Source organism: Cololabis saira, chromosome 9, assembly GCF_033807715.1.
Source record: "Cololabis saira isolate AMF1-May2022 chromosome 9, fColSai1.1, whole genome shotgun sequence".
In the NCBI taxonomy this organism is placed as follows: Eukaryota; Metazoa; Chordata; class Actinopteri; order Beloniformes; family Belonidae; genus Cololabis; species Cololabis saira.
In genome coordinates, this window is record NC_084595.1 from 40838365 (window position 1) to 40909869 (window position 71505).

General features: G+C 41.7%; 3 protein-coding genes across 7 annotated transcripts; 1 reads left to right on the forward strand and 2 right to left on the reverse strand.

Annotated features, from left to right (window-relative positions):
- Window positions 1-411: 411 nt before the first annotated feature.
- Window positions 412-7313, reverse strand: LOC133451154 (uncharacterized). 4 transcript variants are annotated; one of them, XM_061730107.1, is made up of 5 exons: window positions 7058-7242; window positions 5285-5458; window positions 4204-4405; window positions 3341-3505; window positions 412-2156 (listed from the first exon to the last, which is right to left on the reverse strand). In XM_061730107.1, the coding sequence occupies exons 2-5, from the start codon at window positions 5417-5419 to the stop codon at window positions 1999-2001; spliced, it is 660 nt and encodes a 219-aa protein (XP_061586091.1). In that variant the 5' UTR covers window positions 5420-5458; window positions 7058-7242; the 3' UTR covers window positions 412-1998. The 4 variants fall into 4 exon arrangements, with proteins under 4 accessions (XP_061586091.1, XP_061586092.1, XP_061586090.1 ...); XM_061730108.1 differs by lacking the exon at window positions 7058-7242 and adding an exon at window positions 7254-7313 and having other exon boundaries at window positions 413-2156; window positions 5285-5472; XM_061730106.1 differs by having other exon boundaries at window positions 413-2156; window positions 5285-5472.
- A 2130-nt stretch (window positions 7314-9443) lies between these two features.
- Window positions 9444-35701, forward strand: ppef2a (protein phosphatase with EF-hand domain 2a). Its single transcript, XM_061729585.1, has 16 exons — window positions 9444-9507; window positions 11141-11268; window positions 12107-12161; window positions 12238-12413; window positions 19790-19904; window positions 21002-21048; window positions 21865-22031; window positions 22122-22158; window positions 24147-24296; window positions 24372-24686; window positions 24977-25162; window positions 25298-25440; window positions 29918-30024; window positions 31122-31288; window positions 32180-32267; window positions 34854-35701. Exons 1-16 carry the CDS (start codon window positions 9447-9449, stop codon window positions 35105-35107), a joined length of 2196 nt encoding a protein of 731 aa, XP_061585569.1. The 5' UTR covers window positions 9444-9446; the 3' UTR covers window positions 35108-35701.
- A 13404-nt stretch (window positions 35702-49105) lies between these two features.
- scarb2a (scavenger receptor class B, member 2a) lies at window positions 49106-69056 on the reverse strand. 2 transcript variants are annotated; one of them, XM_061729587.1, is made up of 13 exons: window positions 68527-69056; window positions 64189-64346; window positions 63876-64023; window positions 62461-62655; window positions 61460-61551; window positions 60400-60519; window positions 59086-59264; window positions 56877-56995; window positions 55892-55965; window positions 55721-55772; window positions 54751-54903; window positions 53701-53748; window positions 49106-53350 (listed from the first exon to the last, which is right to left on the reverse strand). In XM_061729587.1, the coding sequence occupies exons 1-13, from the start codon at window positions 68647-68649 to the stop codon at window positions 53207-53209; spliced, it is 1605 nt and encodes a 534-aa protein (XP_061585571.1). In that variant the 5' UTR covers window positions 68650-69056; the 3' UTR covers window positions 49106-53206. The 2 variants fall into 2 exon arrangements, with proteins under 2 accessions (XP_061585571.1, XP_061585572.1); XM_061729588.1 differs by lacking the exon at window positions 53701-53748.
- Window positions 69057-71505: the final 2449 nt, after the last annotated feature.

A 71505-nucleotide genomic window follows, 5' to 3' on the forward strand; every position in this document is an offset into this window, starting at 1 on the left:
ATTTTTTTTTTTTTACTAAAAATGAGACATTTTAACTAGAAATAAGTCAAATATTCTTGTTAAGATTTTGAGTTTTTGCAGTGTACTCAGCAGGGTTAGAGGGTTAAAAGCGGCCACGAAACTTAAAAAGAGCTGTGCACAAAGATAAAAAAGCGTTTAAAATTCCTCCACAACCACGAGGAGATTGATATCCCACAGAAAACTTGGCGCCTTAGGTTGTTCACTGGATCATGGGATGTTACTCAGCTTTCCAAACCTGGACAAGATAAGATTGTTTTACTGTGTCCTGACACCTCAAACTTGAGAACTGACGGATGTGAACTTTGAGTTTCAACAACTGTACGTCAAAAAGCACTCAAGACTCATTGAATTGGTTTTTTTTTAATATTTTTCTTTAGCACCAAGGTTCTAGTATTTTCCTCATTCGTTGTTTCGGGTATTTGGTAGCATAAGACATCCTGGATAGGGAAGAAAATCCTATTTTTCATTTAGTTAGGTATCAGAATTTATTTGTTAAGCACTTTTAAAAACAACAACAGCTGACATAAACATAAAATAGACATGAACTGGTAAATAAAATAGGCAAAGATAACTGATTTCATCATCCTACAGTACATTTTTACACCTGTCATATTGACTGGATAGACACATTGGAGGCTTTTGACCTGTCAAACCTTGGTCACAACGATTATAAATTGTTTTTCTTCTTATCAATGCATACTGTAATGAACATACTTGCAACTCCAGACACTGACTCATCTCCCATCACACTGATCAACCTACCGGGACAAAATAAAGATCACGGGACTGTCACAGATAACTTCTGTCATTTCAGTTTCACAATGTTAGTCCTGTGATCATGTAAAAAAACATGTCATTTAATGAACTTGAATTAAATCTTTTGTTTAATTGCACAATTTGTTACAGAATTAACTTGAACGTTTGATGAAATCATGACAAAGGTCTCCAGAAATGGTTGGAAATGTATTGTTTTTTGTTTTTTTTGAGCCAACCATCAATCAGTTAATGATTTGAATTAAAGGCTGAAATATTGAGTATCAGTTATGGAGAACATTTTTTGTTAAATGTCTAAATAATGCACTAATCCACTTGCAGACCCAACCGGGGGATGGTAAGTTTAGACTTTTAGACTATTTTTGCTGCAATGCTGATGGCATCTTTGACAGATGATATCAAACGGTTTCTTTGACATCACAGCTCATTTCTGCGTTCTGAGTTCAGAGGCCTTGACAAACCAAACCATCAACCCTTCTCACACGTACGAGCCTCTAAAGGTTTTTCAACTTTTCCTCGTCTGACGCAGATTTTTTGACAACAGGTATTTCCTGTATGCAGTAAATATACACATTTCTTATAAAGCTTATAAAATGACTATTACTAACTGTAAAAAAAGAACCCCAGGAGTTTAGGTGGTAAATAAAATGACATTTTAATAGTTAGATATGGCACAATGCTGCCATCATGTGGAGGCGATGTGTACTGCACCCACACTAATGACAGAAACATGATAAAGATAAAGATCGATGGGAGTTTTTATATAAAAGCAAGCCCATGTTAAACACTCGTAGATAAATACATTCATTAGATAATATAAGACACAAATATTATTTTATCCATAAGGATCCATTAGTAGACTTTCAGCTTCACTTGAGGTTACAAAATATATTTTTTTCTTCCAGTTCTGGCAGTATCTCGCCATGAAGATGCTGCTGGCTTCATTTCATCAAGACTGAGCATTCATGTTAATGTATATTCCACGTACAGTGGTCACAGCATTGAAATATTCCCATTATTCATTCAGTCATGTATTTGGAAAAAATAACAGTGATCTCATTAAAACAAAACTTTCTATGATTGATATTTTTTTCATCTCTTAACAACATCTCCATGGCTAGATACAACCATAAAAAGGTGAGTCCGTATTTGTTTTGGATGTTTTTTGGTGCTCCAGGTGAAGGGATGCGGGCATCTTCCTTCTCACTTGGTGGTGATGGCGACGCCCTTCTTGACCCAGGCGTTGCTGTTGAGCAGCGAGAGCATGAAGCGAGCCACGTCTCCTCTCCCCACGGCGCCGCCTGCCGGCTGACCGCTTCCGTCGGGGACAAAGTAGCCCTCGTGGGTCAGAAACTCCTGAGCTGCAGAGGACAGACAATTAGGCCCAATCCCAATACTCCCCCTACTTTCTTTCACTAGCCCTACTTTCTATCACTACCCCTAAAGAAGAAGGGACAGATTTTAGGGCACTTGAAATCTTCCCAGGGGCCTGTCCCAATACTCCCCCTACCATTACTTTCAGCACCACCCCTAAAATCAGGAAGCAGAGAGACAAAAGCTGTTTTAATTTCCGCTGTAGCGCTGTTAATATGCCACTTTATTAAGTTTTAATATTTTTTCAGGCGTAAAAGTAACCGTTAAGATTCCCAACCTGGGCTCAGTTTATCCAAATAACGCCTGTTAAGAAATTTGATCTGATGTTTTCGGCCATGAGAAGAGCCGCCGGATCGGAGCAGCAGCAGCCGGAGTACAGACGTGATCGCCAGGTCAACCTGCGCCGTCGTCCCGGGGGAGAAACCTGCAGCTCTGTGGAGAATTACCACTGGCTGAAATAAATCATTTAGGAAGATAAATGTTGGTTTAATAGATGAAATCTAACAGTTGTAGCTACGCCTGTTAAGAAATTTGCTCCGAAAATTTCAAGATTTCTGGTGATTTATGGTTCCGCGTTAAATCGACGCAGAGCCTACGGCGTAGGGTACGGTGCGCGCCGCCGCGTAACCTAGGCCGTAGGCTCTGCGTTGGTGTAATGCCGAACAATAAATCAGCCTTTATTCTGGCGTGATCTTCGCAACAACAGGCAATCGAGTGATTATGTACATTCACTGAGTGAATATTATGAAAGTAAAATATATATTTCTCGCTAGAAATGTAAACAAAACGCATTTTTATGCAGAAACTAACTCAAAATATTGATTTTATTCACTAAAAAATAAGAAATGTCCGCCATGTTTGTTTTTTTTTAATCAGTCCGCAAATGACGACGAAAAGCATTCTGGGAATTTTTTCTGTCCCTAGATCAAACTAGTGAGAATCGGAAATCCCTCGATCCCTACGGACAGATTCATAGCCATTATACTAGTTTTCTTCACTCCCCCTAGGTGGAAAGAGGAATTGGGACACCACTACCCTCACGGGAACGCCCAAAATTTAGGGGGAGGGATGAAAACTAGGGGTAGTGGTAGTATTGGGACAGGGCCTTACACAACCACTGGAAGAGTTTTCCCCACTTTTCTTGTTCTCGCCTTCTCGTTTAAACTCTCACCTGTGGCCGGCAGGTTCCTGAGGCCCGGGGGCCGCACCACGGTCCAGTTGATGTCCTCGGCCTTCTGCAGGAAGTGCTCCATCTCATACATGTTGTTGAGGACGCTCCTGATCATCGGCAGCAGGAGGAACCGGATCAGGTACGACGACTGAGCTCCCGAGTTGGCTGCAGAACAAAAGAGACAACGCCGTCTAATTAGGACAAGTTCACCTGGATTCCACTTGCAAAAACAACCAGGAAATGCATCTAAAAAGCTGTTACAAATGTCTCAAACAAGGTCAAGTTGGGTTACAAGTTATGAGAAGAGTCTTTGAAATGTGACTTACAGAACTGTCTCAGAAAATTAGAATATTGTGATGAAGTTCTTTATTTTCTGTAATGCAATTAAAAAAACAAAAATGTCATACATTCTGGATTCATTACAAATCAACTGAAATATTGCAAGCCTTTTATTATTTTAATATTGCTGATTATGGTTTACAGTTTAAGATTAAAATTCCCAGAATAATCAAATTTTTTGAGATAGGATATTTGAGTTTTCTTAAGCTATACGGTACGGACTGGCTCCTCTTCCTCCGGGTTAAAGTCAGAGTTTCTCTTAAATCACTTCATCACTTTAAAAAATGTTTGTGAATAGAGTCTATAATGAGGGCGATGACCAAGACTGTTTTGATGCCAGATCCTGTAAACTACCTCCTTCCTGACCAGCAACGAGCCGCTGCTAACAAATCTTTTTAAAAAAGTGACTTCAAAAGTTTGATTATGAGCCTAAATCTAATGAAAGATAGACTTTGAGAAGTGACAACATTGAACGTGGTAGTTCAGAGAAGAGCAGGCAGCCGTTGGTCGTGAGCTCCACTTACGCTCCGTGTACCAGGACGTCATGGTGATGAGCCGGCTGACACGGGCCTCCCGCATGGCCCCGACCACAGCGGCCATGGACACGGTGTAACCCGTCACCCCCCACCAGAAGGAGGCCGGGAAGCCCAGGCACGACATGACCACGTCCTGTCCTTGGAGATGAGCCTTCAGACTGCCTGCTCCAAAAATATCAGCCTTCACCACCTGGAAACATCATTGAATCACCACACTCGCCGCTTCAGAACATGACATTTCTAGAGATGGATTGTGTGTAGAGGTGTCAAAAGTATTCACATTCATTATTCAGGTAGAAGTATAGATACTAGAGTTTAAAAATACTCCTGTAGAAGTTGAAGTATCAACTCAAGTTTTTTACTCAAGTAAAAGTATAAAAGTACTGGTTTCAAAACCATTAAGGACAAAAGCCATTGAAAATGAATGCATCTTAGTATAATGCAAATATATTAAAGAACCATATATGTGTACTATTGAGCATTAACATGTGTTTCAGAGAGCAGGAGATATGATGAATAGTTGCCTATAAGTATTGTAATGGTGCAAAAAGTCAAACTTCAGAGGCATGTTATCATTTATCCTAACCTTTATTGGAATGTACATCCAAGTTTAGTTGCAGGAATCTGAGGGAACGGATGTAAGAACAAAACTGGACAAGAACATCTGAAACAACCACAACCAAATTCACTCTATCCGGATGGAGCAATTTAACTGGATAGTTTTTATTAAAGGCCGAAATGAAATAGAGTAACGAGGCTGTTTTTACAATGTAAGGAGTAAAAAGTACAGATAATTGTGTGAAAATGTAAGGAGTAAAAAGTACAGATAATTGCGTGAAAATGTAAGGAGTAAAAGTAAAAAGTCGTCTGAAAAATAATTACTCCAGTGAAGTATAGATAACCAAAATTTCTACTTAAGTAAGGTAACGAAGTATTTGTACTTCGTTACTTGACACCTCTGATTGTGTGATAGATTATGTGTCCTGAATCTTCAACATGTCAAAACAAGGCAAAAACAAACCGACCATGGTTTCAGTTGGAGCGCGTGAACTCTGAGCCGGGTAATTACCTTGAGGTTGTCGTGGTGCACTGTGAGTTTGGCCGGGTTCCTGACGATGGCGGTGACGGCGTGGCCCTGCTCCAGCGCCTGCTGCACCAGGTACTGGCCCGTCTGCCCGGTGGCTCCCAGCAGAGCGATCTTCATCCTCACTCTGGGCTGAACCAGTCTGACTGCTGGACGCAGCTGCAGTTTCCCCGCTGTTTCATAACCATCACAAGGGTGGAGAAATGATTATTGCAGCCCAATAGAGACCCCTTGTCTGCTAAATGTGTGTTCTGCTCATATGACACTTTTCTGTTTGAATTGTAGAAAAAGACTAACTGGCTGGAGTCTTGTTGCTGAAACCTTTCAGGATGGGGACATTATGATCTTTGAGGGGCTATTTTATTGATTTAGTCAATCAAACATCACACAACAACATAATAAGATTCCTTTGGTCTCAGCTAACATTCTCATGTCTCATGGAGACGGTAACAAGTATTTAGTATTTTGCATTTTTGCAGTTTTCAACTTCTCTGCTATTAGGTTTATTATTCATATACATTTTATATTTCAAACTGATGTATGTCTCCAGACTTTCCTGCCACTTTTGGGTAATTTCTTTAAATTTTTTATATAAATGTTTCATGCAAGTCTTTATTAAATGTTTTTAAAATCCAATTTGGGACATGTACAGTATTTTATATTCTTAACATGTATACAGTTATGCTGCCAAATAGTGTTGTAGTTTTACGTTCTGTTGTTTTCAAATTGTTTATGACCAAACTATTTGACTTCATCGTATACTGCCAACACGTGTTGTGTTTTGCTTCCAACAGCATCCAAGGAAAACGCCTAAAAGACAGCTTTTCTCTGCAGAAATTGTACATTGTACATTGTCTGGAAATGCAAATGTGTCCTTTTTCTCTCTTGTTCTTTCTTCTTCTTCAGGTTCATGTCCACATAGCATTTTTTTCTTCAGGAGCAAAAAAGTTGTAGAAGTGATCAGTTCTTGAAGTCATAGATTAGAAATTTAGAGTTCCCAGTTTGTCATCTGACGAAACTGAAAGATTTGACCAATTCACCTTTTCAGGAGCAGTTTATAAGAGTTTCAAGGATCAAGTGGAGAAATTCCAGATTGCAACCAACTAAACTCCTTCAGCTGCACCTTCAGCATCCTGAACTACACAGGCCACGACCTTTGATTTAACTGGTACTGCCTTTCCTGCACAATGCTCTCTAATAATCCAGAGGTGGTTTGTTTGGTTTGTTTACATAAATCAAGCATCAAGTGAGGCACAGTATGATTAAAAACAAAAACTTTAGACTTAAATCTCCCAATTATGCTGTAAAATATTGTTCAGAAATTGAAAAAAAAAGATTTATATATAAAACATAAAGAGTACTATTTTCTTTTGTGAATGCTTTGCATTTACATTAATATTTTACTGTTTACTGTACAAAAATGTCATACACTCTGGATTGATTACAAATCAACTGAAATATTGCAAGCCTTTTATTATTTTAATATTGCTGATTATGGCTTACAGTTTAAGATTCCCAGAATATTCTAATTTTTTGAGATAGGATATTTGAGTTTGATATTTGATAATGACTGAAAATGTTTCTTATTTTCTCGCAATAAAATAATAACGCTTTCAGCTGAAAAATTACTGCATGCCTTTTATTATTAAACTTTGCGTGCAATTTACTGGCTGTTAAATAATATGTATTTGGTTATAGGAACGCTTACCTTCTGGACCAGTGATTATATATTAGTATATGTAAGTGAACTTAAATGACCTTTACGTCTCTGAAGTCCGGAAGTGAATCTGCAACCCGCTCTGGTTAATTTCTACTATTTGCGTGATTGTCTTTGAATCGCCCCGGTTAAAGAGATTATCTCCACATATTTGGTGCAGGATATTCGAGGCGTTGAGCGCTGTGTTGATCAGAGAAACAAGAAGCGGCTTGAATCAGGTGGAAAAAGAAAACTCACCGAATGTTTACACGTCCAGAGTCGCGTTCAAGAGCAGCAACGTTCCGCAGCGTTTACACAGCAAACGTTTGTACACAGATTGATCTTTAATGGCGAGGAATTTAGTCACTTTGGATACAAGTGTCCGCTAAATGACAGTAGTAGTAGTCATTCAGGTCTAGATTATAAAACAGAATTTAAATGACTAGTGAGAAAGTCAAAGTTGCCTAAAAACAACAATAACTATAACTATATGCATATATACATATAAATCCTCGGACTACTGTAAATACTTCCACACATGTAAATACTGTAAATCAAAATCTGTGTAAATCATATGGTCACATCTCATCTGTTCATAATATTGTAATTCATTTGACCTGAACCTTATTATAATAGTTATTTATTGATCTGCCCTATGTACATACATATTTATATATGTATATATGTGTATATACTGTGCATTGTGTTTATTTCACTGCATAAGCACTTCCGGTTGGATGCTAACTGCATTCCGTTGCCCTGTACTTTTGACATGTGCAATGACAATAAAGTTGAATCTAATCTAATCTAATCTATATGTCAAAAAACGTTCAAAATTAGCGCATAAATATTTATTACTGTAACCAGTAATTAAGCTTCAGTTTCCATGTTACATATCAGGTTAATATCAAATTTCTGAGACAGTTATGTTATTTTGAAAATGATATTTCACTATAATAACAATACTAAAAACAATTAGAACTTGGAGCTAATAATATGGATTTTAGTTCCTGGGTGTATGAATTAATGGATTTATTGGCATTTAGGGCTTAGGGGTTATCACACCTAACTATATTGTGGCACTGTGTAACTTTTGGCAAACAAATGTGGCCCATAAAGCTTTCAAAGAGTGGATTTGTCTTTTTCTGGGGTGCAACCTAGATCCAGACCTGGTTCAGTTCCATCACCCAGATTTAGGCCATGTGTGGATGGATCCCCTTCAAGACCTCATGAAAACTTGGAACAAAAATACCTGCAGAATTTTGATTATGTTTTATATTCAACCAGCCTTGGCTCCTGCAATTAAACACACTCCCAAACCAGACGCTGGCCTCCTTCTCGCTGCCATAACGACCCTTCTGGTCACATCAAGTCATTAGCTCAAGTAATCCACTTGCGGCTCTGGGCTTTGATTATGCGATCGCAAAGAAGGACTAAAGAGTAAAGCTGCTTCAGCCCGGTGGAGAGGCGCTGCGTGGTCATACCTGGTGCTCCTGGGATGAAACACAACTCATCTATCCATCTACCATGACTGGACTAACTAACTTCATGCACTTCTTGACCTGATCCCGGAGGACTGGTGGAGGATGCAACACTGCACACGGTTGATTAGATACTCACTGGAACGGCTGGCACAGATCACAACAACTCGGGAAGTGGTTACTAGTTAACGAAGGTGACCACGTAAGTACTCTGCAGATTTAAAAAAACACTTTGTGGAGTTGCTGTTTCAGGTTATGCAGTTGTTTGATCTTCAGAAGTTGGGGATATAAGTTTTTGGCCTCTGATAGAAGTTTAAATTTGGAAATATAAGGTTTCTTTTCCTACATCATCATTCCCAGAAAAAGCACTTTCATTAGAAACTCACAGATGAAAGTCAGAATTTTGACATGTTACAAAACACATTCTTTTTATAAACTGGCTATCGTAATTTTAAAAGTTTTTTTCATAAACTGTGCAATTTCAAGCTTTTTTAAAAAGGCTGACATGTCTCTGAGTCTTCAGCTTCAGGCTGAGGAGATGATTTCCTCCTGCTGTTCCTCTCCGGCCGGCCGGGGAATGTTATTTACAATCTTACTTAAGGCTTCGTAGAATTCAGACAAAAACAGTCCTGTGTGGCAGGATTGAGGCCAATCACAGACGTTATGAGTAAATCAGCAGATAACAAGATTACAATCTGGATGACCTCTTAACGCAGCCCTGCAGTGCTGCTTCTCAGCTCGGCTCAACCTTTAACTGCCTGAATGAAGAGTTGGAGGCCGAGACTGTGGCACAGATATCTCCACGTGTGTGTAATGTGAGATCTGGGGCCCCGAAATGCAATATCCCAATTGATACTGATATTATGTTGCTTTAGCTGCTGTTTGCATACAGATGTGTGCTCTTATTGCTCAGATTCTTTAGGATAATGCTGGTATTTAAGCTTTTTCTGTGCTTGGAACAGGAATAGTCATGGGATGTGGCGTCTCCAAGTCCAACAATTTCCACAAAAACTCCAAGAAAGGTAACAGCAGTGACGCGTATAAACCATCACCACTCAGATTAAGCCACGTTTGTTTCTGTAAACACGTCACTTTTACTGCTTTCTGCCATGTTTGTGTTACTCTAATTGTATTTATATTTTTCGTCTCGCATGTGTTGTGTTCACGAAACCTGTTTCTTTTTCCTCTCTGTTGCACGCAGCCGTCACAAGTAAGACACATCCCTGTATGTTGCTCAAAACCCCGGCCTCAACTGACCCCTGAGCATCTCAGCAAACAAAATGACAAACAGAAAAGCCAACATTTAATAAAACACAACTAGGATTGCGACAACCCAAACACTTTCCAAAGCTTAAATACAAAACATTTCACAACGAAAACAGAGAAGTCAAAACCATTTAGCTATTTATCTGAGTCTAAATGACTTGGATCCCGTTAGAGATATCACTTTAAATATTTAGTTTAGTTTTAGTTTATTGTTTTGCACAGTTTTAAAAATATACAGGAAAAATCAAATATAAATACTATAGGTGCAGGAAGAGGCAAAAAACCCAATGGGCTTATTTGAAGCCTCCACCGAAGTTATTAAAATTCCATGTGTTATAAAGAACACAAGATTAACGTACAAAAACAGAAAGTATAACTACACAAAATTGATGGCAAACTAATAATGCAATATATAAATAATAAAGAATAAAGACAAAAAAATAAGTGTGTGTGAGTGTGCATGGGATATTGTTTTTACAACTTATATTACTTATATTGACTCCTGAGCAAATAAGACTGTACATGTCACTATGAGTGAAACACAAAAAAACAAACAAAAAGAACATGGATACATGTACAACATTACATTGGGAAAACAGTTACAAAACAGCAGTCAAGTGGTCCTTTAAACGTCTTTTGTAACATTTCAAAGAGGAAGAGCTCTTTGCCAAGTGGGAAAAATCATTCCACAATTTAGTCCCTAAATCTCACCGAAAATTGACGTTTGCAAGTGAGAAATTTAGGAGGATGAAGATCTGAGGATTGTCCAGTTGAATAAGAATGAACATGTGAATTTAATTTAAAGTAAGGCTTGAACTGTCCAGGAATATTCCCTTCCCTTGAATTTAGCTTATAAATAAAAACGCATATCTGAAAAATATTGATATCATAACTAGTAAGAATCTGGAGTTTGTGAAATAAAGGAGTAGATGAAGCGTGTGACTGATCGAGTTGCAATCCTAACAAAACGTAGAACCAGGATTTTGTGAAAAGTTGTAGGAAAAGTATTTGCCCAAACTATATTACAATATGAGAGATAAGGATAAATTAAACTATAATAAAGTGTAAGGAGACAACTCGTCGTGACAAGATGATTAACACGCCTTATAATGCCAATGGATTTATTGATTCTTTTGGTAACTCAGTATTGGTTGTTCCATTCTGTAAAGTGAAACTCTGTGTTTTCTGTTTGTGTTTTTAGATGTGTTTTTGTTTAGTTGTTGACATTTGGTCGTGTTCTCTGGTAATATCTTGCAGCATGACTCTTTTACTCAGCAGAAGTGATCAAATAAACACAACAGGGTTCAGACAACACTCTCTGAGTGAGAGGTGACGTCTCCACTTCTGCATCCTCCTGCTGAAAGTGTGATGCTAAGCTTTGGTGTCTCCGTGTTTCAGCCATACGAGCTGCTGCCCTGATCCAGCGATGGTACCGGCAGTACGTGGCCCGCACGGAGATGAGGCGCAGATACACCTGGCACATCTTCCAGTCCATCGAATACTCGGATCAGCAGGCCCAGATCAAGGTGAAACACCGCTATGTCCAGTACTCGAGTTGTAAAAAGGGGGGGGATGGTGGATTTTATCATATAAGGACAGATCATTTGTGCTGATTACAAATAATATAATATATTACAAATAATTGCACTGACCAAAACACCTGCAGAAATACTGCAGGAATGACATAGCAGCAGTTAAATGCAGCCTTCTGTAAGCTTTAAATATCCACTGGGCTTACATCAAATACATCAAAACACAACAATAAAAAACACTTTTCTGAACTTATCAATATGACTCTGTCCTTCACAGGATAAGTAAAATGGATCACTGCAAAAACTCAAAATCTTAAGAATATTTGTCTTATTTCTAGTTAAAATGTCTCATTTTAGTAAAAAAAATCTCATTACACTTAAAGAAAGACTCATCACTGGAAAAAACAACAATTTTCACCTGTTTCAAGTAGATTTTCACTTAAAGTAAGTAGAAAAATCTGCCAGTGGAACAAGATTTTTTTGCTTGTAGGATAAATCCCACTGGCAGATTTTCCTACTTATTTCAAGTGAAAATGTACTTGAAACAGGTGAAAATTGTCAAATAACAACTTATTTTTCTGGTGTTATTTTTCTGGTGATGACTCTAAATGTTGAAATAGCAGTAAAACCACATTCATTGATGAAATGACATAAGGGATGGAAAGGGGGGATGGCAGTTTTACAGGGGGGATGATTTGGACCGTTTTTATTTCAGGGGGTGATGCCATCCCCCCTCATCCCCCCTCAACTCCAGTACTGGCTACGTCTAGTTCTGACAGTTCAATGACGGGCCTGAGCTCAGGTCAACCCTCATGTCTCCTCCCTGTTGCAGCTTTATAACTTCCTCGGTTACCTCATGGACAACTTCACACCGACCAGCAGCGAACGTAAGAGCTCTGCACTCATTCACCGCCTTCTGTTCTTCTGTGAAATCTCTGAGTTGACACGTGCCCACCTTTCCAGGAAATTTGATCGTGCGCATCTTCAGAGAGAACGACGTTTGTCAGGACGCGGAGTGGGAGAGGCACTTCTGCTACAAGAACATTGAGGTGCCGGAGATTTACTCGGGGCCTCACCTCACCTTCCCTCTGACGGCGGACCAGGCCGTCGACCTCCTGGAGGCTTTCAGGAACAAGAAAGTAGGTGGTACCAGGCCTCGCTGCCTTTACACGGATGTGGAGAAACTCGATAAGGAGCCAAACACACGTCTGAAAACTAGGGATGGGAATCGAGAACCGGTTCTTGTTCAGAACCGGTTCCCAGTGTTTCAATTCCTTGAAATTGTTGGCAAATTTAGCAAACGATTCACTTCTCCATTCAATACACTGAAAAAACTCAAAATCTTACCAGGAATATTTGTCTTATTTCTAGTTAAAATGTCTCACTTTTAGTCAAAAAATCTCATTACACTTAAAACAAGAGTCATTACCAGAAAAATAACTTGTTATTTGACAATTTTCACCTGTTTCAAGTAAATTTCCACTTGAAATAAGTAGAAAAATCTTCCAGTGGGACAAGATTTATCTTCTCATTACAAGCAAAAAAATCTTGTTCCACTGACAGATTTTTCTACTTATTTTAAGTGAAAATCTACTTGAAACAGGTGAAAATTGTTGTTTTTTCCAGTGATGAGTCTTGTTTTAAGTGTAATGAGATTTTTCTTGACTAATAATGAGACATTTTAACTAGAAATAAGACAAATATTCTTGTTAAGATTTTGAGTTTTTGCAGTGTAGTCAATAGTAAACATGGCTCCCCATGTGATACAAACGGTCGAAAGTCTGGTTACGTTTCAGTAAAAAAGACGACAACAGGACAACTTTCAATGCCTGCCAAGTGAATATTTCATCAAGGGGAGGAAATACTACCAACATGCTAAAACATTCAATGAATGTCACGTTTCTGATCCACTACAGACCAACGTCAGTAATTCTCAGCCCAGCAGCAGCAGCAGCAGCAACGTTAGCATGTCCTTGCCTAATAATACAGCAGGTAACTAATTAACTCAGGAACACTGCCCGTCATATTAGCGCCATTTGTCTCATTGTTGTCCTTTCTTTCCCAATGAGAATCGATAAGGGAATCGAATCCGTTGCCACTCTGACGGCCCGCCCGAATCGAACCGAATAGTTCAGCAGAACCGAAAATGGAATTGCAATCGTAAAAATCCTATCGATTCCCATCCCTACTGAAAACAGCCAAGACTGGACTATTCTGAAGTAACCTAGTATGAGTCCTGATCTAAATCCTACTCGACATCTGAGGAAAGAGCAGAAACATGCAGTCAGGAGAAGAACCCTGAGACAGCCGGGCCAGTTTCTCCACGAGGAGTGGACCACAATACCTGTGTACAGGAGTCACTTGATTACATTGATTAAGTCAAAAAATCCCACAATTTTTGTCCAGCCCAGTTTCATCATCATCATTATTAGGGCCCGAGCACCTTCAGTGCGAAGGCCCTATTGTATTTGCAGGAATTTTTATTATTATTTTTCTTCTGACAAAAGGAAGGCCTTTTTGCCCCCCTAAACGTACCCAAAAAGTCACCAAATTTTGCACCCAAGCCAGGCCTGGCGAAAAATTTGATATTTAATGGTTCGCATTAATGGGCGTGGCAAAATGGCTCAACAGCGCTCCCTTGAAAACTTTGTGCCTCAAGCCCCACGATACGATTTGACGTACATGCACGAAAATCGGTACACACCTGTATCATGGCGCGACTTAAACAAAAGTCTCTTGGGGTCATACCCGAAACCGAACAGGATGTCCGCCATTTTGAATTAATCGTGTCATTTTGGCGAAATTTATGCCATTCCATCGGCAGTTAATTCAGCCCGAACCGTAACGTGCACCCAGGTGTGTTATACATCAAAATGTGCGTCTCCATCCTGCGACAACACGCATTACTTTTCTCTTTCAAAAGCGTTACCGTGGCGACGCTAGACGCCAAAAAGCGTGCCCACCCTTCATCTGATTGGTTCAGACCGAAAAAACTTTGCGCCTCAAGCCCCATAATACGCTTTGACGTACAAGAACGAGAATCGGTACACACCTGTATCATGTCGCAACAAAAAGAAAAGTCTCTTGGCGCCATGGCCGAAACCGAACAGGAAGTCGGCCATTTTGAACATTCTGAATTAATCACGTAATTTTGGAGCAATATATGCCATTCCTTCGAGAGTTAATTCAGCCCGAACCGTATCGTGAACCCAGATGTGTTATACATAAAAATGTGCGTCTCCATCCTGCGACTACACGCATTACTTTTCTCTTTCAAAAGTGTTACCGTGGCGACGCTAGACGCCAACAAGCGCACCCCCCCTTCATCTGATTGGTCCATATTTGATAGTTCCCCAAAAGGCACCAAATTTGGCATGCAAGCCAGGCCTGGCGATAAATTTGATATTTCATGGTTTGCATTAATGGGCGTGGCAAAATGGCTCAACAGCGCCCCCTAGAATACTTTTCTCTGCCATAACTTTTGAATGGTTTGACATAGAGAGTTGTGGGTGGTGTCATGGGACTCTGTAATGAGTTCTTAAGCTTCGTTGGCCTTAATTAGCCCCGCCCCTTCTTCTGATTGGTTGTCCCGATTTTCTGCTATAACTTTGGAATGGTTTGACGTAGAGAGTCCTGGGTGGTGTCATAAGATTCTGCATGGAGTCCTTGACCTTCATTGGCCTGAATTAGCCCCGCCCCTTCTTCTGATTGGTTGTCCCTTTTTTCTGCTATAACTTTTGAATGGTTTGACATAGGAAGTCGTGGGTGGTGTCATGGGACTCTGTAATGAGTCCTTAAGCTTCGTTGGCCTTAATTAGCCCCGCCCCTTCTTCTGATTGGTTGTCCCGATTTTCTGCTATAACTTTGGAATGGTTTGACATAGAGAGTCGTGGGTGGTGTCATCAGATTCTGTATGGAGTCCTTGACCTTCATTGGCTTGAATTAGCCCCGCCCCTTCTTCTGATTGGTTGTCCCTTTTTTCTGCTATAACTTTTCAATGGTTTGACATAGGAAGTCGTGGGTGGTGTCATTTCTGATACTTATGGGGGGCGGTGGCCGTGAGTGCGAGGGCCCGTTCATTGCTGCTTGCAGCTTTAATTATTATTATTATTATTATTATTATTATTATTATTATTATTATTATTAGTATCATCATAATTATCATTATTATTTTTATTAACATTATTATTATTATTATTATTATTATTATTATTATTAGTATCATCATAATTATCATTATTATTTTTATTAACATTATTATTATTATTATTATTATTATTATTATTATTATTATTATTATTTTAGATCATTCTGTGAAACCACAATTCAAAATGAATCTCTCATTTAAAGGAGCATGAGGCTTCTTTTAATAAATGAGACTCTAGCCACCCTTCACCACGACGGCCGTCGGGGGTACTGCAGCCAACAGTGAAGCCGGCACGGGAGAACGGGGAGAACGTGCATGCAGCGTGCCCGGGAAATTCGGACTCCGAATTGCAGCACATTTTGCAGCACACAGCCTGTTCAAGGCAACGGAGAGATATGCTAGAGGGCTCATTCTTTTTGGTTTGGAACGCTTCATCTGACATTATTACTAGAAAACTTAAAACGTATACGAATTTTTTTCATAAATCCTGCCACAATCCTGCCTCAAGCTCCTTTAAATAAGTCTGTTTTCAGGAAATAATTATTTATTATTACCGTTTGTCAGTTTCAGGTTATTTGAGCGACCCTTTTTCTTTCTTTAACTGAAGAGTACCAACAGACACAGCAAAAAAACCAGGGTTTACGGCTGTGTATACCCCCGGTATTTCAGGTGCTAGCACGGGAATTTATGTAAGGTAAACCAGCCGAAAACTAAAAATTTCCCCGGTCCGGAAACACCCGTATTGTACTGGGACCTCCTGCTGTGTTTGGAGTAGCCAGCTCAGCAGGGTGCCATGCTGGCTATTGTCACACAAAGGTGTGACATTCCAGACTTGAGGGGGGGGGGGGTGAGGCTTGGGGGGGGTGAAGTTCCCCCCCCCCCCCCTCACACACACACACACCTCCAAGCCCCACCCCCCCAACCTCCCCCAACCCTCACCCCCCCAACCCTCACCCCCCAACCTCCCCCAACCCTCACCCCCCCAACCCTCACCCCCCAACCTCCCCCAACCCCCACCCCCCCAACCCCCTACCCTCACTCCCCAACCCCCCCCAAGCCCCATCCCCCCAAGCACAGCAACCTCTACTGGTGCAAAAGAAAATTGCACCCGAGAGGATTACTGCAAGCTACCTGCAGTTTACCAGGCTACAAATACATGCACATTTCAGAAATCAAATAAGCAACCACCTCAGTACAAGTAAATGTATTTATTGCAGAAAATTAAAACACAGTATTCCAAAAAGTTCAGTGTGTGTCCACATGAAAAAAAACAAAAAAGGCACTTTTAAAAGCAAATCTCCGACAAAGAGATCAAAACTTCGTCCAGTCAGTGAGCACTTCTCTCTCTTGCAGTTTTTTTTTTTACAGTTTGATCTGAATGGCCCCTGCTCCTCTACCAAACAGGTCAACTTAAGAGTTTAACAGAGCTAAAAACGAGCCATTGTCTCCCAGTGGCGCCACCCGTTGCGTGGCACCGCTCTGCCCCAGTGACTGTCGCTGCACATGTAGGTATAGGGCTGAACTCTGTGTCTTTGGGGTGGAGGTGAAACTATCCACACCGCCCGTCCATCTACGACGCCATCTTCTTCTTCTGACATCAGGTCATCAGGTCACATTTCAGCGGGAGTCTGTACACATCTAGCCCTGGAGGCCAGCAACTGCAAAATATAGAGTAGCAATTAAAATGTGTATAATTTTTTACCAATATTCAATTAACACTAAATTAAAAACATCTCAGTTCCATATACTGTAACTCACTAACCCAAATATTGCTGTAACTTACCCTTGTTTTCCGTTGTCTAGTCTTCATTGCATTGTTTAATTTCTTTTTCTGGGGAGCATTTTCTGGCTGATCGAGACGATGGCTCCTTTTCAAAGACTCAAAATAAGTCTTGCAAGCAGCTAAAGCACAAGCAAAAATACAATTAGAATTTAATTAGTTTCAATATCTATTCAAAGCAATTCTAAAAGAACAAGGATGGATGTGCCTTTCTTTTTACCTGTTATCACGTCGCTGTCTGTGTCAGGAAAAGCAATGCCGACCTGCTCCAACATGTATGTCGTAACTGCAAGGTTATGTGGAGAATTGATACTGTTGGGAAAGAGAGGAGCCATGTTAGTTGATTAAAAACAAACTCAAACCCCAAAGCAACCTTTTATTTATTTTTGTGTGGAGAAAATAGATCTAGATCACACGTGACTACACTGAGCACACGTGACACGTTACTAAGAATACTATAGAAATATTGATTTAATATAAATACCATGTCATAGCTATCTGTTTCTGGTTATTTTCATATAAAAGTACGTTTTTCAATGTTTATAATTATTCACAAGTATGCAGTGTCATAACTACATCTCTGACGTTGATAAAAAACCAAACTGTTTGAAAATCTGTTGAGAATTGAGCAAGTTAAGGTTGTTTAAGCAGTACATGCACCATTAAACACAATGTTATTCTGAGCGAGCTCTCCTGTGGCAAGATGGCCGCCGTGTGACGACGTCGCTCTGCAATGGCAGCAGCGCGGACGAGTCATCTAGCCTTTAATAAAGTCCATAGACATATATAAAGTTTATATATGTCTATGGTCCGACCCATCACTACTAAATCAGTTTGGTTTTTCAACAATTTCTTTCCTAATGCCGTTTATTCATTTATTTTTTATTTTGCTGTGGTAAATTACAGTGATTACAAACAAAAAACATATATTTACCTTTGTTTTGGATCCAGCTTCATAGCGTTGTTTTCAGAATTGTGTAAACGTCTTACAGCCTCCTGTATAGATTAATAATACAAAGTTAGTGTGATTCTAAAAGTATTTAAGCATTATTACCTCATGTGGACATGCAGTTAAATGTAAAAGAAATTGTGCACAGTCCTTAGTCATAAGCAAACTTACTTACAGCAACACGTGTGTTTTTTGCTCTTTTAATCCGTTTTGCGGGTGTGGAATCGGAGCTGAAAGTTTCAACACGATCAGAGCTTAAGTTCTTCACTTCCTCGTCCAGTTCAAATCTGCCGTCGATGTCCTGTAGTCTGCGCTCTATCTTTTCAAATCTGCTGTCTACTTTTTCTTCGAATTTTGATATTTGTCGCGACAAAGAATTTAAAGCATTAACAACAACAGATACACCTGAACCGGGACTTTCTCATGGGGAAGAAGATGGAGTTGACCGTCCTTGTCGCTCTACTGCAGGTCTGGTCGGAGTAACATCTGCTTCAGGTTGATTTGGATAAAAGCACAAGGACCGTTTATGCGACATGTTTTACAACAATGCAGCAGTATCTCCTCAAAAGCAAAAAAAGTTCTACCGGGCGGGAGCAAAACAAACAGTAACTGACTAGGACAAACTTTAAAGACCCCCGCAACTCTCAACGCTGTGAGACAGGAACCAATCACATTGCTGAATCAATTCTTAGCCACGCCCCCGCAATTGGGCATAAACAGGTTGGGGGAGTTTGAATGGTAACTCACAGAAGTGTTGATGGCCGTTTGATGGCTCTCGATGGCTGCATTTTTTGAACAAAGGCCTAAAGGTCCCCTGCTGTTCCTCTACCCGTGGCAAAAAAGTGGGGTCAGTAAACTCCCGATTACAGCCCAGAAATGGCCGTATTTCACAGTAAACTTCTTTCACCAGTAAATTCCCAATAACATCTACATACACCCAGCAAACACGAACATTACCGGTTAAATGCTATGTCAGCATATTCCCATAAACTCATCTTTTCGTGCTGTGAGATTTATCCATATGAATCCATATTTTTGCACAAACAAAACGGATGAATTAAAATGTGACGCAGGATATGCAAAGATGAACAATGAGGGGATATAAAAACTACAGAGATGCAAAATGACCATGAGCCAAAGAACGGTTACAAGCCTATGAAAGACAACCGAAATGAGGCAAAGCAGACAAGATTTGGTCTCAGCACAACCACAAAGAAATAACTTTACCAAACTTAAAACCAAAAGAAAATGACCACAAAATAGTGCGACGTGGGGATAGAGACTTCAACTATCGTGTGGTTTGTGGCTGTTAAGTGTGTCTTTCAGGTCCAGTGTTTGGCTCCTTTGAATACTGATCCAATTCAATTCAATTCGTATTTATGTAGTGTCTATTACAACAGAAGTTGTCTCTAGGATCTTTCCAGAGACCCAGAAAATGAACATGACCCCAAAGCAATTACCATGTTGGAGTTCCTGTCACATAACATCATTACCATGTGTTTTATACTGTGCCGATAGTCTTTAGTCACTGTAAATGTGTGTATTTTCCTGCATATATCAGAACATTCTGGTTTCTCTCGGTTTAAACATGGACACGAGTGTCCGAGACCCTCCCGCTAACCAGTCTCTCTCTCAGCAGCAGTTGCACTCGCGCTACGTCTTACAACTGCTCCTGGAGACGTGGAAGCTGCTCCGCATGTTGCCAAACATCAACCGCATATCCACCTGCCAAAGCAAAGAAATCACCATCTGTGGTGAGAGTAAAAACAAGCGCTGGGGGGACGACTGGAGGGTGCTCAGTGTTTTTAAAGAGTTAAAAACGCACTAACAGCTTAGTTTCAGACACTACATTATAGATATTTTGAGCTTTCCTATCACAATAAACTCTTGCAAACGACTGAACACATGGAGAAAATGTGGAAAGATGTAAAACACTTAAGAATAATAAAATAGTTTGTTAATAGTTGTTAATTGTCACCGGTACTCGAGTTGTAAAAAAAAATCAGGGGGGATGGTGGATTTGATCATATGGGGACAGATAATTTGTGCTGATTACAAATAATATAATATATTACAAATAATAGCAGTGACCAAAACACCTGCAGAAATACTGCAGGAATGACATAGCAGCAGTTAAATGCAGCCTTCTGTAAGCTTGAAATATCCACTGGGCTTACATCTAATACATTAAAACACAACAATAAAAAACACTTTTCTGAACTTATCAATATGACTCTGTCCTTCACAGGATAAGTAAAATGGATCACTGCAAAAACTCTAAATCTTAACCAGAATATTTGTCTTATTTCTAGTTAAAATGTCTCATTTTAGTAAAAAAAATCTCATTACACTTAAAACAAGACTCATCACTGGAAAATAACACCAGGAAAATAACTTATTTGACAATTTTCACCTGTTTCAAGGAGATTTTCACTTGAAATAAGTAGAAAAATCTGCCAGTGGAACAAGATTTTTTTGCTTGTAATAAGAAGATAAATCTTGTCCCACTGGCAGATTTTCCTACTTATTTCAAGTGAAAATTTACTTGAAATAGGGGAAAATTGTCAAATAAGTTATTTTTCTGGTGATGACTCTAAATGTTGAAATAGCAGTAAAACCACATTCATTGATGAAATGACATAAGGGATGGAAAGGGGGGATGGCAGTTTTACAGGGGGGATGATTTTGACTGTTTTTATTTCAGGGGGGGAGGCCATCCCCCCTCATCCCCCCTCAACTCCAGTACTGATTCTCACTGACACACGGTACACCCTCGGAAAAGTCTGTGATTGTCTCGTGATGACATTACGTAGCCGGATTCATGCAGAAATCTACCTCATCTGATTTCCAGGTGACTTGCACGGACAGCTGGAGGACCTGCTGCTGATTTTCTACAAGGTTGGATCTTCAAAAAATATCTAAACACTTGTTGCAATTAAGGTCTAGACTGAATTACAGGCTGATGTCAGCATTGTAAAATGTTAATCCAAACTTACATTTGCAGGACTGACAGAGCTTACGTTTCAGGAGCTACCGTATTGGCCCGAATATAAGACGACCCTGACTATAAGACGACCCCCTCTTTTTCAAAACTCAAGTTTGAAAAAAAACTTTTTGAACACCAAATTAAATTTTTATACACAAAATAATTACAGTAAATCTGAAACAAATGATTATAACAATATATTAGAGAGAAAAAGCATGTTATTTTGCCTCATTCAAATCATCATCTTGAAGTTTGCATCATAACTTCTCCTCAGCTGCCGGTTTACCTGCCGATCTTCCACCCACTTTTCTCCATATTGTCGCTACGTTTCTCCATTTTCTGTTATCTCTTCTCTTCGCTATTTTTATTTTTCTTCTTCGTGACAGGGGTTCGCTTTGACCTGGGGAGTTAAGTTCAACATTTGCTGTAAAGATATCTGGTGCCATTTGGCATTGTGAATGGGTATAACGTCTAGACTGCGAATGTAAGACGACCCCCACTTTTTCAATCTTATTTCAATGCAAAAAACCCCGTCTTATATTCGGGCCAATACGGTATTCTTGATATGATCGCTTGTGTCACTAAGTGACTGCTTCTGTTAAACCTCAGCTACACAGACAAATATGAATTTGTAACTAGTCAGGTAGTGACGTGTGATATAGTTCTTCACTCTCTGCTGCAGTTGCTGTTTTTTTTACACAAGTCTTTTGAACCTGTTTCCCACTCAGAACGGCGTGCCATCCTTAGAGAAGCCGTACGTGTTTAATGGAGACTTCGTAGACCGAGGCAAAGACTCCATCGAGATCCTCCTCATCCTGTTTGCGTTCCTGCTCGTTTATCCGTGTGACATCTACCTCAACAGAGGAAACCACGAGGACCACATGATCAACCTGAGGTGAAGTGGGAACGTCCACCCGAGGGCCCACGGGGCCAAACCTTTCATCACATTCATGTCAGATCTTCTGTTTTTCTCTGGCTGCTTTAGATACGGCTTCACAAAGGAGGTGTTGACTAAATATAAGGTAGGTTTGTTTATCCACTGCAGATTTGCAACCCTTCAAACCTCAAAGCAGTCTCCTGCCTCCATCGTCGGCGCAGTATTAATTGAGTATTAAAAAGCGCATTAGTCACCTCCATTTTACCAGGAAAGGCGTCCTCTGCACCAAGTGCTGGCCAGTCCTGCTGGCAGCTAAGAGGATTTGAGGTCATTAAACCGGATGACCGCAGGGCATCTGGCTCCTGACGGATCAATGAGATTGAACAGTTCCGACGACCGTGAGCGGAACGCCGACGTGTCCAGGATGTTTCATATTTTTCATCCTTTTATCCTCATTTAGTTTCCAGTTCTCCGTTCAGTTGGAGTCAGATCAAACAGAAGTTAATTCTTAAATCTTGATCAATTACAGCATTGATAAATAATTGATAAAGCCATAAATCCTATTAGAATCTACTGGAAATGTAAAGTCTCCTTACTCTTTGCTATTGTTGTTTCATTATTTGTGTTTTCAGATTTATGAAGTGATCACTTACAAGTAAAATTTCAACTCACACCTAATGTTGCTACAGCTGCATGTGTACGGTAGAATAAAAAAAAAAGTAACGGCATAAAGAATTAAATTTATATCCATAAAATGTAAAAAAAGAAAAAAATCTTTATTTCTAATGTGAACTAAAACGCTGAGGTTTTACGTGACAAATATCAACAGAAAATGTTGCTTCTATACATTTTAAATTATAAAATTTCACAATAATAAGATACAAGCAAAACAAACTAATGAAGTAAGAATATAAATGTTTATTCTGTAAAGGTTCACAACCAGCATTTCTGCTAACATGAGTTGGGGCCTGAACAAAGATATCCAGACCGGCGTTTCCCTGACGACGTCCTCCAGATGTTCTTATTCCTGGCGTAAATTTCATAATAGCTTAAGTGTAAATGTGTGACAATAAAACTCAGAGTCAGTTAAGAGATGAAAACCACAGTCTCAGATTTGGACGTGCTGATTCTTCACACTTTGCAAACCGCTTCAGTCCGTGCTGAATTGTGTGTCCGCAACAGAACCACATCATCTGCAAACAGCAGTAATATAACCACCACGGTACAGAGCTGATCCAGCTCTGATCAATTACATTATCTGTCCCAGCAAACATATAATCAGAGCTGGGTAGAGGAGCCAAAAATTGTACTCAAGTAAAAGTACTGTTACTTCAGAATAATATGACTCAAGTAGAAGTAAAAAGTACTGATCCAAATAATTACTTGAGTAAAAGTAAAAAAGTACTTTGTGAAAAAACTACTCAAGTACTGAGTAACTGTTGAGTAACGTCTGATTAATTTTTTTAACACAACCATTCAGAGAAAAGTACAAAATAATCATCTTCAGGCAAATTAAATCAATAAAATAAATTAAAATTAATACAAAATAGCTTAAATTGAAATAATCTTAAAGTAAATTCAAGTACTTTAATAAATAATGAAATAAATAAAATAATAACACAAAAAAAAATAAATTAAGCACAAGTAGCACAAAATTTCAAGCCTTTGTACTTTTCTTTTTTAACCAGGCAGAACTAGAACAAGCCCATGAACTCATAGAAACTCTGTGTGTGTTTGAGTCTGTGTAAATGTGACAAAACATGCAAAAACAAACCTTTTTCCCAAAGAATCCCTGAGTGATGTCATGAGATTGACGCGTACGCGGATAAAAGGGATAAAAGAAAAGTACCAGCTCAATGTAGCCTAATGTAGCGGAGTAAGAGTAACAGTTTCTTCTTCACAAATCTACTCGAGTAAAAGTACAAATTATAGTGATTCAAAACTACTCCTAAAAGTACCAAATTTCCCAAAACTTACTCAAGTAAATGTAACGGAGTAAATGTAACTCGTTACTACCCACCTCAGCATATAATTACACCAAACACGGTGCTGGCAGCGTAGGAACTCAAAGTCCTCCACACCTGTTTACCAGAGGAACGTCACACGGCACCATGATCCTGTGTTTTCCCTCAGATACACGGCAAACGGATCCTCAAGCTGCTGCAGAAGATTTTCAGCTGGTTGCCACTGGCAACGGTGATTGACCAGAAGGTGCTGATCCTCCACGGAGGCATCTCTGACTCTACAGACCTCAGCCTCCTCGGCAGAGTGGACAGACACATTGTGAGGAACATCATGTGACTGACTTAACCCAGATTCTTCTATGCAAGGCTTTTACACCTGTGTTCTCCTCCCAAGTATGTGTCGGCAATGAGGCCTCCAAAGATGAGGCGCCAGAACTTGGCGGCCATGAATGTGGACGCGGACGTGGACGATGAGATCCTCAACAAGTTCTGCCAGAGAAGGGCCTCGCTCACGTTTCCCAAAGTCCTCGGGAGCAAGGACTGCTTCCACAACCGCTCGCTGCAGGACTTCTCCGGCCGCGTCAAAGTGGACGCGGAGGACGGGCCGAAAAAGGCCGCGTCCGACGTGGGAGTCAACAAATCAGACAAAGAAAATTCCGGTTCCTCTGAATCCGTCGGCAGCAACAATCCCAACGAAGAGTGGAGGCAGGTGAGAGTCAGAGTTACTTAAATTACATACAAATTAACACATTTTGAGATTATCTCACATTCAATGAATTTTGATTGCTGTGCATAACATTTTTATTTTCAATCAGAGCTCTTTACGGTTTTTTATGGATATTCCCTTGTAGAAAATGAAAGATTAAAAGATGCTCTTGGTTGTTTATGTCGTTCATTACTTGCAGCACTAAAAACATTTTGAATAGCGGAGTAATAAAGTGGGACTCTGCATTTTATTTCAGCACTAGTTGCTATTATGAAGTTCTTTGTTGCCACCAGATCCTGGACCTGCTGTGGAGCGACCCGATGAATCAGAACGGCTGCAAACCCAACGAGGTGCGGGGCGGAGGCTGCTACTGGGGTCCCGATGTCACCGAGGACTTCCTGAACAGACACAACCTGCAGCTCATCATCCGCTCCCACGAGTGCAAAGAGGATGGTTATGAGTTCTGCCACAACCGCAAGGTCAGTCCGGACGTTAGCGGCTTCGGGTCCTGAACATCCCCATCCGATAAATCTGTGAATAATCTGCCTCTGTGAACGTTTTGTGAACACTGCCGCTGACGGATGTGGGTTTGCTCTTCATCTGGTTCCATGCAGGTCCTAACGTTGTTCTCAGCCTCCAACTACTACGACGTGGGCAGCAACAGGGGGGCCTACGTGAAGATGGGTCCAGACCTCGTGCCTTATGTGATTCAGTATCAGGCCAGCAACCTGACCAGAGAGCTCACCGCCAGACAAAGGTACCCAAGCCATTTACAGCCAAGTCAATTCTCAGTTATCAATATCTGATCATGATTTGGCGCTACAGAAGGACAGAATCAGAGAAGCAAAGTCCAGACTAAGGGTGCTTTCACACCTGTCCCGTTTGGAGCAGTTGTTCTGGAACAGGGAACGTTTCCCCCTTAAAGATTGGATCGTTTGGTATATGTGAACACAGCAATCGCGCTCGGAAACGGCACAAAACAAGCAAGCTGAGATCACCTAGGAGAGGTGGACTCGGCCCGATTCCATTCCAGACCTGGAGTGGTTCATTTTTTAAATTTGTAGTGAGAACATAATCGACACAGCAACCGATTGAACTCCATTCATTGTGTATGTGCAACCGCGGCGTAGGGAGAAGAGTCGGCTCAGCCTCCACCTCCTTCTCTCTTATTGGACGTGCCGAGATGTCGTCCCAGCGCGGCACGTGAAATTAAAAAATGTTCAATTTGGGCAGGGTTTGCGCAGGGCAAACCCTGCGGCAGGCGGCCTCTCGTCCGCCGCTGAGCTCCGCTCTGCCCCAAGTGCACATAAATGAATGGGTAAAGCCCATTCATGGTTCCGCGTTAAATCGACTCAGAGCCTACACCTACAACAGAGCCTACGCCGTAGGCTCTGCATTGGTTTAATGCGGAACCATAAATCAGCCTAAAGCCGGCGGCAGCGGTCTGCGCTTTGCGCCCTCTCTGTGAAAGGGGCTTGTTGTTTTTCCCGGGGTACGGAAGAGGAAACTCCTTCCGCGTTCATTTCTGACCAATCAGAGAACAGCTGGTTCGCGCATGGCATTTGTTAACAGCTTTGAAACGGTACAAACGTTTGCCTTGTGAACACAAACCCCACGAACAAGAAACGAAACAACTGTATCGATTTAGCCCCTGAATCGGAACAAAACAAACGGGCCACAGGTGTGAAAGCACCCTAATTCTGAAGAACCCGACTAATTCTTCATGGGAAAAAGGAAAACAATTAGGATGGCTGGCCAGGCCAAGTTCAACACAGCCTCAAAGTCAAAACATGTTTGTTTTTTTAAATCTCCTTTTATTAAACACAAAACAGAGTTACATTCTTGGCTTAAGGTACAGATTTTTTTTCTTTTATTTTTTTACATTTCCAATTACCCTTTGGGACTCTCAGGAAGTGCCTTGAGCTTTTCAAAATATTTCATTAATGGATTCCAAATATTGAGTGTGTATTTTATCTTTTCTAATTTTAGATACAACGTTAGATCAGTCATCCATACAGATAATTTTGGTGGGCAATAAGATTTCCAGTGTAAAATCATTTGTCTCCCAGCTATCAATGTTGAAAAGGCTATTATATCTTTGAACCTAGAGATCCTTTCTGTATATTATCCAGCGGAACGGTTCCGAAATTGAGCCTTACATATTAGGCTGACATTCTATTCCTGTTACTTCAGATATTGTTTTATACAGTTCAAGGATGGGTATGACCAAAACATATGTTTTTATAGGTTGTAAACAAACATAGTATAAATATGAGATAAGAGAGAGAGCTTTGTAAGCATTCTTTGGTCAGAAGTGAAATCTCAATAAGCTGAGCTAGAATTTACGTAGAACGAAGAAAAAACCGGGGTGAATTGGTCAAAGTTTCTTGTCTCGATCATCTGTTCTCATCACAACATCATCAGCAGGGCATTAAAATTAAATGTTTTCCAATTCAGTTTTATTTGTATAGCGTCTAATACAAACAACGCTTTGAAACCGTAGCTGTCTCCCTTATCTTTGAGCCACTCCATCCTGGTCAGGACAACAGTTCTTTTTCGTACAGGCAACATGACATTTTGAAGGCGTAAAAATGAACTAACCCAAAATGGCCACAGAAAAAGGTGTCACTCAAGGGTGCTGATGTTCTTAGTCCAACTGGAGAGGATGAATGGGGAGGCCATGCTGAAGGAAGTTGAAATGGCAAGACAGCTAACAACAAAGATCCTTCATCTCATACAGACACAAGAGAAGAGCGGAAAAGAAGTGAGGTCCAAAGGCTCTAGTGGGATGGAGGTCATCCTGGCTTCACTGGAGAACACCAAAGATGTCCAGACTGCCCTCAACATCCTCTACATTCTTATTGAGCTGCTGACTGTGGGTAAAGGTCGCAGAGTGGGGGTGTTTGTGTCCAAAGGAGGAACAGGAATATTATTGCAAGTTCTCATCAATGCCAGTAAAGAGTTGCCTCTGAATAAGGAGCTCATGCTGCAACTTCACTCACTGCTGGCGAAAGTTGGTCTTAAAGACAGGAGGTTTGGAGTGAAGGCACGCTTGAGTGGAGCTCTGAATGTCACCATCAACCTTATAAAGCAGAATAGCAAACTGCTTTTGCCATGTCTACAGGTTCTCAGGGTTTACTCTACCAACTCTGTGAATGCTATTTCACTGGGCAAGAATGGCGCGGTGGAACTGATGTTCAAGATTCTTGGAGCCTACAGCAAGAAGACCACCAGCTTGCCCAAGGTAGCTCTGGACGCACTGGGAGCTCTGCTCAAATCCAAAACTAATGCTCGTCGTGCAGTGGATGGTGGCCCTGTGCCAGTCTTGCTTGCTCTGTATGTGGATTGGCATCGCAATGACACGAGGCATCGCCATATGCTGATTCGTAAAGGCCTGTTGGTCTGCCTCAGGAACATTACCAACATTAAACTGGGGAGGAAGGCATTTATCGAGGGTGATGGTATGAGGATCCTCTACAACTCATTCACTGAATGTCTCCTAGTGCGGACTCTGGATCCTTTGGTCAACATTTCCAGTCGCATCATGAGAAAGTGTTTCCCTAAGAACCGCCTACCTCTGCCTACCATTAAGTCAGCTTTCCACTATCAGCTGTCTCACGTACCTGCGGGAGGGCCTGTGGAACAGCTGGTCAACCAGCCTCCTGGGGTGGATGATGTGGTGGATGAAAGTGATGATAACGACGAGGCTGAAGCAGAAGCAGACTCTGAGAATGACTAAGGTGAGAAAGATTAATTCTTTCTGAATGATGACATAGAAACAGACCTTAACAAGCTACATCCCAAAAGTACCATTGTCAGGCCATTTGAGGATTTGATGCTCTATCAGAGATTCTTCTTAGAATTATCTGAAGACTTTCAGGGGTATAACTTTGAAGGCTCAAAGAATACTTCTCCTACATCTTCATCAGCATTCCCCTCCTCATCATCAGGATCAACTCGGTCCATTCAGCCAATGGTGGTGCCCACAGTTCAAGGCCCGTCCTCAAAGAACCTCCCTGTAACAAGCCCTCAGGAGGTTTGCAACTCTATCAAAGGACATCACGTGAAGTCATCTTCCCCTTATCCCTCTCCTGCCCCGACTGCTCCTCTAACACCTATGGACCTGGACTCCATCCATGTCAGCAAGGACAAAGATAAAAAAGTGGAGGCCAACATTCCTACAGCAGAAGGCCATACCACCTTGTCCTTGCTTAGCAAGTGTTCCTCACAAGGGCAGATGATAGAACAGGAACTCGTACATCCATTGGAGTCGGTCACACTGGAATACAAGGGGGATCTGGATGCAGTTGAAGAGTCTGAGGAGTCAAACAAGAAGGGTCTCCAGTCAATGCTACGAGGCACATACAGTCCCCTTTGTTCTTAGGTGGTATTCCCAAATGTCGTGTAGGAGGAGGGGGCGGTAACAGGGACTCAGATTGTGGCTCAGAGGGTACTGAAGATGAAGGTGCGGTTCTTGAGGTACCAGATACAGCCCTCCTCCTCCCTCTGCATGACCCTGACCTTTACGTGGAGATGGTGAATGGGACAAAATCTGCGCGCCTCCAAGATCGATTGTGATAAACTTCCAGCAGTATAACATCAAGGAAATGATTATTCAGAAAGCATGGCGGCAAAAAATCTCAATCGAAGGAAAGCCGCTGTACTTCGATTATGACTATACAGCCTCAGTCCAGACGCCCTACAATAGGATCCGTATCCACTGGGACAGCGGGGTGCAGGTGTATGACAGCGCTTGGGCAGCAGCACAAGATCTCCTGCAGAACTATCAAAAGTAGAACAACAGCATTAATACAGAGACCCAAAACTACTAACCTAAATCCGACATCTGAGGGTACAGATCAGTGACATATTAGAACGAGAAATGGAGAAAAAGGCACGGTTTACAAAACAGGCACATTATGAATTGGGACCCAAAGCAGCTAAATTACTTGCCCGACGTCTGCGAAAACAATAAGTTTCTTGTCTCTGTTGATCTTCTGACAGTGTCATGATTGTGTCCGGTAGAGCGGGCGACAGGAAGACAAAATGCAACCAAGATGACATTTCTAATGCAGCTAATGCAATACTTTGTTTAGTCACGAAGTTCAGAGCGAGGTCACTGAACCTCTAGCAGTTTGAGCTTTTACAGGAATCAACAAGTATTGAAATTGTTTGCCTCTTTTGTGGAGCTCTGCGTTAAGCAGCGACACCCCTGTCCTCTGTTGTGTTTGCAGTGTTGGGCGGTACGAGCGATCAGCCCTGAAAGTTCTGCGGGAGCAGCTGTTCGCGCACAAGTCCGACCTCATATGTGCCTTCAAAAAGTTCGACAGCGAGAACACAGGTGTGTCCCGTGTGACTTTCCCAGAGGGATTCCAGTCTCTTCAAACTCACTTTTGTGGCAGATTGTTGTGTACCTTTTCATACCCTGTGTTCTTCTGAAAGGATTAGCTGGGGAGAAACTCAAACCCACACCTTTTGTGTCCTCTGTGCAGCATTATATTACCTATTCAGACTTTTATTTTTTTTAAAACACGCACATGTGGTCCAGCCCAGAACATTTCAGAGTTTCACCGAAACTTCAGATGGAACTCGTTCACTGATTTCATTTAGTCAAACAGTTGCACGAGCATTGATATCAGATAAAGGGGATGTGTGTCGTATCCTCAGAGGTGGGTAGTAACGAGTTACATTTACTCTGTTACATTTACTTGAGTAAGTTTTGGGAAATGTTGTACTTTTAGGATTAGTTTTGAATCACTATACTTTTTACTTTTACTTGAGTAGATTTGTGAAGAAGAAACTGTTACTCTTACTCCGCTACATTAGGCTACGTTGAGCTGTTACTTTTCTTTTATCCCTTTTATCCGCGTACACGTCAATCTCATGACATCACTGGGTGATTCTTTGGGAAAAATGTTTGTTTTTGCATGTTTTGTCACATTTACACAGACTCAAACACACACAGAGTTTCTATGAGTTCATGTTTGTTCTAGTTCTGCCTGGTTAAAAAAGAAAAGTACAAAGGCTTGAAATTTTGTGCTACTTGTGCTTAATTTATTTTTTTTTGTGTTATTATTTTATTTATTTCATTATTTATTAAAGTACTTGAATTTACTTTAAGATTATTTCAATTTAAGCTATTTTGTATTAATTTTAATTTATTTTATTGATTTAATTTGCCTGAAGATGATTATTTTGTACTTTTCTCTGAATGGTTGTGTTAAAAAAATTAATCAGACGTTACTCAACAGTTACTCAGTACTTGAGTAGTTTTTCCACCAAGTACCTTTTTACTTTTACTCAAGTAATTATTTGGATGACTTTTTACTTCTACTTGAGGGATATTATTCTGAAGTAACAGTACTTTTACTTGAGTAAAATTTTTGGCTATTCTACCCACCTCTGCGTATCCCTGAGCTGAACTTTGACCTGTGCTAGGCCTGGTGTCTCTGAACGACTGGGCGTCGGCGGTGGAGGGCGTGATGCACCTCAGCCTGCCTTGGAGGATGCTCCGCAGTCAGCTGGGCAGCTGCAAGACCAGCGACGGCTTGATCAACTACCACGAGTGGTTCAACGAGCTCGCCATCAAGGGACCCAACGCAGATGTAAGGAGCTCTTCTGGTCCGGGGGGAGACGATGCTGCTGAATGAACATCTTTCAGACCGGTTCTGAAAGTTTACCTGCAAGGTCTTACTCTGGATCGCTGGAAGACTTCTGCCCGCACCGGACCATGGCGTTAAGAATGGACCTCGGTGCAGATTCATCATAGAAGAAATCATAATCATAATAGAGAAAATATACTATATTTTCTGGACTATAAGACTATAAGCCGCTACTTTTTTCATAGGTTTTGAACCATGCAGCTTATACAAAGGTGCAGCTATTCGGTGGATTTTTCTTCCACCGCTCGGGGCGCTCTAACCAGAATTAGAATCAAAACTAGAATGCAAAACAAAACAAAATAAATGCAAAGATGAATACACTACTTCTTCTTTAGCAGATAGAAGTAGGTAGAAGCAGATTTCAAACAGATAAATAGATAAATAAATACTGGTTATTTTCTCTTGGTTCTGTCCCGTTTTAATCAGCAAAGTTGCCGCCGTGTTAAAAGACACTGTTAGGAAAGGATCTATTTAGGTACAAACATGTACATCATTTACAGTTCAAAATGGTTCTGTACATGTAGTAAATATCTAATCTAACAACATAAATATATGCGGCTTGCATATCTTTTTTTTTAAATAGAGCGGATGCGGGTGTATGCAGGTGCGGCTTGTATATCTTTTTTTATTATTTTTTAAAAAATAGAGCAGGTGCGGCTTATAGTCCAGAAAATACGGTACATTTGGGAATACATTTTCCATCCAATCAGCCTAGTTTTATTTTTATTATATTATACTATATAGTTTGAATGTTTTCCTTTCGCTTAAATGGTTGAAAGAAGATGGAGGCGCTCCTTCTTGACGGTCTCTTCTGTCTGGTCTGTCCTCTTGCAGCACATTGAGCAGAGTCTGCTGGAAACGCTGTACCGCCATCGCTCCACTCTGGAGACCATCTTCAGGATCGTGGACACCGACAACTCAGGTGAAATGACGACTTGTGAATAGACCCGGCGTACGCGGTTCCTCAAAGTTATTATTTATTTCTTTAACTTCATCGCCGGAAGGAGGAACGGCCTCCCCGATCTGAACCCGAGCGGTGTTTTGTTGTTGGACTTCTGTGCGAGTCACAGTTTGTCCATAACGAACACCATGTTCAGGCATAAGGGTGTCCATCAGTGCACGTGGCACCAGGACACCCTAGGCCGGAGGTCAATGATCGACTTTGTTGTCGTTTCATCTGACCTTCGGCCGCATGTCTTGGACACTCGGGTGAAGAGAGGGGCTGAGCTGTCAACTGATCACCACCTGGTGGTGAGTTGGATGCGCTGGCGGAGGGGGAGGTTGGACAGACCGGGCAGACCCAAACGGATTGTGAGGGTCTGTTGGGAACGTCTGGCTGAGCCCTCTGTCAGGGACATCTTCAACTCCCACCTCCGGGAGAGCTTCTCTCGGATCCCGGGGGAGGCGGGGGACATCGAGTCCGAGTGGACCATGTTCTCTGCCTCCATTGTCGACGCGGCGGCTCGAAGTTGTGGTCGCAAGGTCTCCGGTGCCTGTCATGGCGGCAATCCTAGAACCCGGTGGTGGACACCGGAAGTACAGGATGCCGTCAGACTGAAGAAGGAGTCCTACCGGGCTATGTTGGCCGGTGGGACTCCTGACGCAGTAGATTGGTACCGGCAGGCCAAGCGAGCTGCGGCTCGGGCGGTCCTGGAGGCAAAAACCCGGGTCTGGGAGGAGTTCGGGGAGGCCATGGAGGAGGACTTTCGGTCGGCCTCGAGGAAATTCTGGAGGACCGTTCGGCACCTCAGAAGGGGGAAGCAGTACTCTGGCGGCACCGTTTATGGTGTGGGTGGGGAGCTGTTGACCTCGACTGGGGACATCGTCGGACGGTGGAAGGAATACTTCAAGGATCTCCTCAACCCGACTGACATGCCTTCCACTGAGAAACCAGAGGGTGGGGACTCTGGGGCGTGCACATCCATCACCCAAGCCGAGGTCACTGAGGTAGTTCGTAAGCTCCTCAGTGGCACCGGGGGTGGATGAAATTCGCCCTGAGTACCTCAAGTTTCTGGATGTTGTAGGGCTGTCTTGGTTGACTGGGATGAGGATCAGCACCTCCAAAACCGAGGCCATGGTTCTCCATCGGAAAAGGGTGGCGTGCCTTCTCCGGGTGGGTGGAGAAGTCCTGCCTCAGGTGGAGGAGTTCAAGTATCTCGGGATCTTGTTCAGGAGTGAGGGAACGATGTAGTGTGAGATTGACAGACGGATCGGTGCAGCGTCCGCAGTTATGCGGTCGATGTACCGGACCGTCGTGGTGAAGAGGGAGCTGAGTCGAAAGGCGAAGCTCTCGATTTACCGGTCAATCTACGCCCCTACCCTCACCTATGGTCAAGAACTTTGGGTAGTGACCGAAAGGACAAGATCGCGGATACAAGCGGCCGAGATGAGTTTCCTCCGCAGGGTGGCTGGACGCTCCCTTAGAGATGAGTTTCCTCCGCAGGGTGGCTGGACGCTCCCTTAGAGATAGGGTGAGGAGTTCGGTCACCCGGGAGGAGCTCGGAGTCGAGCCGCTGCTCCTTCACATTGAGAGGAGTCAGCTGAGGTGGCTTGGACATCTGTACCGGATCCTCCTGGACGCCTCCCTAGGGAGGTGTTCCAGGCATGTCCCTCCTCCCTAGGGAGGTGTTCCAGGCATGTCCCTCCGGGAGGAGACCCCGGGGAAGACCCAGGACACGCTGGAGAGACTATGTCTCTCGGCTGGCCTGGGAACGCCTCGGACTGCCCCCGGAAGAGCTGGAGGAGGTGTCTGGGGTGAGGGAAGTCTGGGCATCCCTGCTGAGGCTGCTGCCCCCGCGACCCGGGAACGGATAAAGCGGAAGAAGATGATTATGGATGATGATAAAACCCGTCTTGGAGGAGGTGGAGGACGTTGTTAGAGAGCTGTTATGTGTTTATGATGTCAGAGCGTCTGTTAATCCACCGGGAGCGTGAGAATCCTGATGAGGATTAACCCACTGATCTACTCTTCCCTCCCCATCTCCAACCACAGGCGCGCGCTGACACACTTTGATCTTTATCTGTGTCTTCCTTTTAATCGTTTTTCTCTAAATCCCACCCTTTCCTCCCCTTTCTGCATCTCTGCTTCTTTAAACTCCCGCCTCCTACCGGGACAGGTAGGGGACAGGAGCAGATCTCATCTGCTGTAACTAAGCTGCTGACTGATCCAGTAGTAGTCAGTCCTTGTTTTTATATCTTTACTACCATGCTGCAAAAGAGGAAAAAAAGGAAAAAGCTTGTTTTTATTCTTGGCTCTTGCTTTTTTTCATACTGTACCAATATTGAAATGTAATGAAATGAGGTTCCGGGATTTTGCCTAGGGTATGTGCAATGTCGTTCACTGCTGCTTGGTTTCTTACTAATTTTATTGTGGTATTGAGTCTGATATCTGTTGCTGTCTGTATGTGTTGATTGTATGTGTTTTTATACGCTATGCATTTGATGCCTAAAACAAATGTCCCTAGTGGACATTAAAGTATAACTCAACTCAACTCCTCCTCCTCCTCAGGCTTCATCACCATGGAGGACTTCCGGCAGACGTGGAAGCTGCTGAGCGTCTACCTGAAGATGGAGTTCACGGACGAGGCCATCTCGGACCTGGCGGTCACCATCGACAGCAACCAGGACGGCAGCATCGACATCGACGAGTTCATGGAGGCCTTCCGGCTCACGGACAAGAAGAGCCGGCTGGAGCGGGGCCGCAGCATGTTCATGGGCACGGCGCCAGACCTCACCAAGCTGGAGGGAGATCCCAACATATGAGCGGACAGGGAAGCCAAAGGCCGTCGACAGACTGTGAACAGACTGCTCTGACGGAGGCGGGGAGGACGGAGGGGGGAGCTGTAGCCGGCGTAAGCCGCTTCCGTGACGCACATGACGACGCAGGATGCTCCTGGGCGACAGCTGACGGCTCACAGTGGATTAGGGGAGAGGCCGGAGATCAAAGTCTGTGGTGGTGAAAGTTCATCCCTGTAGCACCCTATAATGTAATCATTTCTTCAAAATGGAATAACGGCTGAAAATGCAATACAATTTGCACTTAACTCAATCGAAAATGTAATAAAACCCAATAATGTAATAAAATATCCTGACGGATATTGTAATAACATTGTTACCAATAATGTAATACCTTATTACATTATTGGGAATTTATTACATGGTACTCAAAGTCTGCAATTTAACCCAATAGTCATTCAGTTGTTTCAAATCCAGTGTATATAACATTCTTAGATACTTAAAACACAAAATGTAGAACTCTGGACTGAAAATGAACATATATATTACAATATTACATTATTTGTCAAGTATTACATTATCAGTTTTGGAAAATAAAAAAAAGACCCAACTGAAAATGTAATAAATTCCCAATAATGTAATGAAGTATTACATTATTGGTAAAAAATGTTATTACAATACCAGTCAGGATATTTTATTACATTATTGGTAAAGTTATTACATTATTGGATATTATTACATTTTCGATTGAGTTAAGTGCAAATTTTATTACATTTTCAGGCGTTATTAAATTTTCAGGAAATTATTACATTATAGGGAGCTACAATCCCTCATCGTGAAGGGGTGTCCTTCTCCGAGGAAGTGCGGGTGAAACACAGGAATGCAGGGAACGCATCTCTTTTATTTGGCTAGAGTATTTCTGAAACTATCCAGACATAATAAAAGGCATCAGTTTTGACTGAGTGCTGAGAACCCTTCATTATCTTTATCTGGAGGACTCCGGACGACCAGTTCTAACCCCATCACAAATATAAACATCCCAACAAGTGCACAGTAATAACATCCTGGACAAGAGTGCTAAGACACTGATGCGTCAAACACAAAAATGTCAGATCACTCAGAAAGTTTCGATTGTTGGTTTTTATAATCTATGTTCTATGATTCAAACAATATGACAAACCGACACAGAGAACATTTTTGACTTATAGGAATGTATTCAAATGGACCACACACTTGTCCACTGTGAAGGAAATATCTAGAGGTATGTTTAGTCAGTCAAACTGAGACCAACGCAGACGTCCTGCTTAACCTGCAGCTTCTGTCCTTGTTTTTGTTTTTTCTTGCAGGTATCCAGGAAGTTGTTTTTTGAGCAGGATGTATAAACACGGGGGCAGTTTTCAGTTGTTCAAACTATTGATCTTAAAGAGATCTAAGTTTAACAAAACACGGACAATAAAGGATCTCTGCTGCACAACAAACATGCAAGACTGTGTGGGCACTCCTTTTGTCTTTTCTTTTTAATATAAGGTTTATTCAAATCAACCAAACATTGATCCCAGTCAGGTTTTTATTCAGTATTTGTAACATAGGTTGTATTTTAGGTAACATTTATATCTTAAAATGCTCAATAACCCCCCAAAATACACTCACTTTTGTGGCAACGCTGTGGTATGACACCATCCATCATCCATCCATCCATCCATCCATCCATCCATCCATCCATCCATCCATCCATCCATCCATCCATCCATCCATCCATCCATTTTCTACACCTGTTTTATCCTTTGCAGGGTCACGGGTCATGAAAACATAACTTTTATAATCTACATTAACTCATAAAGATCATGAACTCACAGTATTTCAATGAGAAATGCATTAGTGAGCACATTGCTCGTGTCGCGACCGCAGTGACCCAAACGCTGGTTCCGGAGCTGAGCCTTTCTGCAGCCGCTGGAGCGACCACGGTTCAGGAGTAGGTGGACGGTGGTCAGAGTTTGTGCAGCTAGATGATGCTGCATCCTATGAACTGGATCTTTTAATTGTTGCGTTGTAAAACATTGTTGGAGCCCGTCACAATTTCCAAATATTCGCATAACTTACAGCCTCAAATTCAAAGATATTCAGTTTAAACAAAAATGTTTAAGCCTTAAAGTAGCATACAGAACTTAAGGATGTAAAAACTCACCATTTGGACCTGCACATTTTTTCCCCCTTTTTTTTATACCCCTTCCTTTTTTATGATGGTTACACCCAGAAAGGATCTAAAGTTATATTTTAAAAAACAGATACAGAGCACTAATTGACTGCATTTAAATGCTGGTGCCTTAGAAGTGTTTGAAGTAATGTCCAGCGTGTTTTCCATCAGTGCAACATGCCAGCAACAAACTGGGGTCCCGTGGGGTTAGGGGGTACCGGGGGGGGGGGGACCTCGTCCAGAACGCAGAACTTGTGATTTCAATTATCTCCGTCTCAGAGTTGTTGGTCAACTTATATTATTTACATCAGCACTGCTAAAATTGTTTCATCATTGTTTCATTCACTTATTATGTTGATTTATCTTAGTATAAAGAGTCAAAACAAGGTTACAAGATATATATGGTAGATAAAGTTTCTGTATCGTTGAATATTATCGTGACGACTACACAACACACATCTGAGTGAATGTGAATGTTACAGTAAGTTTTCTTTCATGCAGCTCCAGTCTACATTTATCTAAGTTAAGTTTGTAGGATTGATGTCTAAATGTGTCCTGCTGTTTATGGTTTGTTGTCAAATCTAAACATTACCTGCATTTGCCACGCATTTCTTTTGAGTTAGTGACAGAAATGTCACGTACAAAACAAAGAGGTGGCAAAAAACAAGAGGAGGCGTTTCTGATTTTTCTTTTTTTTAAACTTTTCCTTTATGTCAAAAGTTAGGTGTGAAAAGTTCTGTTTGGTAATGCCTTATTTTACTACTCTATTTTACTAATGACAACGTTAAAGACTTTACATGTATTTCAATGTTCATTGTTCCTCTGAGATGCATGTGGTTTAATAAAAGTATTTTTTTCCCTCACAGGTGGCAGCTCCTGCTTCATCTGTCGTTTTTCTTTCTAAAGTGACTTAAATTTAAATTTGTCAGACAATTTAACGTGATTCGCTAGTTCTTCTTCTTTCATTTATTGAATAATTGAAAATACAAACTCTCAAAGAGGATAACAATATTATTATTATTATTATTATGATTATTATTATTATTAATAATAATAATAATAATAATAATAATAATAATAATAATAATAACAACAACAATAATAATAATAATAATAATAATAATAATAAAATAGCGGGTGAAAGCGGGTATAGATAATGGATGGAGAGAGATAATTGATAATAATAATAATAATAATAATAATAATAATAATAATAATAATAATAATAATAATAATGAAAATGAAGTATGGTACAAAAGTTCAAGATACATAGCATTAAGGGATTTATGAATAAGAACAAAGAAAAAGAAAAAAAGATACCTTCTATCAGGCATTTGAATTTAACATAAAAAAGGAGCAGCGAAACAATAAAATAAGTTATAATTCAGAAAAGCAGAAGGTGGGCAATATCCTGCTTTATTTTCTTGCTTTTTATCTTTTGAAGCGATGAAAAAAAATAACTTTAATAAAACCAGGGAATTTTCAATTCAATTCAATTTTATTTATATAGCGTCTAATACAACAGATGTTGTCTCTAGACGCTTTCCAGAGATCCAGAACATGAACATAAACATAAACATAAACATAAACATAAACATAAACCCCCGAGCAATTATTATATAAACAATGGCAGGTAAAAACTCCCTTAGTGGGAGAAAAGCCTTAAGCCAAACAGTGGCAAGGAAAAACTCCCCTTTAGGAGGGAAGAAACCTTGAGCAGGACCAGGCTCATAAGGGGGGACCCTCCTGCCGAAGGCCAGACTGGGGGAGTCAGGGACGTCGACAGCACACAGCAGGCAGGTGGAAGCAGCAGCGGGATGACCAGAGGTGGGGGGGGGGGGGCGTCAGCAGCACACAACAGTCATGTGGAAGCAGCAGCGGGATGACCAGAGGGGGGGGGGGTGCAGGCAGGCGGAAGCAGCAACAGCAGACATCCACGTAGGCAGGTGGAAGAAGCAATGGGATGACCAGAGGGGGGGGAGGGCCGGGAACACAGGCCAGAACGCAGCTCCTGAGGCTCCGGCCTGCAAACATACACAAAAGAGAAAAAAAAAAAAAAAAAAAAAAGAAAAAAAAAAGGGGGGCCGGCACAAGGAACTACAGGAACAATGGACAAAAATGATAGCTATGAGATATTTATAATAAATAAAAATGGTAATGGAGAAGAGAGGCAGGGAAAAGGAGAGGAGAAGAAGGGTGAGAGGCACCGCCCAGCGGATCATGTCGGTGCCCCCCTGCAGCATAAGCCTATAGCAGCATATCTACCGCGAAGCTATATTTGAGACTAACTATTATAGTTTTGTTCTATAGCTGCGACAATGACTACTGACTCTAACACACTAAAGTTTACACAGGAAGGAAGGCCTATAGAGTTACGCCATTTAGCACAATGGATACTGTATGATTTACTGTACACATTACTTGTGTGTGTTGTTGTTGTTGTAATGCACTTCACTAAAGTCACTTAGTTAAGTGTTTTACTACAACAACAACAATTCTTTGCAACTGTGCGACATGTGCTGTATATTATTAGTAATTAGTAGCCATTAGTCGCTCGCTGACAGAGACAGGGATAGAAATGCAGCTGCTCGTCTCTCTAGGTCTTTTTGACCACCGTTTTAGAGATCATGTCATTTTAATTTAAAGTCATTTAAATTAAGCAATCCCCCACTTGGCTGCGTGTATGTGTGTGCGTGGGCGCATGTTTCATGTGCATCAGATTTTTATTTTATTTATCAGGATATTTAATTGTGCAGACATGCCTGTAAGGAGAGGAGGTGGAGAGAGAGGGAAGAGGAGTGAGGCGCTAAAGGCCGTAGATCCATCACCAGCTGGATAACAAAGAGCACAGCAGGAAGAACATGGACCAGTTATTTATGTTGATTCAGATCTGGAATGTTTTTCTGTCATTACTTTAGTTTTGATTGGTGGGTATCCAGAGTTATTATAGTTTTGTATTTTTCCATTAGTTTCAGTATTAGTTTTAGTTTGTTATTATAATACGGGGTATTTGTCGTGGATAAGGTTTAAGAAGTTCAGAGAAGGTATAACAATACAAAACACAACAGTATTTTGTATTGTAATGTAAAAAAGTAACAAATGTAACAAAGTTATTGTCGGAAAGTGTTACAGTCGTGTTCCATGTGTCCCTTTTTTAAATCTTAGCACCTGCCCCTCATAAGGTTTCTGCACGTCCCTGTAAGATAAGATAAGATAAGATAAGATAAGATAAGATAGTCCTTTATTTCTCCCTCAATGGGGAAACTCACTTTGTGCAGCAGCAGTACACTCAACACACACATGCAGGGAAAGGGTAAAAAAAGTAAAAAATATATATAATTACGAAATATAAACAGTATACTGTATACATTGGAATGAAAAATAATAGGCTCATTATACCACAGTTAACAACCAATCAGATTGCAGGATTTCACCTTTCTGTTTTCTAATGGTAGTTTTATGTCTCAGAGAGAGCAGGGAGTGAGGGATGGGGCAGTGCATGTGGACGATGTGGCTCTTTGCAGTAACACAGTAACTAATTGTGGCTCTTAGCCTCTGACTGGTTGGCCACCCCTGTTCTAGGATTTCATTTTCATCATTACAACAAGAACACTGATCCACCTCAAAACCTAATCTCTTATTTAGAAGTTCTGCCACAGAATACATTTTGATGATCTGCGCTGCATTATTTTTATCTATTTATTTATTTTAAAAGGTCAACAATATCAATGTGGCTTGGATTTTCTCAAACAAGTTCTCAAACAAACAAAAAAAAAAAAAAAAAAACTATGAATTGCAAATTGAAACTTTTAAAAAGAACCAATAAACATTAAGCAAAGATAATATTCTAATATTAAAGTAAATAGCAACACATATTGTTCTTTAAGTGAACATCTGAACATAATTCATTCATCAAACTATTTCCACCGGTGCAGTTTTTCAGGATCCCCAGCAGGAGGCGCAACAGGACAGTTACTCCAAGTTTCCCCCAGTTTACACTGTTTTATTGAAAGAAGAGAGAAGAAATCCCAGTGTTCAGACCTTTAGCACACACACTCAGGTGTCTCAAGTGACAACAGCTCAGCAACCTAGAGATAACACTTTGTTCAGGGCCGGAAGGCTCTGAGCTCACGGACCCAGAACAAAGTAAGTTCCAACATTTTCCCTTCATTTGAACTCCTCCTGACGTCACATCTCTCCCTGAATTGTCTGTACCTCTGAAGGGAGTTGTGCAAAGATATAACCCAAATGTCAAAAGATGACCTTTCTGCACCAGAAGGGGGTGGAGTAAAGTTAAGATGAGAAGCTCCACTCCTCCATCCCAACTGCTGAGATGTAGTTGAGAAGGAAGCTGTTGTACTTAAGACATTTCAGGAACCCCTCAGGAAATCAGCGACTTAAAGAAAAGCCTCCTTTTTCACAGTGGGCCACATGCTGACCCATATCTCTGAAAATAGTTCTGTCTCGGGGAATCATGAGATGGAAAATTACCTGTAGGCCTTTATTTGGTGTAGTGACACGACCATGTGACACCATGATGATATACAGTATATATATATATATATATATATATATATATATATATATATATATATATATACACGCACACAGTACTCGAGCTGAAATAAAAACGGTCCAAATCATCCCCCCTGTAAAACTGCCATCCCCCCTTTCCATCCCTAACACCAGAAAAAATTATAACACCAGAAAAATAACTTATTTGACAATCTGCCAATGGGACAAGATTTATCTTCTCATTACAAGCAATAAAATCATGTTCCACATGCAGATTTTTGTACTTATTTCAAGTGAAAATCTACTTGAAACAGGTGAAAAATGTTGTTTTCTCCAGTGATGTGAAGTGTAATGAGATTTTTTTTACTAAAAAAAGACATTTTAACTAGAAATAAGAACAATTAAAGCTGCAAGCAGCGATGAACGGGCCCTCGCACTCACGGCCACCGCCCCCCATAAGCATATCAGAAATGACACCACCCACGACTTCATATGTCAAACCATTCAAAAGTTATAGCAGAAAAAAGGGACAACCAATCAGAAGAAGGGGCAGGGCTAATTCAGGCCAATGAAGGTCAAGGACTCCATACAGAATCTGATGACACCACCCACGACTCTCTATGTCAAACCATTCAAAAGTTATAGTAGAAAATCGGGACAACCAATCAGAAGAAGGGGCGGGGCTAATTCAGGCCAAAGAAGGTCAAGGACTCAATACAGAATCTGATGACACCACCCACGACTCTCTATGTCAAACCATTCAAAAGTTATAACAGAAAATAGGGAGAACCAATCAGAAGAAGAGGCGGGGCTAATTCAGGCCAATGAAGCTCAAGGACTCAATACTGATTCAGATGACATCACCCACGACTCTCTATGTCAAAACATTCAAAAATGTATAGCAGGAAATATGGACAACCAATCAGAAGAAGGGGCGGAGCTAATTTTCACCAATTATGGTCAAGGACTCAATATCGAGTCCCATGACACCACTCACAACTCTCTATGTCAAACCATTCAAAAGTTATGGCAGAGAATAGTATTCTAGGGGGCGCTGTTGAGCCGTTAGGCCACGCTCATTAATTTGCGACATGATACAGGTGTGTACCGATTTTCGCGCATGTACGTCAAACCGTATTGTGGGGCTTGAGGCACAAAGTTTTCCGGGGGGCGCTGTTGAGCCATTTTGCCACGCCCATTAATGCAAACCATGAAATATCTAATTTATCGCCAGGCCTGGCTTGCGTGCCAAATTTGGTGCCTTTTGGGGAACTATCAAATATGGACCAATCAGATGAAGGGGGGGTGCGCTTGTTGGCGTCTAGCATCGCCACGGTAACACTTTTGAAAGAGAAAAGTAATGCGTGGTGTCGCAGGATGGAGACCCACATTTTGATGTATAACACATCTGGGTTCACGATACGGTTCGGGCCGTATTAATTCTCGAAGGAATGGCATATATTGCTCCAAAATTACGCGATTAATTCAGAATGTTCAAAATGGCCGACTTCCTGTTCGGTTTCGGCCATGGCGCCAAGAGACTTTTCTTTAAGTTGCGACATGATACAGGTGTGTACCGATTTTCGTTCATGTATGTCAAACCGTATTATGGGGCTTGAGGCGCAAAGTTTTTTCTGTCTGAACCAACCAGATGAAGGGTGGGCGCGCTTTTTGGCGTCTAGCGTCGCCACGGTAACGCTTTTGAAAGAGAAAAGTAATGCGTGGTGTCGCAGGATGGAGACGCACATTTTGATGTATAACACACTTGGGGGCACGTTACGGTTCGGGCCGTATTAACTGCCGAAGGAATGGCATAAATTGCGCCAAAGTGACACAATTAATTCAAAATGGCTGATTTCCTGTTGGGTCTCGGCCATGGCGCCAAGAGACTTTTCTTTAAGTTGTGTACTGATACAGGTGTGTAGCGATTTTCGTGCATGTACGTCAAACCGTATCGTGGGGCTTGAGGAACAAAGTTTTCAAGGGGGCGCTGTTGCGCCATTTTGCCATGCCCATTAATGTAAACCATTAAATATCAAATTTTTCGCCAGGCCTGACTTGCATGCAAAATTTGGTGACTTTTTGGGCATGTTTAGGGGGGCAAAAAGGCCTTCCTTTTGTCAGAAGAAAAAGAAAAAGAAAAAAAATTCCTACAGATACAATAGGGCCTTCGCACTGAAGGTGCTCGGGCCCTAAATATTCTTGTTAAGATTGTGAGTTTTTGCAGTGATCCATTTTACTTATCCTGTGAAGGACAGAGTCATATTGATAAGTTCAGAAAACTGTTTTTTATTGTTGTGTTTTGATGTATTTGATGTAAGCCCAGTGGATATTTAAAGCTTACAGAAGGCTGCATTTAACTGCTGCTATGTCATTCCTGCAGTATTTCTGCAGGTGTTTTGGTCACTGCTATTATTTGTAATATATTATATTATTTGTAATCAGCACAAATTATCTGTCCCCATATGATAAAATCCACCATCCCCCCTGATTTATTTTTACAGCTCGAGTACTGTGTGTGTGTATATATATATATATATATATATATATATATATATATATATATATATATATATATATATGTATATAGTTCTCAGGCTGTCTGTGACCTTTGTAATGTCTAGTGTAACCGTGTTTAGTACTGAAATGTCACCGTCTCACACATGTGCACATACGCTGCTTCAGGCCTCAGTAACCCACCAAACCTTCCCCGGTGGCAGCAGGAACAAAGGAGAGGGCAGTTGGAGCCGGTTTTGCAGAGCATTGTTGACGGTCTGCAGGGGGTCTTTGCAGTTGCAGGGCTGTCGGAGCTCTGACCAGACACGTCCCAGGGAAACATTCGCTCTCAAACGGGGCTTTACAAGAGCCCTGGCTGTGCTGTTGTGACCGATTTGGCACCGGCCAACTTTCCGAGGCCCAACGCTTGGAGCGGTCCTGGAACCCGGAGTCCTCTGAAGCTGCTTACCTGTGAGCTGACGGCGTTTCAGCATCCACAAACTCTTCTGTGTCTGAATCGCCATTGCAGGAATACTAGTGAACCCGCAGATTGTGTTGTATGTAAACAGAGGACATAGAGTGACCTTGTTTATTTGAATACAGGGCACGGAAGTGGCATCCAATCAGAAGCAGTCATTCAGCATGCATGTTAAGACAACCCCCCCCCAGAGTCACATATTCCGATGAAACAGTTGATAAAGCGAAGGACGTGTTGTTGTTTTTGAACTTTTCTGAACAGTATGTCCTCATGCTGATAAAAGTATTTCTTTTTTTTTACTCACATTATCAGATTCATCAAGCGCATTGAGTTTAAGTGAGAAAGGAAAAATGGGGAAAACTCCTCTTATCAATAGGAATTTCGTACCTTTTTGAATTTTCTGGCATATTCACGAGTAAAAAGTGTAAATGAAAGCTTTTTCCTTAATGGCCTGTGAAGTTTCAGTGTAGTTTTTAAGTTTAAACTCCGTTCATTTGAAAAAAAAGATAAGATTAGTTCAGAAAAATACTACACAGAGGCCAAAGACAAGACAAAAGGCCTTGAATAAGCCCGCGGTACTCAGGCGAAGGTCCATCAAGTCCCAGAGGAGTCAACAACTGATGATTAAGGCGGAAACTGAAAGAGAAAACACTCATGCAGTGACACCAGATCACCTTCGGGGATTAAACGGCGAGTTTAAACACCCTCTCACCACTTCATTAGGTGCACCAGGTGTGTTTGATAAAGAGGCCTGTGAGTCCGTGACGCCGGCTCTCAGAGGAGCTGGACTTCCCCAAGGCTAACAGGCAGAATAACAAAGACAAGGCTGCCTGCTGTTTACACATCCCGTCCCGGATTCGTGGCCTCAGAAAACAGTTTTCCACGGACGGCGTTACGACCTCCTCTAGTCCCTGAAAACCTGCCGTCAACCTGCAGTGGAAGCGGGGATTGAAACTCGAGTCAGCAAGGGGTCGAGGCTTTTTTTTCTGGAGGAAATGACCGTGGATTTACTGGGTGCTTGTGTGAAGGCTTTGTCGTTTAATGTTTTGGCGTCACGACAAAGAGACATGGCCTAGATAAGCTCTAAAAACATCATTGAACAGCTGGCCTGGCAGCAGAGCCCCATACTAAATGCTTAGTCATAGATGGAAAGATATCCCTAAACAGTCATTTAATCTTCCCGTTCGGGTCGGAGCAGTCTTTAAAAAAAGAAAAAAAAACTCCTGCAACTATTACTGGTTTAAAGGAGCATGAGGCAGGATTGAGGCAGGATTTATGAAAAAAATTCGTATACGTTTTAAGTTTTCTAGTAATAATGTCAGATGAAGCGTTCCAAACCCAAAAGAATGATTCCTCTAGTGTATCTCTCCGTTGCCTTGAACAGGCTGTGTGCTGCAAAATGTGCTGCAATTCGGAGGCCGAATTTCCCGCGCTGTCCTGAGGATGTGACGTCACATGACGCTGCATGTGCGTTCTCTCCGTTCTCCCGTGCCGGCTTCACTGTTGGCTGCAGTACCCCCGACGGCCGTCGTGGTGAACGGTGGCGCTAGAGAGTCTCATTTCTTAAAAGGAGCCTCATGCTCCCTTAATGTGATGTACCGAGGTAAATGATTTTCCTTATTTAGGCCTAAATGTTGAGTAAAATGTAAAATACACCCTTAAGTGTACACATTGACAGTTTAAGTTCACAAGTGTTTAAGATGGCGAAAGCTCGTGGGCAAAGACGTGACTTAATCTGGCTTCGTCAGTCTTAGGCCCCGTTTACACGGAGCAAAAACGGTGGCGTTTTCATGCGTTTTGGCAGTTCGTTTACACGAAAACGAAGCTCAATGTCACCAAAACGATCATTCCTGAAAACTCCGGCACAAAGTGGAGATTTTCAAAAACTCTGTTTTCACGTTTGCTTGTAAACAGAGAGAAACAGAGATTTAGGCTTCAGAACGTCACATTATGCAACAGAAGCGTCACCACCAGCATCATTTGTGCGACCTGTGTTTACAATTTGTTTGGTCACCGTCAATATTTTCTTGTATTTTACCTGTTTTATATTCTAATGTCACACTTAAAAGTAACTCCACTTCTCTGTCACTCCAAACGAAAGACTCTCGTTCCGTCTTGGAAGTAACTGGCAGTCAAGATTGATTTATGGTTCCGCGTTACACCAACGCAGGGCCTATGGCGTAGGGTACGCAGCGACGCGCACCATACGTAGGCTACGCCGTCGATTTAACGTGGAACCATATTATTCAGACTTCACACGTGTTATTTGTTGATGTTTTTTTCCAGGATTCTGATTGGCTAGCATGACTTTATCTTCTCGTTACACTGCCCCCTGTAGGTTTGGATGCTCATAGCACCTTAACAGCGTATGTATGCAGGTTTGTGTAAACGAGGATATTTTTCAAAACGTAGAGGGGGAAATATCTGTTTTTTTAAATACCCGGCTATGTGTAAACATGGCCTTAGTGTGACTGCACTGCAGCGAGGAAGGCTGCAGTTTATCTGTTGCACAAGTACTATTTATCCCCGATGCCTGGCATTGAAAAGTCCTACCGGTGGCTGGAAACGGCTGGTCTGAAGGACAGCGTGGAGGCATCAATCACAGCAGCGCAGGCCTTGAGCACGGGGACGACGGAGGCCAGGGTCCACCACACCACACCAGACCCAAGCAATAACCGGGATGCAAGATGCTGGAATAGTGCACAGCAACATCTGCACACCTGAGTACGGTTGGAAGGGCCAAAGTCACGTTGGAGAGATGGGAACAAAAGCAGTGGAGAATGAAAGAGCCCAGATCCTGAGGGGCTTCCAGATCCAGACTGATGAAACCGTTTATGGCCGAACCAACCAGGTATTGAGGCGGCTGACAAACGACAGAAGAAAGCAGTAGTACGAGTTGCATCGCTGCAAGCAACTGTGACGCCAAGAAGAAGGGATGCGAGAAGTTTGAAAGATACCGAGGGTTCAGGAAAGATGGAAAGATGTGGAGGTGAAGACTGGACAAGAGCGGTGGAGGGACTTCAGTCTCTCAGTGGTTTCTTGAAGACATTTTGGGTTTTGTTTCCGATTGATGCAGAAAAACTGAAAAAAGACAGATAAAAGATTAGATTATTGTAGTTTTTTATTATCAGGTAGTCCCTAAAAATTCTCCAGAACATTGCAGCCGGCCTTCTGACGAGAACTGGCAGGAGAGATCTAATTTCCACAGTTTTAACTTTAACTACCTGAGAAACCCAGAAAAGACTCAAAGGTTGTTCTCACAAATAAAGCTTTTAAAGACCATCATATCTTAAAGAGCTCATAGTTCCGGTCTGGTTCTCCCAGATGTTTGTTGCTGTTAAGGGGGAGTTTTTCCTTTCCACAGTCGCCCGGTGCTTGCTCAGGGTGGGGGAGAAGTTTTGACGCAATCTGTTGGTCTCCTCAGTGAAACGATCATTTCGTTATTTTATTGGCTTTAGTGGCTCAGTCAGATCCTGGGACAGGTGTGCAGTCCTAAGAACAGCAAGGAAACAACGTAGGTCCCTCAACCTTTCCAAGGCCTCTGGCGGACGGCCTGAGCTTGTAGAGGCCACTGCCCACAGACGCACGGGCCAGGGTGGGGTTTTGTTTGTGTGTATACACACTTTCATCCTTGTGAAGGTCGTCCATAGTGTTTAACAATGTAAATCTCACGTACTCATAGGAAACCTCCTATTCTGTGCACATACTGGACCTGCACCACTTTGTCTCTACAGTCAAACACGAAGAGTATTTCAGAGTAAAAACAACCCCTACGTCTGTTATTAGATGGTAAAGGGTGTGAACTTTCCTTTGGGAGCGAAACAACATGAATGGAAGCAGTCGATACTTAAACGATAATTTATTTTGACGCAAGTCTGTTGCCTGCCAGGGATAACATTGATTGTTCTGCAAAAAACAGACTCGGTTTTAACTAAAAACTGCTTTGGTTCACATTGTTTTGATCCCCATCAAAACCCAGGGTTGCTTCAACCACTGAATGTTCCTTTGACGAGCAGACAAATCACATTTTCAAAATTGATTTTTGAATTTTTACATCCTAATTTCCCTTAAAATAGGTGCAACTTAGGTTCTGGGTTGGCCTGACCTCAGAGCGAGAACTGAAAATCTAAAATTTCAAACAGGAAAATGAAACTTCACTAGTAAGTTGCTTCAGCTTTCATTGTGGAAAACTCAAACCACAGACAGACAATACGTGTGGTTTATACAGCTTTTTAATTTCACAAGGAGTCAAGCTACAGCCATGTATCTCTTGGGTTTTATTACAATAACAGTCATTTATTTCGTCTGCAGCATTTGTTAAAACAGGACAGTAGACACACTGTGAGCTTTGCACGTAACTGCAACTTTTATTTATTTTTTTTTTAAAGATTTTTTGCAAATACACTAGAAATGTTTACAAAAGCACGGTATAAACATCTGTGCAGTGTAAATTATCAAAACTAAAAATGGGTATTACTTTGAAATAATTTTGCACCTAACATGACAAGGGGGGGATTGTCATTTTCAGCAGCAAAACAAATTAGTACATCTCAAATGAAATGTCTGTTAGAATATCAAAAAGGGGGAGGTGTGGTTGTTATAAAGAACAAAAGATTTTTAACAAAAAAAAAAATAAGGATGGTATGGCACTAGTGCTCATCCCTGAAGGAGGGCTTCATTCATCTAAATGTGTTTCACTTTACCAGTAAAGATAATCAGCCTTCCAGTGAATCATTCCAGTTTGGCAGGAATGCTGCGTCGCTCCATAAAAACACAAGATCTCACACTCAAACACAGCCGGCAGAAAACTTGAACCACTCACAAACACTTTTTAAGACTCTGTACAGCACTGTCGCCAGCGTCACAAACTGGTCCATCTTTTACACTTTTATGTATTTTCAGTGTGGACAAAAAAAAAAAAAAAAAAAATTGAAATGATAGACATTGAAATGATCATGTAGTGAAGCTGTATCATACATAAAAAAAAAAAAAAAAAAAAATCACAATACAGAAACAAGGAAAAATTATCCTACAGGAGTGAAGCTAACGATTTACAGGAACTTAGAAAAAAAAAAAAAAACTTGGCTCCTTATAAAACATCCACATTGATTCTTTTTTTCCAAACCAAACTCCGTATTGCTTTGTCTTATATAATACTGAGGATTCAGTCATTCAGTCTCAATAGAGAACTGATTACCTTCGTTTGCTTTGCACAAGGTGGGAATACAAGCAATACCCTTCAATTGTCTTTTCTTTCTGTGGTTGGCCTCGATGTAAAAGGCACACTTACACCGTCGCACACACCTCACACAAGTGGTGGCGCGATTTGTGATCGATTCTTTTCAGAAGGTAGGCGGTGGGTTTGTGGCACAGCTGTTATCAGAGAGTAAATACGGCGCCCGGACTGATCCATGCGGCTTATCTTTGGTAAAGCATCAACGAGCCAATGGGCTTCAAGGACTGGGTTTAAAGGTCAGCGTAGTGGATTGGAGAGGAGCGATGGCTCAGGTGTGCATGTTTGAACAAGGTCCCACACACGCAATGCTTCTTATCTAAAAAAAAAAAAAGGTCTTTTAGGTTAAAGTTGAGATATTCCAAGAAAGAAAAAGGCGAGAGGCTATGAACTGAGTTTACACAAGGTGGCGGTCACAGGCGCGGTGGGCAAACGCCAAGGCTTTTAGTGAGGCCATCGGACTAAAGAGGAAGCGTTCGATACTGGTGGACCAATCGAGAGCAAATATATGCTTTGTGGTTCAGAGTTCGATGATAATATGAATAATACGAGTAAGGATGAGTTTTACTTTTTCTCCAGCACAAAAGGAGAAATCTACCAGCTTAAAAAAAAGAATTTACTTATCTTGATAAAAAAGGAGTCATAAAAACAATTTTGTTGTGCTAAATGAATTCTTGACGCGTTGCCGTGATTTTTTTTTACCTCACAAACAATGAAGATGTCAGATATTAACTTGACAGCTTCACTGATGTCTGCATCCTTTTTTTTTTTTTGATCAGGGCCAAAGTAGTTTTGTTTCTCCAAAGGTCCACTGTCAATGGAAAGGGCTGTGTCCTCCTCCCCACCACAAAGCAAATAGATTAATCTTAAAAGGATTCCTCAGAACTGTGCAAAAAAAAAACATCTCTCTCACTTGTTTCTGAAATGATTTGACCCATTATTTACCCCACAATAAAACACCTCAACGGTACGCACCATGTGTTCAGATCACCTGACCGAGACACACCTGGTGTCGGAGCGACGATCTTACAATCGCCGCAACTGTAACTGCTAATTGCAATAAATGGCATGAATCTGCGTGTATCTGCTCAGGTGTTAAAGGCTGAAAACACAGAAAAGCCTTCGAGACTTAAGGCTTGAATAAAGCCCTTAGTGGGTGAACCTGAAACCGAGCACGTCATGGCAAACACCACATCCACAAACAAATTCATAGGCTATGGCATTTTTTTTTTCTCTTCTTCTTCTTAGTTTTTTTTTTAGCAGCAATAACATTATACAAAAGTATATCAAAAAAAGATGCTCCATGTGCTGGAAAAGCAGGTGACACAAGAGGCGTGGATGTCGCTCTCGCAACATCCTTCCCAAGCAACACTAGCCCCAACTAACGAACCACTGAAATGGACTCAAAATGCGGACCACTCATATTGAAAAACAAGCAGGACGAAACAATTTACAAAAAAAGACGAACGAAAAAACACACTGGGCACGATTTCCAGGAAAAGCGCAGGGAATTTTCCAAGTCGACAGTTTTCTGGTCTTAAAATGAACCCCCCCCCTCCCCATCGGTCTGATATGTGACGAGACAAATGTGGCGGACAGAAGGTTTTGTAGCACAAAAACACACACGTTTAACGCGTGCCGAGCGCGTCTGAATACCTGCAGCTCCTTGGCAAACTGAAAGACTGCACAGGTGCGATGGGCTCCCGCTCTTTCCCAGGCACGGCACTTCAAAGTGTTTTGTTTTTAATAAAAAAAAAAAAAAAAAAAAAAAAAAAAAAATAGAAAAAGAAAAACAGATTAGCTGTAAATTCAAACAGCACAAAAAAAAAAAAAAAGAGAAAAAGACTGGTAGTCTTGTGTGAGGACTGGTTTCATCAATCCAAATTGTGCTTTCTCTAGTAAGTAACAGTGTAGATGTGCAGGAGCGTCAAACACTGGAGCGACGTTAGTGTCCGTTGGCACACCTGGGACTGCCCGCCCCATTTGGTCAGAGGTATGTCAACAGTTCCCCTTTTACATACAGTATGTACGAGAAAAGATTTCCAGCTTATACAAACACGACGAAACACACGAAACCCCTGTAAGGCAGAAAGCAGGTTCAAGTCTCCCTTTAAGTTCTGAGGGTGTTTGTTCTTCCTTTTTTTTTTGTCGTTTTCGACGCGTGACAAAGTCTGAAGTTGCAGGTTTCTAACAGACCTCCCCGCTGAACGAGCCATCGCCTTTTTCAAGGACATCGTGGAGATGCAGCTGAGATATTTTGACTTTTAAACAACTTTTTTTCTCTTTTAAGATTTTAAAAAAAGAAAGAAGAAAAAAAAGCACGAAGGAAAGCAAAAGAAGAAAAAAAGGGACCAAATTCAATTAATAATTCAGGATTAATATGACAGTGGCTGCATTAGAAAGAGACAGTCGTCCGAGGAAAAAGCGGACGCTGAGGTGTGAACTACGTGTGCACAGATTCACTAACGGACAGGAAGTGCGGTGTGTGTGTGTGTATATATATGCATATATATATGTGCGTGTGTGTTGGGTTGCAGTATTTCATCTTAGGATAAAAGGCAATATACTATAGTTTGGCTCAGTCTGTTTTTTTTTTTTGTGTTTTTTTTTAAACAAAATATATCACGATCAGTTTTGTTAGCAAAATCATTCAATCATCTGGGCCCAGTAACTCAGAGTTTCGCCCCGAAACGTCCACTTAACAGTGGCTTTTTTTAATCTGAAGGCTCAAAAGTTTTTTTTCTTTCCCACGCAACCTTGGGGAGAGAAGTCGCTACGTCTGTAACGGCCCCCGCCGTTGGTTGATACTACGCCCTGTTTGAGCTGCTGGGGCTCCGGGGACCCCGCGTCTGCGTGCAGCTCCCACGTCTACTCTACCGGGTTCCCTCGGGGGGAGTAACTATGCGAAAAAAAGGCTGGTCCCGGTCAGGCCCGCTCAGAGTCCCTTCATATTCAGGGCCGACCGGGACGGAAACGAGGACTGGGTGGGGGGAGAGCTGTGGGGGGAAGTGGGCGGTGTTGCAGAACTGCAGGCAGTAAGGGTCATGCTCAGCAAGTAGAGTCGAGGAGGACGGAAGAGTCAGGACAGGGCCCGGCCTAGAGGAGCACGTCTTTGTTGTACTGGTCCCTCAGCCCCCTTTCTGAGCTCCACGCCTGGGGAGGGAGGGATGGAGGGATGGAGGGAGGGAGGGAGGGAGGGGGGGGCCTCGATCAACACTTCTGGGCCTCCACTGGAGACATGGCGATGTAGGAACCGTTCCTCTGCGGCTGGCTGGCCGGCTGGCTGGCCGGCGCGTCCGGCGACTCGTCGGCCTTGTCGCTGACCTGAGTGTACGCCGTGTCCTCTTTTGCCGTCTGGGTTGGGAGGAATCGACGGGACGGAAGGGGGAGGAAAAAAAAAGTAAGTACACACCAGGAAATGTTGTGGGGATACAAAATAATCAATAAAGTTGTAAATGTTTCGACTGAAATGATCACAAATGAACCACCAAAATAAAATGCACCAGTTACAAAACCAAAAAAGAAAAACACCACCACAGGAAAAGAATATAAACTATTTACTTGAAAACAAACTCAATATACTGTGAGAAAATAAAAAAAGAATGTCATACTGCATAAAGGCAATTAAAATAATAATAATAATAGTCAGAGATGATGCACAACAAATTGAAAGAATAGAAAACAAGGCAAAACTGAAGACTTACAGCAAAAGAATGAAAAGCTTCAGTAAAATCAATACGTTTTACTTCATTCTAAAACAGAAAAGGGAAAAAAGGGGGTTACAGAAAATTAAAAATTAGAACATGGTTAATACAACACTTCACATTGCAATTAAGCACGTCTTAAAACACTTGGTGGGAAGTTAAAATCCCCGACTAAAATGCTTTAATGAGGTCTATGTTGAAAACAGCTCGCCTGGTTCTGTCTGAAGGTCAAAAATAAAGAAATCCTGAATCCAGACCCTCTTAGAAGGTTTCAATCATGTTTTTAATTCTAGCATTTTAATTTAAACACCCAAACTGGCAGGTGCCGGTCAAAGGATTTCCGTGACCTTCAGAAAGAGCAGGGAACGTTACGTCCAGTGTCCTGCTGAACTAAGCAAAGCCATCTCTCGCGTAACTTCATGCTCAGGATAAAAAGCCTAAAAAGTGCCTTTTTTTTTTTTGGGCCTTTCATTCCTGCGCCGTAAATGACCTGACGGGCAGACCTTGCACTAGCGGAGATAACGGAGGGCACTGTGCTTTACACGCGTCCCCTCGGTTACTCCGGTTCATCGGCCGGGAGCTACACCGGCGCTCAGCTGTGCTGACTGAAAGGAAACTAAGACACTTCTTCTTCCTGAATTCATAAAAGATGCAGCGACTGCTAAAAAAAACAGTCGTCACAGCCATTTAATCTATCAAGGACTTATCGGATCACATGATCCAACAATAGTTGTTGCTGGCTTTGCTGCGGAGGCTTCATGCAGTATGTTAGTCGACATGCGTTTGGCTTTGGGTTAAAGTCGCAGAGGCTCAGTCCACCTGATATCAGAGACTGTTAAACATGCAAATAAATAAATAAATAAGTTAGAAAAAAACAAAATAAAACACACACAGACTGTAACAACTTTGAATAAACTAGTGTTTACTGTGACATGTGACTGTGGTCTACCATTAACACTGTGAACTAGTGTCAGTGAGCAAGGCACACCTCACACCCGAGTAAGTCTGTGGGGTATTAGTGGGGCTCGCAGCGCCGGCGCGGATCCCTACCTTCTTCTGGCGGTTTCGGCAGAACAAGACGATGAGCACCAGCAGCAGGATGATGCCCATCCCCACAATGATTAAGGGGAAGTTGGACACGGCTGTCACGATTAGGAGCATCGTCCTCATCTGTGCTGCCGAGTCATCGTCGATGGTCGCCGTCTGGGGCACGGGGGGGAGAACAGAGTATTGATTTGTGGTTCACTCACGGTCAGAGGTGTCTTCAGTATTCACATTCATTACTCAGGTAGAAGTATAGATACTAGAATTTAAAAATACTCCTGTAGAAGTTGAAGTATCAACTCAAGTTTTTTACTCAAGTAAAAGTATAAAAGTACTGGTTTCAAAACTACTTAAAGTATAAAAGTAAAAGTAATGTAAGGGGGAAAAAAGCCATTAAGGACAAAAGCCATTGAAAATGAATGCATCTTTGTATAATGCAAATATATTAAAGAAGCATATATGTGTACTATTGAGCATTAACACGTGTTTCAGAGAGCAGGAGATATGATGACTAGTTGCCTATAAGTATCGTAATGGTGCAAAAAGTCAAACTTCAGAGGCATGTTATCATTTATCCTAACCTTTATTGGAATGTACATCCAAGTTTAGTTGCAGGAATCTGAGGGAACGGATGTAAGAACAAAACTGGACAAGAACATCTGAAACAACCACAACCAAATTCACTCTATCCGGATGGAGCAATTTAACTGGATAGTTTTTATTTAAAGGCCGAAATGAAATAGAGTAACAAGGCTGTTTTTAAAATGTAAGGAGTAAAAAGTACAGATAATTGCGTGAAAATGTAAGGAGTAAAAGTAAAAAGTCGTCCTTAAAATAATTACTCCAGTGAAGTATAGATAACCAAAATTTCTACTTAAGTAAGGTAACGGAGTATTTGTACTTTGTTACTTGACACCTCTGCTCACGGTTAACTAAACGCGTTTGGTTTATTGTGTGCCGGGGAGGACCGCCTCACCTCATTTACGAACATGATGGGGAAAATGGTCTCGTTGAGGAATCTGGTTTCCCTGGAGGGCAGAGAAGAGATGAGGAGGTCAGGCGGGTTATCATGGCTCCACATGTGGACATTGTGTCAATAAAGTTTAGCAACAGCAAAGTGAGCCCGAGTCCACGGAGCTGGACTTACGGGAAGCCCGTGACTCTCTTCAGGATGACATTGAGCTGAGCCCTCTTACAGGCACGGATGGGAACGCCCGTCGTCTGAAAAACATTGAGGATGTTCAGGTCACTCATCACATCAGTACTGGAGTTGAGGGGGGATGAGGGGAGTTGAGGGGGGATGAGGGGGGATGGCATCCCCCCTGAAATAAAAACGGTCCAAATCATCCTCCCAGTAAAACTACCATCCCCCCTTTCCATCCCTTATGTCATTTCATCAATGAATGTGGTTTTACTGCTATTTCAACATTTAGAGTCATCACCAGAAAAATAACTTATTTGACAATTTTCACCTGTTTCAAGTCAATTTTCACTTGAAATAAGTAAGAAAATCTGCCAGTGGGACAAGATTTATCTTCTCATTACAAGCAATAAAATCTTGTTCCACTGGCAGATTTTTCTAATTATTTTAAGTGAAAATCTACTTGAAACAGGTGAAAATTGTTGTTTTTTCCAGTGATGAGTCTTTAACTAGAAATAAGACAAATATTCTTGTTAAGATTGTGAGTTTTTGCAGTGATCCATTTTACTTATCCTGTGAAGGACAGAGTCATATTGATAAGTTCAGAAAAGTGTTTTTTATTGTTGTGTATGTATTTGTATTTTTTTATGTATTTAATGTAAGCCCAGTGGATATTTAAAGCTTACAGAAGGCTGCATTTAACTGCTGCTATGTCATTCCTGCAGTATTTCTGCACGTGTTTTGGTCACTGCTATTATTTGTAATATATTATATTATTTGTAATCAGCACAAATTATCTGTCCCCATATGATCAAATCCACCATCCCCCCTGATTTCTTTTTACAACTCGAGTACTGCTCATCATTACAGAACACATCATTACAACAGTTGAATGGGCGAATGGGAGACGACGTAAACGTGTCATAAGAGCAAAAACAAGCAGAACCGTTTCCTTACGAATCATCAAAATCCACACAGAGGTTTTACGTACCGGCTGCAGGTCCAGGTACGTCTCGTGCTCCTCCTTGTTGGGGCTGAGCCCCTCGATGGCGTTGATGTACTTGGGGTCCGCTTGGTAAAAGTGTGGGAACGAAACCACGATGGGAGCACCTTGAGAGAAACAGCAGCAAGACAAAAAACGCTGAATTCTAACAACTATACAAGTGAGACGTGTTTATGTCATAGGACTATTTCAGGGCGAAATAACATTCAGAGAGACATCACAGAGGAGATGCGCGGTAAGATGTGGCGCTATCTCGCGTGAAGCGGAGATACTGCCGCTGATAGCAGCAGCAGGTCACTTTCATGTTATTTCTGAGACTGGATAATCATCAACTCCCAGCAGTAAAGACAGGAAACCTTCCATTAGTAAATGTGATGATAAAGACCCCCGAGTGGAGCAATGGAGTCGCCCCACATGTCCGAAAAAGAAGCACATTTACATAACCGTCCCGTCATCTGACACCAGAACAAACGTCTCCTCATTTACGGCTTGATCATCTTCTTCAGCCGGCCAAAACAAAAGAGGGATTGTTTCCTAGACTTGTTTTTTTTTGCGACTGCCAAACTCTCTATGTCTGGGCACATTGAGGCATTTCCGAGTGATCAATTCCCTTTTAGGTTGGCTGAATGTCAACAAAAAAAAGTGGGATTCAAAGTTTGCAGAGCAGCAGACGTGGGCGTCTTCATGTACGAAAGAGAAACGATGAATGCATAAAATGAAAGTAAGGGGGAGTGAACAATGAGCTGGAAGTACTGCCTGTGATTTCAACTTTTGTTCAGTTCCTTCACAGCTATACTTTTCTCTGCAAAAGTGTTTTCCTCACAACTAGGGCTGGGTATCCATTCAAATGTCAAGAATCGATTCGATTCTGATTCTTAATATTCAGAATCGATTATCAGGATTCGATTTGATATTGATTTGGGTTAGTGTTATTTAAAATGTTTTTTGAGCTGTTGCCTGAATTATATGACTGTAAAATAACTAGTGAAATAATATTTTCACAATAATTATTGTGAAATAACTAAGAAAAAAATAACTCAAACAGGCCTTTTCAATATCCATTTAAAGTGCAAAAAAGAAAGAAATTGCAACAGTTCATGCAGTAAACAAATCATTTTAGCTTATCTAATTTGTTCCGTCACCACGCACACATATTGCCATGAAGCACCTGGCATTTTTCAGAAGTGTCATGACAAACTGTGTGTCCGACTACTGGGATTAAAGTTCACCTGGCGAAAATGATGGGGAAAAAAAAAAAATATATATATATATCGATCTTTAGAGATAAGAATCGATTTTTAGGAATTGATTGATTGATTGATTGATTCATTGAATTTATTTATTTAAAACAGGGACAATGCACAAAAAAAACATTAATCTTGTAAAACAAGAAGAGATGCTTTGAGCCAGGTTATAGCAACAATTGCTAATTTCCGCCTGTAGTCCCTGGGCAGGTAAAGTGCTAAGCAGATACAATATTAAGATTAATTTAAATAAGACATAATAACCATAATATTTAAAAATTAATATGAGAATCGATTTAGAATCGGAAAACCGATTTTTTCAACACAGGCCTACTCACAACTGTATTTTAAATATTTCAGTTTGACCAGAAATCAGTCAATTTGTTCTTTTTGACTTTCAGAGTGACGCCGTTTTCCAGGCCACGACGCTGCCTGAAGCTGATTGGTCGTCTGTGACAGAGGCCCCGTTTGCCTCGGACAAATACAGCGAAGTCGTCGTTGACCGACGGTCCGATCCCAGTTGACAAAAGAAAATAAAAAGAAGAAAAGCGTCTTCTTGTTGTTGAGGAACGGGATTTTAAAGGATTTTCATATCCACACAGCAAAGTCCAGGGTAACGGTAGCATATCTGAGAATGATAGGGCGCTGTCCTCACGTGTCAAACAGAGCCCAGATTGCTTTATCACAGCAATCCCGCTCCACTCAATGACCGCCATAAAGTACTTCAATAAAACACACGCATGCACACACTCAGCACAGTTAATCATTAAAGCGTGCTGAGTAAAATCTGGCCTGGTCAAACACCGGGGACGTCAGATACCAGCCGGGCGTGAGCCGCCCCCCCCCCTCTGCCCCCCTGACGGGGACATGAAGCTGGGATGTGATCAAAGGGAGAAATGGGTAACTGGGTCAGTCTCCGTGGTAACCGGGAAGGGGCAAGGAGGTGCTCTTACCTTCTCGACACACGCTGACTTTCAGCACCCCGGTGCCGAGGCAGTCCCCGCGCGGCACACAGAAGCCCTCGTTGGTGGGGTTGTCCTTGGGGCTCATGAGCACGTCGGCGGGGGGGGCGAAGCGAAAGGCCTGGATCCCTTTCACCTCCACGTCCTTCACGTAGCCCAGGTGGATGGACCTGAGGAGAGACGGGGAGGTCAGGACAAACTAGGCCTGTGTTGAAAAAATAAATAAATAAAAAAATAATAGATTTTCCGATTCTAAATCGACTCTCATATTAATCCCTAAAAATCGATTCATACGTCTAAAGATCGATTTTTTTCATCATTACATTACAACTTTTGTTTTTTTTTTTTTTTATGCCCAAAAAAGGAATGTTTTGTTGGACGCAAGAATAACTGGTGTCATGTTTTTGCCTTTAAATATGTTTAAAAGGTATGAAAACATTAAAGTTTTCCATTATAATTGCACAAATTGTCTATATTTCAGTACTTTATATACTGTCTTGGGGTTACATTTGCATAAAATGCTTAAAACCAAATTCTCATCCGTCTCTGTTTGCTGCCCTAGATCTGTTTGGTAATTCTGACCCACACGATGTTTCTGAAACATACATTGTTCATACATTTTATCCCTTTATATATTTGCTCTATATTTGTATTGTATTGCATTGCACCAATCATCACAACAAATTCCTTGTGCGTGTTTAACAAACTTGGCAATAAACCCTTTTCTGATTCTGATTCTGTTTCTGAAAGCAGTTCTATCAGCATTCTGGGAGCTGATTGGTCCTTACAGCATCATTAGCTGCAATACTTGCTGTTGAATCTCAATATAATACTAGTATTAATATGTTGCAGAACTACAGTCATATAATTCATGCAACAGCTCAAAAAAACAGTTTTAGTAACACTAACCCAAATCAATATCGGAATTGAATCAAATCAAATCTTGATAATCGATTCTGAATCTTAAGAATCGGAATCGATCCCCAGCCCTATAAGAAACCCTTCAAAAGAACAAAGGAAATGGATGTTATCTTGATTATCTAAATGATCGTAATGATGATGATTCGACAAAAAAAAAAAAAAAAAAAAAGGAAGGAACAGAGTGACCACATCCTGTTTAATGATTCTTCCCCACGTCTTTCTATTCCACCGCCTCATGACTCGTGATCATTCATGCGCTTATCAGCGATGTGGCGGGGACAGCGAGTGACTCCGCTGCCACTTCCGGGCAATAAACCCCACTGGAAACGTCTCCACTGTAAACAAGACGCGGCCGGCGTAACGGAGGTGTTGCTGTTTACATACCTGCAGAGATCGGCGGCGAAGATGTACAGCAGCTCGTTCCTGTTGATCAGCGGGTGGAAGACGGCGCCGTCCGTCCCGTTGATCATGTTGCTCTCATTGGAAGACCACCAGGACATTTTCCTGTGGGGAAGAAGGAGACGTTAGAGCTGCCCTGGAGTACTTTAGCTTTCAACCAGTCCGAGAACAGCGAACAAGACGCGTCTAATTTGATTTATAGTCTACAAAAAGTGAAATATCTTCTCCAAATTTCTTGCCACCTTCATTCAACCTCCATTTACTTCTGTAAATATTCATTTAACATGTCCAAAAAGGCTTTTTCTTTTAAAAACCAACTGTCGAAACATTCAGTTTAAACAACAACAAGCTCCAAATTCTACAATTAATAGACTGAAATCAGCAACTATTTGGTCATTTTTGCCCGAAAACAACAAATGCAACATTACGACCATAGCAAAGATGAACCAAAACAAAGCATATATACAGTACTGCAAACAATACCAACATATCTGTACCGCTAAGAGCTTTTTTCCTTCTTTCCTCAACATCTCAATACCTAGATTTACTACTTAGATTCATCTTGGGACCATTTAGAGACAATCGGAGCTACGTGTCGGAAAACTCTTGACTAAATGATCAAACTACGAATGTACAGAGAAACATTGTCTTCTAATAAGCTAATGTAAAGCAGGTAGGACTTTTCTTGCAGGGTGCTGTAGTATTACTCATTTTATTTCTGAATCTATTCACTCTCAGAACCGGTTTTCACTCCCCCGAGCTCACAGCATACATTGTGCAAAGTCACTTCACGTATCCAAACATTCATTTTGCAATCGTTTCTCTTAAAGCGAAGACTTTCCCCTCTGGACTTTTGGAGGCCGGTTGTGCAACAAAGTCAATCAGAATATCCTGACTGGTGGGAAGTGGCCAAAATGTGCTGAAAAAGGTGTTTCCTATCATGTGTTTGGGGGTTGAAGGAGTGGGACACACACACACACACACACACACACACACACACAAAGCTGTTCTCTCTCACAGACAGCTGCCTGACACCGGTCTTTACCTCAGCCCGTTCCACGTGTCGATCTTCCCATAATCCAGGTAGTTCTGCTCGCCGGTGTGGAACACAAACTCTCCCTCGTGGGTGCCGTTTTTCTGGAGAAGAGACGAGACGTGAGGTTCACAAACGAAGCTGCCGTGACTTACAACAGTCCGGGACACAGTGTGCATCTGTCGGTCAAGTGATCTCTCCGAGCATCACATGACACTTCGCTCTGGCAGCATTTCTTTTCTTTTTTTTTTTTTCTGCATATATATTAATGGTTAATACCAAGTTGGTAAAAACCTATGGCATATATATGAATTTTTTGTATTTATATATATATATATATATATATATATATATATATATATATATATATATATATATATATATATATATATAAATAAAATAACCTTGATTACTGTGATTAATGCAAGAGAAACCAGTCTGCATGTTTTTGTCTCTAACGTCCGCTGATGAGCTAAATAGTCATGCAAATTATGTTAGTCCTGACGTCATGTAAGTCTTTTAAATGTAAAATGTGTAGTGAGGTAAAAAGGACAAGTAAGAGTGTAAGGTTTGGCATACATTAGTAATTCCCAGTACTCCAGGACTGCAGGAGCTTTGTAAAAGTATATACACCTTATCTACTTTCCATTTGGGATTTTTGCATTGCCAAACATTTCTTTTATTTATTTATTTTCTTTATGTACTGGCAGCATTTCTGAGACGAAGGCCCGTTGTTTGCTAGAGTTGTGGAAACATTTGAGAGTGTTTGATGCACTCGGGGGTGACGTGGGTGGTGTGACTCCTCGTGACGAGCTGCAGCCGTTACGCTCCAAACAGGAAGCAGAAACAACCTCCGTCAGCATGTGGCTGACATTACTCGTCTTTAAGAGGCATGACCTCAAGACTTCCCTTTATGCGTTGTCCTAGTAACGCCTCACAACCCACGAAAAATAATACATCTGCAGTAAAAAAGGAGAAGAAGAAGAAGAAGAAAGACCTAAAACCCAGTTTACCTTCCACATCAGCCCAAAGTATTCGTCCACCTCTGGCTTCAGGCTGTGCAGCTTGGTGAGGAGAGGGTCTTTGAAGCCCCACAGGAACTCGTGGACGGTGCGCGTCAGGAACAACCTCACGCCCAGCGATCGCATGTACATGGAGACGACGGGTCGTATGAGGAAGGAGTAGGAGTTCAGCTCGTTCATCACTGCCTGAGGAGCACAAGTAACGGACACGGATGTGTTTTCAGTCAAATCCCACGTTTCACCCGTTTGACCTGCTGCACCTCATGCAGAGGTGTCAAAAGTATTCACATTCATTACTCAGGTAGAAGTATAGATACTAGAGTTTAAAAATACTCCTGTAGAAGTTGAAGTATCAACTCAAGTTTTTTACTCAAGTAAAAGTATAAAAGTACTGGTTTCAAAACTACTTAAAGTATAAAAGTAAAAGTAATGTAAGGGGGAAAAAAGCCATTAAGGACAAAAGCCATTGAAAATGAATGCATCTTAGTATAATGCAAATATATTAAAGAACCATATGTGTACTATTGAGCATTAACATGTGTTTCAGAGAGCAGGAGATATGATGACTAGTTGCCTATAAGTATTGTAATGGTGCAAAAAGTCAAACTTATGACTCATGTTATCATGTCTGCCTCACTCAGCTGCACCCCTCACTGTGTATTTCTTTGTATAATTTGTATAATCTTTTTGTATTTTTTTTGTATAATTGCCCTGTAAAATTGTAAATAGGTTATGTTTATTTTTATTCAGAACTGTCCCTTTTTCTTCTTTCTTTTTCTTTTCTTTTCTCTCTACCGCAAACTGCTGCACCTTAAATGTTTATACTGCTTATTCTGTATCATAGAAATTCCACATTTGTTTTATTGTTTATTTTATTTTATCACCAAAGAGCGAAATTACCGGAGTCAAATTCCTTGTTGGACAATGTTCAAACCTGGCCAATAAAGATGATTCTGATTCTGATTCTGATTTATCCTAACCTTTATTGGAATGTACATCCAAGTTTAGTTGCAGGAATCTGAGGGAACGGATGTAAGAACAAAACTGGACAAGAACATCTGGATAGTTTTTATTTAAAGGCCGAAATTAAATAGAGTAACAAGGCTGTTTTTAAAATGGAAGGAGTAAAAAGTACAGATAATTGCGTGAAAATGTAAGGAGTAAAAGTAAAAAGTCGTCTGAAAAATAATTACTCCAGTGAAGTATAGATAACCAAAATGTCTACTTCGTAAGGTAACGAAGTATTTGTACTTTGTTACTTGACACCTCTGACCTTATGTCACTATAAAGTTCACACGTTTAACACAGAAAAGTGACATAGGAAAGCCAACAATGGCTGGGGGTTTGTGGGTGCGCGCGTGAGGAAATGGAAAGGAGAGTTTTCCAGCACAGACACATTGTCTCACCACGAATGGGATGTTGATGGTCCTGATAGTGTCGACTTCAGGGTTCCCGGCAGACTTCTCCGGCACGAAGACGAAGGTTTTCGGGTTCAGGGCGTAGACCTTGGTGCCGTTTTCCAGGAAGGTGACGTTTTCCCGTGGCCTGTACTCCCTGGTGGGGACAGGACAGGACAGGACAGGACAGGACGTGGGTCACAAAAATAGTACCAGGCTGTGGCTTTCCTTAAACGTGGCTTTGGCCAAAGCACGACAGCAACCATCAAATCGTGTCCCTTTGCTTACAAATCATCTCGTCTCGCACAAACGCTGGACTTACCTGTAAGTGTAAGGGCCGATCTGCTTAACGGACGCCCTCGCGCCTTTCAGAAACTCCTCTGGATTGGTCACGTTGAAGAAGTAATACTCCATGTAAACGGGCGGGGGGGGGTTCTTCCACCCCTCAAAAACTCGACTATTCTCCGACAAAGTAATTTCCTGTCAAGCAAACAAGAAAAAACACATTCAAATAGAGAAAAATAAGTAAACTAAATTCCTTGTCCCCTTCTTTCATGTTCTGAAATTGACGCCCAATGCCTTTTGGTTTCTCGGTTATTTAAATTCAAACCGTAAAAGGGAAATTAATTACATTTTGGGGCGAGTTCAAAGCCTTTCACTATGCTGAATGAGCGTCCTCTGGGAGGAGCTGGTGTAAGGTGAGGACACAGGAAAGTCCTTCAGAGTGGAAAAGACCATCAGCAGTTCACCTAAGATCAGCAGTTCACCTAAGCAAAAACAACCCAAAAAAAAGGAAAGAAAAGGAGCACAGTTTCTGGCTCCAGCAAGCCTGGACAAGAATCTAAGTGTGCACTGTCTATGAATCAGTCTACACAAACGGCAGCATGTTGCAATGACGGCAGAAGAAGAACATGCAGGGCGTCTCAGGTGCTTTTCGCATTCAAAATAAGAGAAACTAACGCAGCTACAGGAAGATCTAGATGGTTTCAGTATGACTTTTTAAATTGTTTTGGTCGTGGGGATGAGGAAGAAAAACTAAATTGAAGACAGGAGCGAGGGGCGGTGTTCGGCAGCAGCCTGGCTGCAGCATGCCTGAACACGGGGAACGCTTTTTCAAAAAAAAAAAAAAAGAAAGATCATTTTGACTAACTGTTTTCGTCGACTATGACAGCAAGCTGACATCTCCCACTCGTGTGTGTGTGTGTGTTTTTAACTGGGAAAGGGAGGTATTTCCTGCTCCTGGAAACACTTTGTCCCCAGATAACAGAGGGCTGCACTTAAGGAAGGACATACATGTCTTCCGTGGTCTTACGCAGGCACTTAACGGTCGTCAGAAAAGGGAAAAAAAAAGAATTGCCTAAGGTGTGTCTCACGTTTCCTGTTTGTGCTACGACTGCCAGCATTCAGACGCGTTCTGCTCTGGAGAGTTGCTTTGTCGGACAACACCTTCCTTTTGCTCACTTACAGAAATTAATTGGATGTTAAAGGTCAGACAAAATACCAACCCAATTGTTTAAAAGAAAAAAAAAAGAAAAGCAAAACAACTGTCTTAAAAAATGAGAAGCATTGGTGGAAAAACAACAACAAATGTGGTTGTTTTAAGGGTGTCACAGTAAAAGCGGCCCTCTTTGAACCTTTTTATGCATTCACTATTATTTATAGAACCATAATTTTGTTTTTTTAGACAGTAAAAGGCAAGACATGTTACGTTGTGGCCTTACAGACCCGAAGATATCCACACAAATAGAAGCATTATGTTGCCACACGACTGATTGATTTACTTTGATCAAATAATCTTTAAAGTGACTTATTACCACGGATCTGCAGGGCGTCGCTACAGCACCTTTATATAAAGCTCTTAGCTCCCTCACAAGATTTAAGATTTAACCATAAATCCTCCATAAACTGATAAAAGATCAGTTTTATTATGACATCACAGCTGTAGATTTGAAGAAGCGGGGATCCTGAGTCTTGTTTGGACTGTCTCTTCATTAAAAACTTAAAATCCAACATTAAAATGCAACATAAACTTGCTGGCCTTAACCGAGCCGGCACCAATGACCCACTTCATTCCTGCTTAAAACTAAATGCACTGTCTTTTATCGCTTGCAGCCGACCTGAATCACACATCGTCTGTTAGAAACACCTTCCTCTGTCACGAGCAAAAACTTGTTTTCGAGTTGCTGTCGGAAAAAAACCTGCAGCAACGCTCGGGTCGGGAGCGGTGTGACGGGATCCAGCTTTAATTAGGTAAAAAGTTAGAAAACACACATCTGAAAGCAATAACATTCAGTTTTTCCTCAGTGTATTCTGTGTTTTCTCAGGAAACAGTTTGCTCTTCGAGGCCCGGTGAAGAATCCTCCTCCTCCAAATACGCCTGTGAGGAGTGGCACGAGGAGGAGGTTGCTTTCTTTTTTCTCTCTCTTTACACTTTTGTCATTTGAGCTTTGGTGTTAAAAGACTGGGTACGGCTGGAACAACAGCAAGGGACTAAGGTGATTCCTCCCATGCAAAAATCATGCCCTGCAGGCAAAAGAAGTCAGTCAAATTCCTCACGTGACTTCTGCGCCGTTTCCCTCGCTACACAGTTTCCTGGAGCTTGTCAGCTTGTCCAAAACAACATCATTATTACAGACGGCCACGTCTGACATGGGATTATATTTTGGGAGTCGGGTTCAGCGGGCCTGAGCCGGTCTACCTCAATGGACAGAAAATGAAAAAAAAAGAAACCTGCAGCCAACGAGGATTAGCCAGGTTGTCATTTCATGTAATCAGCGGCTGCATCACTGTCAGATCCCCTGTTGATGAACTTCAACTTAACTCCCTTAATTTGGACCCCTGGGACGCTGTCGTGACTCACAACCAGAGCAAAGGGGGGGAAAAAAACCAACACCTGTACTCTTACACCCTCTGCTCAACGAGGCGTTTGTGTGTTCAGCTTTTTCCTGCAGAGGTTCTCTCCCTCTTTTTACCGTTTTTGAACAACTTTGTTGAAAGCGACGAGTGTAAATTAGCGACCCCCTCGGAGATTCCAGCACAGCGATTGATGCCGGACGGAGGAATCTGAAGTATTTGAAAGGGCAGAGAGGAGTGAGAGGGTCTGTAGGATGGGAGGTGGGTGTCAGCTGCCAACAACCCCACCCCTCTGTAGCTGCTGCTCCATCATCTCCCCCTGCCTTCAACTACAACAGCAGGCAGACGTTCAGCCTGACCCACCGTTCAATGACCCTGAAGAAGTGGAAGAGTTGCTTCGGCATACTCAGGACTAATTGTGCTAAATCAGCCTTTATCTTTGGCTGTTAATTCAATTCGCTTGATTGGGAATTTCTTAGTTTTTTTTGGATTAAAAGCAGTTTTGGCTTCTGGATGTTTGAATTTTGGACATCTTAGTGCAAATCCATCAAGACTTCTGCATGCTCCCTTCCCCCAACCGTGCACACAGCCCACCTACCAAGATTCCCCCTACGAACCCCAGCAACTGTCCTCTCTGGACCATAAAGCAGCAGAAAGCCAGTGTGAAGCGTTTGTGCAGCCTGTATCAACGCTAATGTGTCACTGGGTCACTTGCAAGAAGACCCTGAGCTGGATTTTCTGCCTGCCTGTGCATGAACGCATGGAGCACAATCTCCCACCTTTCTTTAATGCTGATCTAGTCCATTTTACTCAATAAAAGCAATGAGAACCCCCCACATGAAAACACCAAGGCTCTAAATCCATTAAGTCTACATTAAATGTGGAGAAAAGAGACACATCTCCAGCCCAGGTGAGGTCAGGACAGCTTCATCTACAGGACTATCTCAGAAAATTAGAATATTGTGATAAAGTTCTTTATCTTCTGTAATGCAATTACAAAAAAAAAAATGTCATACATTCTGGATTCATTACAAATCAACTGAAATATTGCAAGCCTTTTATTATTTTAATATTGCTGATTATGGTTTACAGTTTAAGATTAAGATTCCCAGAATATTCTAATTTTTTGAGATAGGATATTTGAGTTTTCTTAAGCTGCAAGCCATGATCAGCAATATTATAATAATAAAAGGCTTGCAATATTTCAGTTGATTTGTAATGAATCCAGAATGTATGACATTTTTGTTTTTTTAATTGCATTACAGAAAAAAAATCACAATATTCTAATTTTCTGAGACAGTCCTGTAAAAGAGATCCACACACACACACACAGGGGCTGCACAGGGGGGTTTAAACATACAGTTTAAACCCACAGTTTAAACCCCCAGTTTAAACCTCCAGTGAAATGCTGTATTGGCATGTTGCAAGGTTGATAAAAACACACACACACATGCTGGCTGGTGATGCCCGAGCTTCGCACAGCAGCCCCGGGACTGTGAGGGAGCTGTAGCGGGGATCATGCGGACCCTGACGGGGGTCGCTCTGGGGGGGTGGTGGGGGGAAATGCAGCAAAGCAGACCTTATTAATTACTCAAACACATCGATCCTGACTCCTTTTGCTTGTAAAAAGACACAGGACTGGGGGTTGTTGTGACCCTGAGTGCAACATCCCCCCCACATGCAGACATAGTGAATGAATGAATGAATGGATGAATGGATGATGATGGCTGCAGAGGGAGGCGAGGTGTGCCGGGGATGAGCCGAGAGGACAGCGGGGTGAGGAGCAGGGTTGCTGGGGAAGGTTTACCTGCTTCAGCCGGCTGTGGATCATCGTCTGGAAGACCTGAGCCACCACCAGGGCGATGCCGATGATCAGCAGGTTGGCGCTGACGATCCCGGTGGCGTAGATGGCACAGGACCTCCGAGTCATGCTGCCGGCCAGGGAAACAACCAAAAAACTTCACTCAAGTCGACGATCGCTCCCTAGGAAAAAATATATAAAAAAATAAAAAAAAAAGATCCGGGTGTGTAAAGCAGCACGAGGTGTTGGTTGAAATGTGCGGTCCTCGCGTCCAGCGGAGCGGCAGCACTGGGAGGTTGCTGCTTGTTCTTGTTTGGGGGTTTTAACTTCCCTCTTCGCCCTCAGACCCGGGTCCTTCCCTCTCCGTCACAGGCGAGGCTGGGCGGTTTAAAAATGTTGGCAAGTTGAAGAAAAAAAACAAAAAAACACCAATTTAAATACAATTAAAGTTGGCACACGAGAGGAGAAGGAGGACCGGGCTGCTCGGATAGGAGGCGGTGATGAAGTGAGCCGGCAGCGGCTCACCAACACCAGGACGGGGGAGAAAAAAGAGAGGCTTCCCCTCCTCCCCTTCCTCCTCCTCCTCCTCCTCCTCTCCCTCCTCCTCTTCCTCCCCTCACAGGCTTCACGTCAGTCCAGAGCAGTCATGTCATACATCCACACACAACCCATCATGCTTTTAACCTGTTTTCCATTATATCAATAGGTCTATGTTATGGCAAAAACCTAACATAACTTATCCACTGGTGGTATTTATTTAGTTGTGGGTACTTTTAGGGGATTACCCGTCGGTGTTCATGTACATGTGGACGGAAACAGTCAAAAACTCATTAAAAATCACATGTTTTGTGTGTTTTATGTCCACAACTCTCGCTGACGGTGTAGTTCCGTTAGCTTTTATGTGTAAACCGCTACTCGCCTCATCGCGGCTCCTTAAATAAGCCCCGCGCCGACATGAATAATGCGCCGTCCGGCCGACCAATGGGCGTCCGCGCGAGCCCTTTGTCCGAGCGGCGCGGGCCGTGATTGGCCGGCGGCCGCCCGGACCACCGGCTCGGCCCCGCCCCCCGCGCCCGCTGATTGGTCGGACGGTGGCGTGTGTGATGCTGAATTTCATCGACTGATTTCAGGGCGGGGCTCCCATAAAGGGGGATCCGTGAAGATGTGATGCTCCACTGCCACCAAAACAGCATGTTTAGAGGTCTCCGAGGTCCCTCAGTCTTTCAGGGGACAAAAGAGGGAAATAAGGGGATTTTTTGGGGGTCTGTATTATTTTAATCCTGCACCCAATGCACCCAAAATATTGAGTCATGTTTGAATATGTGTATTTTTAAAGATATAAATGTTATTGCTCATACAATTATGTGTTAACCTTAGTTAAAAACCTAATGCAATTGATGTTAAAATAATTTGTACATATACGTGCACTGCGTTTGTTCGAAAGGGGAAGCAGTTCTTGTGTCAACATGTTATCTCACCAGAGGAGAAGTGTTTTATTCAAATGTGGTAATTGGGTCTGTGAAAAATGTAGCTTTGACAGTGACTTTTCTGGTTAATCTAAGCAAAAACGTGACTGCGGACGTGCAGCTGCATGCGAAACTCATGCAGCTCACACAGGATATTGCAGGAACATTTAATTAAGGCCCTGAAAACTCCTTATATACACAAGATATGTGAAACAAGTTTCACATCATAGTCATTTCCTGTACAGCATCTGAGTGACATAGTTTATGCGACGATGAGCAGGGATAATCCCTGTATCATACCGTTCTGATGTAATAGCCAAAATGTTGGGTGTTTCCTGGGTTTTTTGAACCTGCAATTTGATGACAAATTAGTTGGGAATATTTGCGTACCTTATATGTCACTCTGAACCAAATTGGACAAAACTACTTCCAGTTAGTCATTCGTGAAACAGAAATTGAAAAGTAAAAACTGACCTTGGAGGTTGAATTTTGCATATTTACTGAAATAGGTTTTCTTTGATTAGGTTTTATTTCACATGTTAACCTGTGAAATGATCAATAATATCTCTTGGGCCTGTTTTTTCTTGTGTATTTCTTTGGGCGGGGGATATTTTCCACATATATATACTGTTACAAGTTACAATACTGGTGGTATTGTGTAGATTTGTGGTCAGGGACAAACATTCTCATTATCTCTATGTGCAGCAGTCATGAACAAATTCAAAATAAAGTTTGTGAATTTGTGCTCCGTTAAAAACACAACTTATTTTTGCAACCATGCCATGACACATGCTATTTCAATGTAATCTCTTGTCTGATTATTGTAAACTAAGGTATTAGGTAAGATGTAATGAAGATGAAACAAGAGAAGGAAACAAAAGTGTGTAAACTAAGGAATCTAATGTTGTGCAAGTTCAGTCGTCGCTGTTAAAACCACTGCGATAAGTAAGATTAGATTAACCACCAACTGTGGCAGTCTGGTGAATGAAAAATGGTTTTGACCTAATAAATGCCATTACCTCCTTGTTCTGGTGACATTTGCTCGAATGTGCTAGTTTGAAACTGAGAAAAGGTCAAAGGTGATGTTTCCCTGGGATTCTGAGGCAGTGATGGCACTCAGCCGGTGCGCGGTTGAAACCAGACACTGGGAACTATAAGCTACCAACAGCCTTGTTTACAAGAAACACCAGCTGCATAGCTCGGGCGTTAGGATTTACCCAGAATTCCAGTGGACAAGATGCCAATGCAGATACTTGATGAGACACGACGGGTGGCTAAATTGGTCCCTGCTCTTCAGGTCAAACAGCCATTCTCAGAAACACCAGACTGGTTGAAGGTTTTTTTTTTCTGCAATGAATCTCAAACAGTAATTTAAAGCTGTCTTGCTGGTCTGGGTTTCTTCAAAGTGTTGGTGCGTTTCCAGACTCAAACCTCAGATTTATCATTTGCTGTTTTTTGGATAATCTTGAAGTATAAATATTACCTGGCAGCGTCTCGCTGCTGTATCTTACCTCCTACT

What these genes read in the sequence shown, in the direction of transcription:
- LOC133451154 (XM_061730107.1), bottom strand. Translation starts at nt 5,419, where the DNA reads ATGAAGATCGCTCTGCTGGGAGCCACCGGGCAGACGGGCCAGTACCTG. An exon ending in GACGTCCTGGTACACGGAGC is followed by an intron (nt 3,506 to 4,203) that starts GTAAGTGGAGCT and finishes TTTGTTCTGCAG; the next exon opens with CCAACTCGGGAGCTCAGTCG. An exon ending in CAGGAACCTGCCGGCCACAG is followed by an intron (nt 2,157 to 3,340) that starts GTGAGAGTTTAA and finishes TGTCCTCTGCAG; the next exon opens with CTCAGGAGTTTCTGACCCAC.
- ppef2a (XM_061729585.1), top strand. Translation starts at nt 9,447, where the DNA reads ATGGGATGTGGCGTCTCCAAGTCCAACAATTTCCACAAAAACTCCAAG. An exon ending in CACACCGACCAGCAGCGAAC is followed by an intron (nt 12,162 to 12,237) that starts GTAAGAGCTCTG and finishes CCACCTTTCCAG; the next exon opens with GAAATTTGATCGTGCGCATC. An exon ending in AGGCTTTCAGGAACAAGAAA is followed by an intron (nt 12,414 to 19,789) that starts GTAGGTGGTACC and finishes CTCTCTCAGCAG; the next exon opens with CAGTTGCACTCGCGCTACGT.
- scarb2a (XM_061729587.1), bottom strand. Translation starts at nt 68,649, where the DNA reads ATGACTCGGAGGTCCTGTGCCATCTACGCCACCGGGATCGTCAGCGCC. An exon ending in CGTACCTGGACCTGCAGCCG is followed by an intron (nt 55,966 to 56,876) that starts GTACGTAAAACC and finishes AATGTTTTTCAG; the next exon opens with ACGACGGGCGTTCCCATCCG. An exon ending in GCCGAAACCGCCAGAAGAAG is followed by an intron (nt 53,749 to 54,750) that starts GTAGGGATCCGC and finishes TTTCTGTTTTAG; the next exon opens with AATGAAGTAAAACGTATTGA.